Source organism: Bactrocera tryoni, chromosome 5 (assembly GCF_016617805.1).
Source record: "Bactrocera tryoni isolate S06 chromosome 5, CSIRO_BtryS06_freeze2, whole genome shotgun sequence".
Taxonomy (NCBI): domain Eukaryota; kingdom Metazoa; phylum Arthropoda; class Insecta; order Diptera; family Tephritidae; genus Bactrocera; species Bactrocera tryoni.
This window is the reverse complement of record NC_052503.1, coordinates 59,183,560-59,255,648: the sequence shown is the minus strand read 5'-3', so window position 1 is coordinate 59,255,648 and position 72,089 is coordinate 59,183,560. Positions and strand designations below refer to the sequence as shown.

At 35.5% G+C, this 72,089-nt stretch overlaps 1 protein-coding gene and 1 pseudogene across 1 annotated transcript; both read left to right on the top strand.

Moving 5' to 3' along the window:
* The first annotated feature begins 15,753 nt into the window (after positions 1–15,753).
* LOC120779229 lies at positions 15,754–15,923 on the top strand (annotated as a pseudogene).
* A 19,781-nt stretch (positions 15,924–35,704) lies between these two features.
* On the top strand, positions 35,705–60,230 carry LOC120776634 (protein I'm not dead yet). The gene is made up of 15 exons (XM_040107452.1): positions 35,705–35,980; positions 36,044–36,161; positions 54,485–54,523; positions 54,593–54,731; positions 54,873–54,989; positions 55,047–55,195; positions 55,328–55,442; positions 55,510–55,583; positions 56,695–56,820; positions 56,884–57,216; positions 57,280–57,374; positions 57,436–57,522; positions 57,672–57,865; positions 58,521–58,658; positions 59,104–60,230. Exons 3-15 carry the CDS (start codon positions 54,507–54,509, stop codon positions 59,245–59,247), a joined length of 1,728 nt encoding a protein of 575 aa, XP_039963386.1. The 5' UTR covers positions 35,705–35,980; positions 36,044–36,161; positions 54,485–54,506; the 3' UTR covers positions 59,248–60,230.
* Positions 60,231–72,089: the final 11,859 nt, after the last annotated feature.

Sequence of the window (72,089 nt, the reverse complement as noted above, 5' to 3'; positions counted from 1 at the left end):
GACGCGACACTTCCCGTCATACATACTAGCTGTTCTTTTGCATTTTCCGAAAACCAAAAGTTTCGATTGCAGCTGTACGTAAGGAGCTTGAAATGTGTTCCCACGGTTCCATTATACCGAGTTGTTAACGAGTGCTCCCAGAGAGCAGGAGTGCATGTCGAGTAGAAAATCGTTTGGCTGTCTGTTGTGATTGCAGCTTCTCGACGTCGAATCTTCCTTGTGTTCGTTGGCGGGCGTTTTTTGCTGCACAGAGGCTGGTGCGGATCTTGGCTGCAACAAGATAGTGCTCCGAGTCGATGTTAGGACCTCGGAGCGCACGCACATCTAAAACACTGGAGACGTGTCTTCGTGTCTTCCTTCTACAACAACATGATCGATCTAGTTGGTGGTTTTTCGAAACGGAGACAGCCAGGTGGCCGACCGTAGTGCCAAAGATACCTTCTTTACACACCCTGACGTTAAATTCGCCAAGCACGATTTTAATATCGCGGCGGGGGTAAGTCCCATAGATGCGCTCCAAGCGCTTATAGAAGACATCTTTTGTCACATCGCCCTTCTCTTCCGTAGGGGCGTAGGCGCAAATCAGCGATATGTTGAAGAATCTCGCTTTGATGCGGATTGTGACTAGACGTTCATCCACCGGAGTGAATGACAGTACTCGGCGACGGAGTCTCTCTCCCACCACGAATCCCACACCAAATTTGCGCTCCTTTATATGATGACTGTAGTAAATGCCACAAGGGCCTACTCGTCTCACTCCTTGTCCCGTCCATCGCATTTTTTGGACGGTGGTGATATCAGCCTTCACTCTAACGAGGACATCAACCAGCTGGACAGCGGCACCTTCCCAATTAAGGCACCCCGCACATTCCAGATGCATGCTCTGAAATCGTAATCTTCAAAAGAAGGGTCTCTCATCCGACTCTTGTTGTTCTTTTTCATTGGGTGCGTTTTTTTACGTGGAGGGTCCCAAACCCAGCGCACAGCCCTGTTTCGCCTTCTCACTTTAGCCATATGTTAAAGAATCGTTTCTGGCCACTCCCAAGTGAATGGCAATCAGAGAACTTTCCTCACTTGCGTCAACTTCTACACATGACTGCATCCTCCATCCCATCTTTAGGAAATTAGGAATGTTTTATTATCCGTATCAAAGACAATAACGAAGAAATTGTTCAATTCGGATCACGATAGCATATAGCTGTGATACAAGCTGAACGGTATTTAAAGGGAAAATAAATTTATTTGACAAGATATCATCCAGAAATTAGGGATGGATTATTTCCTGAGGCTATGGTGCAATATCTGAAAGAACAATTGATATCGGAACACTATAGCATAAAGAACAGAAGATTAACGGTAGTCAAAAGTTTTTACACATTGCGAATTATCATTTATCCTTGAATTTGGTTTGAGTCATGGCAGTGGTTCATTTCTATTGTGTTCGTAATAAACTAAACGTGCTACAAAATTTTAGAATTATAGAGATTATTACCAAGTTCAAAAGTGGCATTTCAGCTTCGGAGTTAGTACATTGCTACAAAACTTCAAGGAAAACGATTTACAATTTAGTTAAAAAGAAGGAAAATATTAATTCTTTGAACAATTTAAAGAGGAAACCAGTGATGACTCAAAGAGAATGTCAAAAATTAATAGGGACAATCAAACAAAATTCCACAATAAGTGCCGTTAGTATTGCAGCAGCATCAGATCAACTTATTGGAGAAAAGTCAGTGATGCTACACTTCGCCGGAGATTAAAAGAAATTAATATAAATACTGTCGTTGTACGGAAAGTGGGCGACATTTCCAAAATTAATAAATCAAGACGCCTGTCGTTTGCTTTAGAGTACATCCAAAAGCCTACATAGTTTCGATGCAATGTATTGTGGACAGATGAAGCTACATTTCAGTTCCAGTGCTCGTTTAGTAGACATGTTATGCATTTACTACGTGAGAAGAAGAAGCATTCAGTTCAGCCGCTAAACAGATTCGGAGGTGGCATAGTGATGTTCTGTGGATGGGTATCTTACTACGGCTTTTTTGTTCCAATTGAGGGCAGTTTAAATCAGTCCAGGTATACTAAAATTTTAAACAATGCCCTTGCATCGGGTAATCGGTTTTTTCCAACTGTCGACTAGATTTTACAGAACGTCAACGCTCCATGTCATAAAGGATAGTTACCTAGGAGACTTTTGAATGAAACAAAGCAAGTTGGACTTTCAGGGCCCCCGCAGAGCCAAGTCTGAGTAAGTCAGGCTAAACAACAAAACTTAAAAATGATTGATAGTGAATACTAGAAACTTTAAAGAATTTTAATTTTGTATAAATATTTTAGCCGCACTAAAAATGTATAGTATGTAAATACTTTACTAATACTACCGTTAAGCTTCAGCTCACTTTCTCTGTTTTTAGTCATATGTACCGTTATCATTACCAATTAGACTTCATCGCTGGCGCATAGATCAATATCTACAACAACATAATACTTTTTTGCACAGCAACAACAACGGCAACAAGAAAACACGATTTCTGTTGAATGTGCAAAACAAGTTCGTTGTGTGAATACTTTTGATTACCTCTGTATATAGGTTGTTCAATAAGTTTTGTCGTTCGATAAGAGAGGGCGTTGCTACTAGCCCAAAATTTCTTTTGTTTTGTTGGTACACTCTTCATATGAACGTACTACTGTGATGAAATTGAAAGGTTAATTTAGTCCATTTCATTTCTTTCAAAGTAATCCCCTCCCGCTACAATACCCATTTTCGCCCTATATCTTGTACCCTTTTGACACAATTTGAATTGAATTGAATCGAATTGGAGTTTTTAAATACCATTTTTGAAAATTTAGAGAAATAAAAGTATTTGTTACATTCAAAGCATAAGGTAACTGTGAGAGTGACACGTCGCTAGACAAAGCTAGAAAAGTGCATCTTTAAGTTCTATCACTATTTTTAAGAATGATATAAGCCAAAAGATATAAGACAAATTCAAAGACTGAAGAGTATTCGAGTAAAACTTTATATTTTTCATTGTTATTCAGATTATTACATTGGGAGTGTACAACTCCTTATCTTTTATAATAAATTTTGAAAAAAAAATTTGTTGAAGTATTTTTCTGAATATTAAAAAGCAGCGAATATGCTTTTCCTTCCCAAGACGTTGCGCCCGGGGCGACAACCCCCTTAAAAAAAAATTGTTATTTTTAGAGGTGTAGCACAAAAAAGAAATTCACGAACGAATGTTAAAAGTGTATAATGATTGTTCATCTACAATTAGAACAGTAGAAAGATGGGTTGCTGAATTTAAACGTGGTCGTACAAGACGATCCAAGTGAAAGACGTCCAAAAAGCGCATCAACACCAGAAATCATAGCCAAAACACAGGTTATTGTTTTGGAAGATGGGATTAGGCAGTATGAGCAATATTTTGCTGTGTGCACAATGGGTGCCGCATTCGCTAACAATAGAACAAAAACACATTCGAATGCGACTTTCTCAGTAACATTTGGAGCGTTTTAAAAAGGATTTTGTGCGTCGATTCATCACTATGGATGAGACTTGAGTCTATCACCATGATCCTGTTCGGCTTCGAAATGAGTTCGTGCCCAGAAATCGGACAAGAAGGTTATGGCAAAAGTTTTTTGGGATGCAAGAGAAATTTTGTTTGTGGATTACTTGCGAACTTGCAAAACAATTAATTCTGACAGTCACCGACTAAGCCTCGTACTGAGCAGTTGAGTTAGCGTCTTTCTCTGAGTTTATAGCTATTCATATAGCTCTCTTTTGGTGTTCTTTTTTTTTTGCACTACGGTCTGCTTACTTAAGTAACGCGATTAATACTTATTTTAAGTGAGAAATATAATCCAATACTTATATCAGTGTATTATAACTTTTCCACTATGCCCCCGGCGGGCTTCCAGTTCGGGGACAACAGGTTTGCTGCGCTGGCCCAAGGTCCCCAACCAAAACGTAAAAAATCGTATCAAAAACTGCAAGATGCTTTTCCTGACTTACCGCCAATAAAAAGTGATGATCCAAAGTATATTGTGATTAAATCCGACGAGAATTCTACACCCCTTTGGAAGGTTTCTTGTTTTCGTGTTTACAATGCCTTACTTACCGTGGGCAAAGATATAAACAAAATTAGTGAATTACGCGACGGCAGCCTATTACTGCTAGTGAGAAATAAGCAGGTAGCAGAAAAGTTTATAAAAACGAAATGTCTTTTCAACATTGGCGCTGTTAGCGCTAGCTATCATCAACATCTTAATTGTAACAAAGGCACCATTTATGCACCGTTTTTAAACGATGTGCCTGAAAGCGAAATAATAGAAGGACTGAGTTCTTACGAAGTTTCCGCGGTTTATAAGTTCACTCGCAAAGTTGAAGGTGTTATAAAGCCTACTGGTGTTATGCTAATATCATTCAACAGTTATTGCCTTCCAAACAAAATAAACATCGCATGGAGGATGACCTCTGTGCGACCATACGTGCCTCATCCAATGCGCTGCAGGTCATGCCAAAAATTGGGTCATACGCAAAAACATTGTAAGGGTTCCCCAACATGCGAAACTTGCAATTTCCCTTCTCCACACGATAATGACTGCATCCGAGTTATGTGTGCGAATTGTTCTGGCGGGCATCGTTTTTCGGACTATAAGTGTCCAAAGTATATGTAAACCAAAGAAATTTTAAAAATAAAGACACTAGAAAACTGCAGTATGCACGAAGCCCTTAAAAAGTATAGAGAAAATACTTCCCTCCCTTCCCTCACTGCTAGATTTGCACATGCCCTTCAACCTACAAAAGAGGTATCCTCTGTATCCAACACACCAACAAAAATTTCAGCCATCAACAATTTCACAAAATCTAAAAATACTCATAGAACTGCCGACAATGACTTGCCTAGTACATCAAAACAAAACGCAGAGGTCACCTCTGCTCCCAACTCATCAATAAACTCTTTAAACATCAAACGCCAACAACAAACATATTTCCATCAACAAGCCTGCATCGATCAGTTCAGACTACAACAACGTCTCACATTCAGCTAAAAATATTAGCGACAACTGTACCCAACAAGCCTCTTTCTTAAATCCCAAACTTTTCAGTCCAACAACAGCCTCTCTCATTTCTAACTTAAACAACTCCTTAAGCTCGCTTAATAAATATACTGACTTCAACAACACTACTACCAACACTACCGTGCAGTCTAATCCACCTAATCACGAAAATCTCTTTCCAAGAACAAGCAATTCCAACGATAATCAATACTCTACTCAACATACTGAACAAATAGAAATTGACTCTGAATAAATACGCTTAGCATTTACTCTCTTTTGAACTAGTACTCAATTGGTGACACTCAGCTTCAACTGGCTGCTCATACGAGTTGATATTCTAGCTCTCTTCTGTTTCCCTTTTTCTTTTTTCCTACATAGATCTTATGATTCCATTATTGCAATGGAATTTAAACGGCTACACTAATAATTACAATGAGCTTCAAATATTAATACAAGATCATACCCCAGCTATTATACTCTTAAATGAAACTCACATCTCTTTCAACTTGTCGGCTTTTACTCCGAAGCAGTACATTGGCATGTTTCACAATCTTCCACATATTAGCACAGGTAAAAAGGTATTGCGATTCTCATAAGAAGAGATATTCCACACAAAATTAATGCCATTCAATCCAACTTGCTGGCTATGTCGATCGAAATTATCTTAGTTAAAAAAATCACCATTATCTGCACCTATATTGCACCAGATGAATATACCAGTACAGACATCCTGCAATTAATCAACCAAGCTTCTACTCCTTTAATTTTCGCTGGTGATTTTAATGCATGGAGTCCACTATGGGGCTCTCCAATAGCCAAGAGGGGCAAATGCATTGAAGACGCTTTACTTTCCTCTAACTTAATATGTTTGAATAACGGATCCGCGACACACTTTTCCACTCACTCCACTTTTTCCCATGTAGATCTTACAATGTGCACCGACACACTTGCCACAGAGTGCGAATGGAGTATACTCGATCACCTGCATGGAAGCGATCACTGCCCATTGTACTACAATTGCACCTAGGTTCAACAACTAAAAACCACAAAATAAATAAGGTATTCAAAACTGATACGCTGATTGGGAGAAGTTTCAGACACATTGCGAGATAAATGGCAATAATACCCCAATATCTGACAACCCAAACCAAGAAAGTGCGAGGTTAACAAAAATTATCCGTTCAGCAGCGAATGTTAGCATTCCTCATACAAAGCCAAAAGCAAGTCCAAAGAGTTTTCCTTGGTGGAATAAAGAAATCGCTGAATTGCGGGCAAAAAAACAGACAGCTTGGTATGAATACAAACGCGCTCAATCACTAGTCAACTTAATATCTTTCAGGAAAGCCAATGCTCTTTTCCGTCGTTCCGCGAAACAGGCCAAGCGTTAATGTTTTCAGGATTTCACAAGCAAAATAAATCCTTCGTCTAGTCCTAAGTTAATATGGAACGCTTTAAAAAAACTTTCTGGAGTGCCTAGAAATCTAACCATTCAATGCGTAAAGGGGCCAACAGGTTTGGTAACCAATCCATCCGATATTTCGAGTTATTTGCAAACCACTATTCTGAAACAAGTTCAGATATTTCATTCAGCACACAGTTTCAAACCTCTAAAACCACCACACTGTCCGACACTTCCTACTCTGTCTCCCCACTTTCTTTTTCTGCTAAACAAATAGAAACCAGCATTTCACTGTCTGAATTCGAGTTCGTTGCATCTACCGTTAAGGGTAAGTCCCCGGGGCAAGATAAAATTTCTTATCCAATTATCAGACATATGCCAAAAAGCCTCAAGCTCCGATTGGTAAAGCTTTATAACAAAATTTTCAATACTGGTGTCTACCCCCAATTTTGGAAAACGTCCTGTGTTATACCAATACTTAAACCACACAAATCCTCCGATGAACTTGCTAACTATAGGCCAATCTCCCTCCTTCCATGTATGGGCAAAATTTTGGAAAAGATCGTGGCTAACCGCTTGATGTGGTATGCTCAGCGAAACAAGTTCATATCACCGAATCAAGTCGCCTACAAAAAAGGTCAAGGCATGTTAGATGCCTTAATCCAACTAGACTACTTCATTACTAATGCTTTGTCCAGCAAAAACCACGTGTCCGTACTATCTCTGGACTTTCACAGAGCTTTCGACAAAATTGGAGCCCATATTATTATTCGACAACTAAGAAAATGAAAAATAGGCCAGAATATGATACGTTTTATTACTAACTTTCTCACAAACAGAAAACTCAAAGTCAACGTAAATGGTTTTCTTTCTTCAACACTCCCGCTTTCTAATGGTACGCCGCAAGGCTCACCTCTTTCAGCCCTCCTTTTTATTATTGCTTTCGATGACATTAGTAGGATGATAAAAAATTACAAAGGAGTTGAGCACCAGATCTATGCTGACGATGTCCTAATCTACACAAAAGTCTCTGACGTTAATTTAGCTCAATCCTTATTTACTAATATACTCGCCAGAATTGAGACTTGGGCACTGGAGTCTGGTGCTTCACTTTCCTTAGACAAAACACAAATCATTCAAGTATGTAGGAAGCAAAATTGCAACGGTATTTCACTAACCCACAACCAAACTAACATCGAATGTAAAACACAGCTGAAAATACTAGGATTAATTTTTGACTCTAATTATAATTTTAATGCTCACTGTAAATATGTCAGAAACTCGTTAATGTCACGATTAAATATTGTTAAATATCTCTCATCTAAGCATTCATTTATTCATCCGAAGACACTAGTCAATGTTGTCAGAGCTTTGCTAACTTCAAAAATAGGTTATGGGCTCCCCATCTATGGCAATTGCTCCAAAAGCAGTATAAACCTTTTAAATGCACCTTACCATTGCGCAATACGGCGAAGTCTCCGGGCCTTTCCAACCTCGCCAATAAAAACGAATGGCTGGCTGAATCTGGTTTACGAACTATTCAAAATAAAATAATAGATTCTTCGCTTCAAATTCTTGCGAAAACGGCTTAGAACACCAACCCATTACTAAATACAACTATCACGCATGCCACGAAAAAAAGAAAAATTCCAAGAATACAATCGGCTATTTCGAGATGCTTAAGTTTCGCTGCAGAAAATAATATTTTACGTAACGCAACACGCAAATTCACCACTCGACATCCTCCCTGTATGATCAATGATAAAATACTACAGAATAAGCTTATGTTTCTGTCCAAGCAAAACACACCAAACGAAGTCTTTCAACAAACCTTTGCTGAACTGGAATCTAATTACACAAATAATGGCTGGAAGTTATTGTTTACGGATGGCTCCAAGTCCATCGATTCCACTTCGTTAGCAGTTGTCACTGCCACAGGAGAAATTATTTGCAATTGGCTTCTTCCCTCAACGACCTCTGTATTTACCGCTGAAGGATCTGCTATCCTTCATGCAGTTAATTACGCAAAAAAGACTAAAGGAAAGTTCCTCATCTGTACAAACAGCAAATCGTGTATGTCTGCAATAACGTCTCCTTCCAATCGCAATCCCATAATAGAAGTTATCAGAGACGCGGTCATTGGTGCCCCTCAGAAAATCCAAGTAATGTGGATCCCTGGCCATGCTGGTATTACAGGCAACCACTTTGCAGACCTCGCTGCGAAAAATGTAGCCAGGACTCCTGCCTTAACATACTACGTCTCATCCAAGCAAGACATTCTTAACCTTATTAAGCACAAAAGGCATCAAAAAACGCAAGCGAATGGAAAACATTTAAACATCACTACGCGGTCATAAACCCAGCCAGAAATCGTATAATCTACTCGTCAACAGTTCCAACTAGCGCAATGAAGACATATACTCGATTAAGGATTGGACACACTATCATAACACACGCCCACTTACTATCGAGTAAAAGCCCATCCATTTGCCCCCTTTGCGATGACACCGCTACTATCAAACACTTACTCACACTCTGTCCGATGCTTCACCCAACAGCCCACAACTCTGGCAACATTGATCTCATAAAACTACTAAGTGAACCTTCAGAAAAAAACGTGATGATTGTATATAGATTCTTAAAAACCAACCATTTGTTAAAATATATTTAAGCAACTTACATCTTTACTAACCCTTACCAATTAGAATTTTTCACCTAGTTATAATTACAAGACGGCTGAAGGCCTCGTAGCCAGTGCTGCGTTTATGTATTTATATAATAAAACTCTTTTTATACTCTCGCAACAATGTTGCTAACGAGAGTATTATAGTTTTGTTCACATAACGGTTGTTTGTAAGTCCTAAAACTAAAAGAGTCAGATATAGGGTTATGTATACCAAAGTGTTCAGGGTGACGAGTAGAGTCGAAATCCGGATGTCTGTCTGTCGGTCCGTCCGTCTGTCCGTCCGTCCGTGCAAGCTGTAACTTGAGTAAAAATTGAGATATCATGATGTAACTTGGTACACGTATTCCTTGGCTCCATAAGAAGGTTAAGTTCGAAGATGGGCAAAATCGGCCCACTGCCACGCCCACAAAATGGCGGAAACCGAAAACCTATAAAGTGTCATAACTAAGCCATAAATAAAGATATTAAAGTGAAATTTGGCACAAAGGATCGCATTAGGGAGGGGCATATGTGGACGTAATTTTTTTGGAAAAGTGGGCGTGGCCCCGCCCCCTACTAAGTTTTTTGTACATATCTCGGAAACTACTATAGCTATGTCAACCAAACTCTACAGAGTCGTTTTCTTCAGGCATTTCCATATACAGTTCAAAAATGGAAGAAATCGGATAATAACCACGCCCACCTCCCATACAAAGGTTATGTTCAAAATCACTAAAAGTGCGTTAACCGACTAACAAAACGTCAGGAACACTAAATTTTACGGAAGAAGTGGCAGAAGGAAGCTGCACCCAGGCTTTTTTAAAAATTGAAAATGGGCGTGGCGCCGCCCACTTATGGACCAAGAACCATATCTCAGGAGCTACTAGACCGATTTCAATGAAATTCGGTATATAATATTTTCTTAACACCCTGATGACATGTACGAAATATGGGTGAAATCGGTTCACAACCACGCCTTCTTCCAATATAAAGTTTTTTTGAATTCCATCTGATGCCTTCTCTGTATAATACGAGTATAAACATTAGGAACCAATGATGATAGCGGAATAAAACTTTACAAAAATACGGTATTTGAAAAATATGTAAATGACGTATTATGAAATCTCGATTATCACTTTACCATGCGAGAGTATAAAATGTTCGGTGACACCCGAACTTAGCCCTTCCTTACTTGTTGTAATATGAATTATTATAAAGAAATACAAATAAAATAAATTAATTCTGAATGTTATTACAACCTTTTGGATCAGTTGAAGGAAAAAATTCGTGAACAAAGACCCGGTTTGCAGGACAATGCACCGTGCTACAAGAGCATTTTGACAATGGCTAAAATCCATGAAATAAAGTTCGAATTGTTGGAGCATCCACCGCATTCACCAGATTAGGCCCCCAGTGACTTCTATTTGATTTCAGAACTTAACAAAATTTATGCGTGTCAAGCCTTTTTCATCAAATGAAGAGGTCATAACGGCTGTTGAAGTGTGTTTTGCAGACCTTCCGGATGCTCACTTCTGGGATAGGATCCACAGAGGATCGTTGGAGCAAATGTATTAATGTTCAGGGAAATTATGCTGAATGGTAAAGTGTATTTTGAATCATAAAATTATCATATTTTTCTTATCAAGCGGCAAAACTTATGAACAACCTGGTATATATATGAAAGATCAGAATTACGAGACAAGTTGAATTCCGCGTGACTGTTTGTTTGTTCACTGCTGCGTCCACAAAACCCCATTAAACTAAAACTTACAAAGTCCCGTAACTAAGCACTGAATTCAGATACAAAACTGTAATTTAGCAAAGGGGATTGCTGTAGCAAGGGGCACTTGTGGCCTAAAAGTTTTGACGGCGTGAACCCGCCCTCTAAGGGGCTTAAATCATTTAAAGCACTATAATTAAATTTGCTCAACACAAATCTTTTAATCATCGCTAGCGATACCGTAGCAATTATTAAAATTGGCCAAATGTCAACCCCGCTCACTCCATATATAACGGCTAAGTTAAAAACTACCAAAAGCGCGATGCATCAATAAATAAATACGTCAGATACATTAAACATCTGATATGTTACAACAGGGCTTTATAGGAGCCGGGATCAAAATAAGACGATGGGCGAGGCAGAATTCACATTTAGGTGAAAAAACTCTTATCAGGACCCGCACTACCGATAACCACAATTTTGGTATGTATGTTATTTTAACATTTCTCTGTTCCATTGCGAAATCGGATTACAACCACACCTACTTTTCATTAACACAATTCTAAATTCCATTTGATTTTTTCACTTTCCAGTATGCAAATAAAGCGCACCAATGGCTGCATTGAGTTAAAATTTTGCGCGAATAGTGCAATTAAAATAACTTTATGACCAAAAATTGTCAAGACCGAATTACAACTATTCAAGTCCCCAGATAGCGAATTCGTAAAGCGAACATTTTTTCTAGAATATTGGTCGATCTGTAATAGGACTGATTTTCTTTCGCCGCGACTGTACTTCAGAGCGTGCGCGAGTTAAGGAGTGTATTCCTTATGATAGTAGCAAACATCAAAACAACCTTTTGTTTCAGTAAACAGAATGCATCAAAACAACCTTGAGTTGGAACAATTGAAATGCACTATCACTACAAAAAACAATCCTAAACAAACAAGTATCGAAACAACATTGAGTTTGAATACGTTGTATCTTATAATAAAACAAAGAAAATGTATCTAAGCAAACAATATATACATATGTAAACAAACCTAAACAAATAATATAATCTGTATATAAACAAACTATCAACTAAGTAAACATACTAGTTAGTATAAATAGAAGTAAGAACAATGTAATAAGTTAGTCCAATATAAAAAAACAATAAAAGAAAAATTAAGGAAACAAAAATTATATAGAATCATCTAGTAATTCATAAACAGATTTCAACAAAGTCGACTTGTCTTTTTTTGGAAGTTGTCTCTGTCCTGTTATAAAGGGACCTGAGCGCAACAATAATGCATTAATGACATCTGTGTTTGTTAAATCCGTGACACTTTCCGACTGTGCTGAAGTCTACATTCTTTTTTTTTCCTTGTTATTGGACTCTGCAGCTTCCTCCGAAAGCTCTCCAATCGACACTAATGCATGCTCTATCACAGCAGAACCATGTATTAAAACCTTGTGAACGGTTGCCGGCAAATAGTACCATGGATATGCAGTTATCAGATCTTTAGCTGTATCCAGCGCGTAGAGTTTAAATTTCTCCGCATTAATTTTATACTCCGATGACATGGCTTGCAATAATGTTGCACACCTATGAATCAAACATTCATCAATTCCTGTGATTTCGGAACTCAAGATTGCATTAGAAAAGAATTTTTTTGCGATATTTCCATCGTTGGACGATCCTCTACCTCCATCTCTAGGTTTGTCCACTATTATACCCATTTTTTCGCGAAATTCCGTCTGAATTTTGTTTTTTCTCTCCAATACTTTACTTTTCTTCTCTGTGTCTCTTACTTGCCACATTTTGACCTCTAGTTTATATGAAACATGTAAAAAGTATTCAAAGAAGCGTATGTATGAATGCAGTGGAAATAAGCCAAATTCATAAAATGTTGTGCGAACTTCTTTACTCAAACATTTTTGAACATCGTTCATTTCTGTTGGCCGTGCTGAACATATATAACACTTTGCAGCGGAAGATTCGCTGATCGCGTTGCACACTTTTCGATCTACCATAGTAAGGTGCAAGCTATGTGTAATAACTATTTTTCTATTAGATGCGGTTAATTGTGTTCGCTTCAAAAGGCTAATTTTTGAAGTTATACTTCTTATACGAGTTCGAAAAAGGTTGCGATAGATTCAGGTTGCGCAACCTTGTCTGCGAAGATGTTCGAGCAGCAAGCGAAGCGGTGACAATCGGCGATCGCTTGTTCGTTTCTTTCGGCACAGCTCGGCTTTTCTACCAACAACACAATGTTGCCATGCTTATGCTGTTGTTGTTTTTGTAGAACAATGTTTCAATTTTTGGTTAGTGACATATTCAATCTACTTATGTATCTACTTATATACATCTATATAAATAAAAATAATACCAAAAATGTATGTACGCGCATAACTCAATAACGCCTGGACCAATTTGGACAATTCTTTTTCTTAAATGTTCGCTGATGTTCAAAGATAGTTTTTACGGCGAGAAAAATTCGAATAGTTTCCGGAAAACCCCTAAAAACAGCCCTTTTCTTTTCCCCATACAAACGTTACATACATACATACATATGTACATACATATATAAAAATGAATGTTTGTTTGTTAGTAACACTAAGAGAACGGTTGATGAAATTTTTAAAGGTTGTTTGTTGTGGATCGGGAAAGGTTTAGAAACAAATACCTTATAATTTTCATGAGGAGAATTCGGAAAATTGGACAATTCCAAAAAGTAACATTTTTCATACACATTTTTTTCAATTTTCGTTTGTTTTGTTTTTTCAATATTTTGATTTGTAAATTATTTGAATCGTTCAATTGCGGTCGCTTGCTTTTTTATTCCGGCTATCCAAAAGAAAAATTATTGAAAATTATTCAGTGAAAACTTTATGTGTGTTTCAGACGAAGTGATCAATTACTGATTGAAATTTGTTACGAAGCCACGAAGAGGTCGCGCTAATATTTTTCGGCGTTCTTTTTGCCATCAAGAAGTACTCCCAAAATGCGATGACATACGTGCGGAATTATGGATCGCGGTCAATCAGCTAGCGATCGTAACGATATCACAGCACGACTTTTTAAACAATAGCTGCGATGTTTGACGGTCTTTATCTTGAAGCAACCTATGGTATATATGGTGCTGTTAGATGCGGAATGTATTCTGTTGCGTACGCACACATTCTTCTTGGATGCGGATGGTGATTACACCAGATCAAATTGATGAAATCATTTCAGCGGAAATTCCTGATTCAGAGATAGATCCAGAATTATACGAAGTGGTGAAAACCAATATGGTTCATGGACTTTGGGAACCTTACAATCCCACTTTGGTTTGTATGTATGTCTGACAATAAATGCACGAAACACTACTCACGTGCTTTTCTTTCGGAAACGGAAATGGGAAATGATGGATATTCACTGTATCGGCGTCGCTCACCAGACGACAATGGCAGAACATTTAGCATTTAGAGGCGTGAATATCGACGTTAACAACACATCGAAGTTGAAAACATATGGATCGTACCATATTCGTCACTTTTGTCTAATTCACATTCAAAACTCATGTCAATGTTGAATATTATAGATTGGTGAAATCGATCAAATACGTTTGCAAGTACGTCACCAAAGAAAGCAACATAGCGGTTATTGGCCTTGAACAATATGAGATCAGCAGTATCAAATGGGTCGATATGTAAACCGCAATAAAGCACTTTGTGTATGCCAGCAGTTGCGTTTGCTGGAACATGCTAATCACTGGAAACAGACGAAGGACAATGCAATAGTTACTTCGCATTCCACTGAAGTTCGCATAGTTTTCGCGAAGATCATTTCGACATATCAGCCTTCAAATTCGCGTTAATTATGGGATACGAAAAAATGACATTGCCGATGACATTTTGCATTGTATTCGCTAAGAATTGGAAATGGGCAAATTTCGGTTGATACTTCCAGTGGTTTGATATCAATTTCACATCCCTTTTGTCAATTCACTTCAACGGAAGATGAACTCATCACGAATGTTTATCCGCACATTGGCAAAATTATCGTAACTGCAATTGCTTGAGTGCACACGCAATTTTAGTTGCCAAAAATACCGACGTTAATGACTTAAACTGGAAGATTCAAAGTCAAATTTCGGGAGGTTTGCGCTCATATAAATCGATCGATCGTCTTGACAAGAAAGACGAAACTGTAAATTATCCAGTGGAATTTTCAAATTCTTTGGAGAGCCTTGGTATGACCCAGCATCATTTGCGTCTCAAAGTTGGATCTGTCATTATTATGTTTCACAATCTTCATGCGCCGAAACTGTGTAATGGAACCCGACTAATTAAGACGCAGTTATCGAATACAAGGGACAGCCATTTCATTTCAAACGTATTCAATTTCCAAGGAAAATTGACCAGATATATGTGGCGTGTTGACGAGTTGGAAACGAATCTTCTTTGTATATTTACGCACCAGAACAGAAATCCAAAAAATCATGTTTATTAAGCTGCGCTACATTAAAAAAATGTAGAAAAATCGAAAATAAATCATTTTCGACACAATATAATATCAACTTTTTTTCATTTCAAAGCATATAATTTCACGCAAGACAACGGCTAGTTTAAAATAAATTCTGTTGGGACTCGAACCTACGTGCTCGTCGTCACTTATGAAGCGCTTACCACCAACACCACCATTGACACTAGAATTGCGTTGTCCTAATTATGGTTTGGTTATGCATGAAAGAAATATACAATGAATCGCCGATTGTGACCTCTTTCCTTGCTGCTGCTGCTGCGCATATGTATGTTTGTATGCTTGTTCATTATTGAAGTTATACTCCTTTTTCTTTCCTTTGTCTTTCATTTCTGCGAATTCTCAACTATTTTATGTGCCCTTTTATTGAAATACCCTGCATTGGCCGTTGAAAAATTATGGCTATACTTTCCAGGATTATTTCTGTAGTTAGTCTTCATTTACATTTTTTGGAAATCGACCCGCGATGACGAGGTATATCGTTTTATCTGACAGCGTGAGGTTTAAGAAGTTCATTTTTGATTTTGTCTTGTGGCATATTAGACGGATAAAACGACTTCTGAGTGGTGATTTTAATGAATGAATTCCTTTTGGTTGAAATGCTCTGCGTTGGCCGTTGAAAAGTTAAGACTATACTTCTTCAAAGAAATTAATGACCTTTAGAAATATGCATATTTGCATTATTTCGTTGTCATTTCCATATTCGTAGCAATAGAATTTCTATGGCATAAGTAAATTAATGACCGCCGATTGTCACCCCTTGCCGCTGTAGCAGCTTCGCCTACAAACATGCGTAAATATGTATGTATGTATACGTATGATCGTGAATACATATCGACGCAGATTTTTGCGAGAAGCACCAGAAAGTTGTGCAATTTATGATGTTTAGCTTTTGCCATCGTCACGAAAAGACGACTTGTTGGCAAAGGCATGCTCGGGGAGATAATAAATTATAATAAATTTATAAAATGTGAATTTAAGTTTTCTAGTTTTGTTTCATACAAAATGATATGCATTTCTTGGAATATCACTAAGAAGTATAACTTCATCCGCGCGTAGGGACTCCACACACCTTTTTTTCCTTAAAATACTTCTCTTCTTTAATCGATAGTTCGGTTGTCTTTTTCTTGAATTGAAATCTGATCGGTCTACAGTAACGAGTCGATGATGGTCGGGGGTTTTTCCAAATTATTTGATCATCTATTTGCGAAACTAGTTGGAGAGGTACGTATCATGTTACAAATAGGCTTCTATCGTTCAAGTCACTGGATGAAAACTTTTGCTTATACTCGCTATGCCCCGTACTTCCGTCAAAGCCCCATTTTCCAATTAAAGTTAGATTGCTAACTGCATTCTCAGGAATAGTTTCAATTAAGTTGGTAAGTACTTTCAATTAAGTTGGTCTGAAGCTCTATTATACTAGATGCTGTACTGTTAAGTAAGCTCTGCAATTCAATACAAAAATATTGTCTGGGTATCTACTTTTTTTGAATTTTGTATTTTTTGATAGCTTGGAAACAAATCAAAGGAAATTTTGCTGTTCACAAAATTTCTTATCAGCAAATACTGGTGGTCTGCATTAAGAGTGAAATGGGATCTGCTGGCAGAATCTTTTGATTCTGATGTTCATTGCGTAGAGCAGAAACAGCGGACTCATCTATTTCACTCAGTTGAGCTATACGACGCACAGTGGCATTTCGGCGGAAAAAATAGGATTTTTCCACTTTCCAATTTCAAAACTTTAATGATTTTGTTTTGTAAAGAAATATTTGGATAAGAAAAATTCAACAAGGTTTTTTATAAAAAGTGAAATTTTATAGTTAAAAACACTAACAGAAGTCGACGGAAAGTTATTCAATAAAATCAGATTAAAATTATTGTCGAAATAAAGATTTTTTTTTGTGTGTAAGTTTACATCTATGGCTTTTCTTTTATTTTTTAGTGAAAATATAGCACCTACTTGTTTATAAAAAAAAAATTTATTGAAATTGGCAAAGTAAACTAATTTTTATAATTTTTCAAAAATTATACTAAAAAATGAAATTTGATGGAAAAAAACTTTATGTGCTTTGCCTTGCTTAGCCCTCTTACTATCAAAAAATGAAAGTTGCGAGTCTGTACTTTCAATTAAAAAAAAAAAAAACAACCGCCAATTACCGTCCCTTTTAGTAACATCGATTTTAATTTCCACAAATACTGATGTCTTCAACAGACTTCTTATAACTTCGGATCCTTACATAAGTAGCTTAAGGCGTCATTCGAACAAAATTTCCTTAGAACAAGACAAATATTATATATATAAAATATTACAAATAAAAACTAACACAATTTTTCGCCTGTTACATATTCAATTAAAACATTGCAAGTTATATTGGATTTTTATCAAGGTAAGGGTATAAATAACGTCACTTTGCGTTTAAGTTTAATTTTTTTTCATCAGGAGAACTCAATTAAGAAGTGTCCCGAATTTCAAGTCCCTAGGTCCAAAAATAAAAATTTTGGCAATTGCAGTTATATGGGAGGCGGGTGTTGCAGTGGGCGGTTTTCCACGATTTTTTCAAAATTTCATAATTTAGTCCAGGGAAGTGTTTCTGCAAAGTTTCATTGTTGTACGACCACTCCTTCTATTTTTTTCCAAGAAATGTATGGAGCGGTGCCACTGTGCGACGTCGCTTAGTTCTCGTTGAAGAGTCAGCAAAATCCAGTTGAGGATGGCCACGATGAGTACTTTCCTCCATCAGCTGCGATTTACACTGCGTGCATTTTAACAAAATCGATTCCTCTTTATTCAGCCAACCAGATTGGTATTGAAGAACTGAAGATTTTTTGCGTTTATAATTCTTCCAAAAAGTTGAAATTGTTTTACAGATGTTCTCAACTTTTTTCGACAGATCGCTCAACTCTGTAATGTAGCCGTTGTTTTGAATATTCCCATGCACAACTGAAATCAAATTCGTCAGTTTTTCTGCTTTGGTTCCGTGTTCTGTGCACCATATATTAAAAATATGCAGGCGTGTAAACACATACTTATGGGAAGAACCTACATCAAAAATTATTCAAAGGAAACATAAACAAAATTTAGATATTTATTTATTAACAGTTTTGCAAAAATATACACAGCTACAAAAGACGAAGACAGACCAACACAGCACAATAGACAAAAGGACAACTTAAACGGCCTTAGTATTTTTTCGATTATACAGACATCTGCACATTTCTGCAGATAAGCTTAACACATTCAAACCTTAAAAGTAATACAAACCAATTTCTGGATTTTCTTGAAACACAACTAAAACTTCAACTAAACATAAAAAAGACGTTCACAAAATACAGTGGACCAATAAAGTTTACATACACCTAGTTCTATTAAATTACGACACGTTCATTTGTTATAAAATGAATAAATTTTTAGTTTTCTTTTAACAAAAGATGTATGTATATTTAATATTAAATATAGCATATCAAAATATTTTTTTGTTTATACAAATAAAAAAAATTAATGATAAAGCTTGAAATGAGCATAACTTATATAAAAAAAGTTTAGATACACTAATGATTATTTAACTAAATCAAAAGTAATAACCACAGTTTTAGCGGGTTTGGCCCATATTTTGTTGTTATTATTGTCCCTAGACGTCGACGTATGCTCCCCACTCCATTTTTAGTATTATTTCCGGATATTTTGACCCACTAAGTCGATTATCCAATTTTTTGGCCTTATTTTGAAGAAAATCGATGTTTTCGAATACGATTTTCCAAAACGTTCCAGATATTTTGAATAGGATTAATGTCTAGTGATTACGGGACCTATGGAGTAATTTTTATTTCCATAACAACCCTGCACGTACAAGATATAATGTGTATTTTGGGTTGGTATCCTGTGGTAAATAGAAATGGCTGCTTTTAACAGCCGATTTAAGCACACTTAAAATTTTTATAGCATATTAATGCTAAGTATACACATCTTGAAATGGATAGAAAAAAACCACAAAATTTATTAATTTTGAAACAAATAAACGTGTCGTAATTTAATACAACTAGGTGTATGTAAACTTTATTGGTCCACTGTAAGTCCCGTAACAGCGGACAATACTTCCAGAATGAATCAACAGCAGATCCTGAAAAAACGGACAGCGACGAATTCACCAAGATTCACAAAAGACCCTGGAACAGCAAACACCGACAATTCCTGAAAAAGTGGAAGAAGGTAAAAAAGTATACGTCCTGAAATAATGGATAATACTTTCACCAAGATTCGCAATAGACCCCGAAACAGCGGACAACGTTGAACCTGAAAAATCGTGAAACATTGGACAGTTAATTATTCATTAATAAGAAGAAAAAATGCCTCAACCCCAAGCACAAGTAACTGCATTTATGGTAATTATAAACAAGCAACAAGAGGAATTTATGCAAAGATTATACTCAATCGAAAAGTGAAAATTTCCACAAACACAGCCAATAATTCCAAAAAAAGGCATCGAAAACATGGCAAGCCAAAAAGGAAAATCTTTGTTGAATTCTAGAAAATTAACGCTAATAAAAAGTAACTAAAAGAAAACATCCTATGAAACACGAAAAAATAATTAAGTATATAATATAGAAATGTATTAATTATAAACATAAAAAAAAATAATCAAACACATACGAAAAGTGAAAATTTCCACAAACACAGCCAATAATTCCAAAAAAACGGCTCCAAAGGCATGCCAAAAAGGAAAATGGTTGTAGATTTCTAGAAAATTTACGCTAATTAAAAACTAAATTATAAGAAAAAATTTAGCTCATAAGAAACATACAAAAATAATAATTTACTAAATAATATAAAAAGGTATTAATTATAAACGTAAAAAGTTAATCAAACACATACAATAATTAATTATTATAAGCCGACTTCAAGCCTAGATGTTTTGAAATGAGGACATTTCATTTTAACACAGGAGAGAGTTAAGGGACGTATTCCTTCTGATAGTAACAAACATCAAAACAACAGTAAACAGAATGCATCAAAAGGACCTTGAGTTGGAACAATTGAAATGCACTATCACTACAACAAACAATCCTAATCAAACAAGTATCGAAACAACATTGAGTTTGAATACCACAACAACCTTATCTGAAAACAAAGCAAATATATCTAATCAAACAATATATACTATATATATGCAAACAAACCTAAACAAATAATATAATCTGTATCTATACAAACTATCAACTAGTAATATAGTTAGCATAAATAGAAGTAAGAATGATGTAATAAGTAAGTCTTAAGAGTATAAATACATAAAGAGTACACATTTCGGTGCAGCTCAAAATATATTCTTTTGACTCATTTTTACTTCTGATAAAAATTAACTCACGCACCGATTGGATTCGATTGAGCGTGTTCCTAGCCAACGAGCGAGCGGCTGGTCAGTTGTATCCGAGCACCTGGAGAGTCAAGACAAACATCTTTGCGCGACGTGTTTCTGTGAGTGGTGCTAGCCAAAAATGCATCGTTCGTTAGAACAGAGGTAAGCGATTAAATTCTGTGTGAAACTCGGAAAATCTGCAACAAAGAAGTTTGACATTATCAAGCAGGCTTACCCAAATGATGCTTTAGCAAGAAGTGGTGTGTTTCGGAGGCACCAGGCCTGCATGATGAATGACCAAATCCCAACTGAAAACGATGCTCACTGTCTTTTTTGACATCAAAGGCATCGTCCACCATGAATTTGTTCCTCCTAGACAAACCGTCAAGGCTAAGTTTTACAACTCAAACGAAGAGTCAATTGGGTCCGACAAGACATCGCAGCCGATTGGAAGTTGCACCGGCTCACACCGCCTTTCTTGTGCACAGCTACCAAACCTAGGCCGGCATGCCAACGCTTCCGCAGCCGCCCTACAGCTCAGTGGCCCCCCGGACCTGGGCTCTGCATGCACCTCGGCTCTCAAGGTTATTCTAGAGAATGGCTTCCGTGACGCCTTTAATAGAAGTCGATTGGTTCAATAAATTTTTTAAATCGACAAAGTCCTCTTACTTTCCGGACAAACTCTATATATTCCGAGAAACTTTTTTGACGTAGTATAAATTATCTTTATTAGTTCCATCGATATGTTTTCCCCTTTCTTGATGAGCTATCATTTATTCGATTTTTAATTTTACTTTCCAATAGCAATTTTACGTTTTCATCTTCCAATTTTTCTAGTTTTTACTTTGCTTACTTTTTAATTACAGCTACGCCGAGCCAGCATTTTTGAATTTTGTGTAAACAAAAAAATTAAAGCTGTTTTGCTAGATTATGTTCGAACGATGCACAAGCATTCATAACAAACCAACAGCTAAATCTAACATAAAAATAGCGGAGTAGCTGCAGTGTTGACAAAAATAAAAATTACAATTATAATTTGAGATAAGTGCAGAACAATGCAAGCCTTAAACGATAAAATGTTAGGTGGTGATGTCTTACCACTGTCGGGGATTGTCATTCATCTCTTACCCTAAGACAACCATAAATATGTGCGAACAAAAATTTCTGCATTTTGGAAATGATAGAATAAAACTGAATAGAACCGAAACTAAAAATTAATTGTTTGCATTACTGCCTCAATAATCGGGCTACATTTATTATTATATTTTATTTATTTATTTTTTTTTCGTTTTTTTTTATTATTTTTTTTTATTTTCTTGTCGATTGCTGTTTTGTTTCGGGCTCATACGCATAGATCCATGATTCTTATAAACGTCTTTTGAAGCACCGCGATCGTATTTTCTCAGCATTTCTTTACACCAATCCACACGAGCCTTTTTTTGAGCGATTGTCAAATTGTAAGGGATCCAACGAGAAAAAACCTTTTTTACGGCCAGGTGTTCATGCAATATCGAATGTATGGTGATGGGAGAAATGCATAGGCATTCCTCTATCTGAAGGTATGTTACATGACGGTCTTGCATTATCAGTTCACGTACGGCACGATTGAATTCGTTGTACCAGTTTTTCACAGTGCTATAGGATGGTGCTTTATAGCCATACAAAGATTTTAGTTCATCGATGCACTCTTGTCGAAGATGAATTTTTTAATTCCCTGTAAATAAAACAATTCACGATTAAATGTTAAAACGTTCTGAGTGATGTTATGCTAAAAAATGTCAAACTTTCCAATGGAAATGTCAGATTGCACCTGGCAACACTTAGTGTTGCCCTAGGCCAGAATATTTATAGCAGCCCTCGTATTATTGGCTAAAAATTTTTGAAATTTAATGAGTTGTCCTCAGGCAAATGGGTGTATTTTAAGTCATTCTATACTGTTGTTGATAAAAATGAAAACGAAAAATATCTAGATATATCCCGGAATGACATCATATAATCATCAGTTGAGAATTGTTCAATTACAATATTATTATTCAGTGTAATTTCAATTCAACTCAATTATGCAATGGCTCACGATTGGTAATCCAAAAGATAGCTGGAAACATTATTGTAGCAACCATTTTTCTGTCCGCCCGCGCACGCGATAACTTGAGTAAAAATTAAAATATCTTAATCGAACTTGGTACCCGCATTTCGTGGAAAAAAAGTGAGAACGTATTCGTAAATGGGCACAATCGGACCACTGCCATGCTAACAAAACGAATCGAAAAACCTACAACTTGGTCCTTCCAACGGAGTGGAGGTCTTCCTCTTTCTCTGCTTCCCCCGGCGGGTACTGCGTCGAATACTTTCAGAGCTGGAGTGTTTTCACCCATCCGGACAACATGACCTAGCCAGCGTAGCCGTTGTCTTTTAATTCGCTGAACTATGTCAATGTCGTCGTATATCTCGTACAGCTCATCGTTCCATCGAATGCGATATTCGCCGTGGCCAATGCGCAAAGGACCATAAATCTTTCGCAGAATTTTCCTCTCGAAAACTCGTAACGTCGACTCATCGGTTGCTGTCATCTCCCAAGCCTCTGCACCATATAGCAGGACAGGAATTATGAGCGACTTATAGAGTTTAGCTTTTGTTCGTCGAGAGAGGACTTTACTTTTCAATTTCCTACTCAATCCGAAGAAGCACCTGTTGCCAAGAGCAATCCTGCGTTGGATTTCCAGGCTGACATTGTTGGGTTAATGCTGATTCCTAAATAGACGAAATTATCTACAACTTCAAAGTTATGACTGTCAACAGTGACGTGAGAGCCAAGTCGCGAGTGCGACGACTGTTTGTTTGATGACAGGAGATATTTCGTTTTGCCCCCGTTCACTGCCAGACCCATTTTCTGTGCTTCGTTGTCCAGCCTGGAGAAAGCAGAACTAACGGCGCGGGTGTTGAGGCCGATGCTATCAATATCATCGGCATACGCCAGCAGCTGTACACTCTTATAGAAGATGGTACCTTCTCTATTTAGTTCTGCAGCTCGAATTATTTTCTCCAGAAGCAGGTTGAAGAAGTCGCACGATAGGGAGTCGCCTTGTTTGAAACCTCTTTGGTATCGAACGGCTCGGAGAGGTCCTTCCCGATCCTGACGGAGCTTTTGGTGTTACTCAACGTCAGTTTTCACAGCCGTATTAGTTTTGCGGGGATACCAAATTCAGACATCGCGGCATAAAGGCAGCTCCTTTTCGTGCTGTCGAAAGCAGCTTTGAAATTGACGAAGAGGTGGTTTGTGTCGATTTTTCTTTCACGGGTCTTTTCCAAGATTTGGGGCATGGTGAATATCTGGTCGGTTGTTGATTTTCCAGGTCTGAAGCTTCACTGATAAGGTCCAATCAGTTTGTTGACGGTGGGCTTTAATCTTTCACACAATACGCTCAATAGTTGGCGCATATTGTGGGGTCTCCCTTTTTATGGATTGGGCATAGCACACTTAAATTCCAATCGTTGGGCATGCTTTCGTCCGACCATATTTTACAAAGAAGCTGATGCATGCTCCTTATCAGTTCTTCGCCGCCGTGTTTGAATAGCTCGGCCGGCAATCCGTCGGCCCCTGCCGCTTTGTTGTTCTTCAGGCGGGCAATTGCTATTCGAACTTCTTCATGGTCGGGCAATGGAACGTCTGCTCCATCACAAGTATGACATACTTAACACTAAATTAAGATATAAACCTATAATTTGGTACAGAAGATTGCAATAAAAAAAGAAAACCTGTCGGCTATAAATTTTGAAAAAATGTGCATGGCCCGCCCACTAACAGATTAAATGTACATTTCTTCAAAGCCACTAAAACTACAATACCCAAATTCGCTTAGAACAATTCCTATAAGAACTCCTACCGACAGTGTGAAAATGGATGAAATGAGGTTACAATCCTGCGTTCTCCTACCGATGTCATATTTAATTTTCGAATTTAATTTCATCTTGACATCCCTCGTGGGGAAAATGAGTGAAATACGTCTACAACTACGCCTACTTCCCATATACCACAATTTTCAATTCCATATGATTCTTTCCCTTTCCAGTACACAAATCAAGCAACAATGAATATATTCGTATACAACTTAATTGTAATAATGATTTTGAGGTGTACCATCTCTATTGTAAAAATGTCAAATTCTATAACTGTTCAAGCCCTTATATACCGAATATGTGAATCACAGTGCGTATAGTAACTTATTATAGAAAATAATGGACAATCTGAGAGATACGTATGCTATTAAAATTCGGGGAAAATGTTTCTTTGGTAATAATATGTACGTATCCGTATGTCAATTGACTTAAGCTGACTTTATGCCACATATATCGGCCAAAATAACTAACAAACCATAAGCATCTGAAGGTATTTCTCCAGCATTGATCCTGTTTTTTGTTTTTATGGTTACGCTTCTTTGTTCTTGTCGTATGCTCTCGACATCTATGCCGCAAGAAAAGCATAAGCACATTGACTAAAAATTCAATATCTTTGGAATGGTATGAATGAACAAAAATTTTTTTGCAGATTATTAAAGATGAATATTTTCCACGTTGTGTCACATACTTTTCAGTTTTTTTTTAGAGCGAAGAACACATGAAAAATTTCAATTGTTTAGCAAAATATTATGTTAAATATTATTATTTAAACAAATGGATCGTGAAAAAATATCTATAATGCAGCACGAACATTTTACTTTGACTTCAAAAAATTTCATCGATTTATCTCTACATAGCAGCTTATGAGAAAATAATTTTACAATTTTATAGTGCACTAAATTTCTACTTTAAATAACTTTAACAAAAAAAGAATATTTAAAGAAATATTTATATCACGGGGTATGCGTCTCATCCCCTTCCTAATGAACTGCTATTTTTCAAAACCGGTGATTTTGCGAAATTTTCATGGACCACTTGACGTGGTTTGACCCATATACATTCCATTGAGCCCAATTACCTCCTTCTATTTAAGATAATTATATTTTTTGAAGAATTTAGGAATCAGACATCGTGACTAGTAACACCTTTAGGTAATTTAAACATCATTATGGTAATGTATGTAAGGTGCATACGGCCATACATACAGGTACATACATATATATGTATGTTCCTATTTATGTACATGCTTACTCCGAAAGAGTATTTATTTTATTTTATTTAGAAATATATGTAGGTACATATACAGAAATTATTTTTAAACTTTACAATTCGTATCTTAAATTTACGCTTTGCATCGACTATTTTTTGCTTTAGCTGTTGACTCTGTCGGAAGCTTTACGCAAAAATTAAATCAAGTTCGACGACTTTTTCCAAAACCATTTTTTTCGTGTTCATTATTTTGTAAGCTTCTGTTTATGAGAAAGTGGTTGTTTGACATATAGTATAATCAACTTTTGCATTTAGTTTTTTAGTCCGAATATGATTAATGAAATCTCTCCAGGGAATTGGTTCTCTTCACAAGGGTTGGGTTTTAAGCAGAATTTTAATGAAATCTCACCTTAATTTTAATTATTTTTGTCGCGCGAATGTTATTTATGGTGTATGAAATAATAATATTCTAAAAGTGGAAATAATTCATGAAAATTTTCGTTTGGTTGCTTTCTTTATATCTCATGTCAATTTTATCGAGTTACTATGTAACTAATTTTTCGGAAATTTTTAAATAAAACTTTTTCAAATACTGTTTAAAAATTTATCTTTTATATTCTGAATGTTAAATAAAAGTAAGTAGTTATAAAAGTACCCTTTATTTAACCTTACCCTAGAGTTCCAGTAAAATATGTATGTACAGAGTTTCCAAAGTATATAAACATTTATTTTTGTTTTGGAATTTATATTTTGACGGGCTTCCAAATTTCGTGATCTTCCATTTTGAACCAAAGCTGGCCAAAAATCAAGATCTTCAATTCTCTATATCTGGGGTGACCAAAAAGGTTAATTCGCGAGCCACACCAAAGAACATCGATAAGACCCAATGGTAACAGATCGAACCCAATTGAGCTATAGTGTGGGAACACCTACTCCAGAGCAGTAGTTGACGAACTTAAACTAACTATTTATTTTTTAACAATTTTAATTTCGATTATAGGATTAGAAAATATTTTGATATTTCCTAAACAAGTAAGGAAGAACTAAGTTTGGGTGTAAGAGAAAATTGTATACTCTCGCAATTTGCAAGGATTAAAAACGGAGAAAATCAATCAGTCTTGGCAAAACTTTACTTTATAAAAAATTTCGAAATATTTTAAGATTCACTATTCGACGAAACTTATATTGTAGATGATAAACCCACTTATTTTTACTGCTATATTTTATTTCGTTTTAACAATAAATATATTAGGTAGTATGACTATTAAATGAGATGTATGTTATATAAACTCAGCCGAGAAAGCTAACTAAATATATTGTGATGAATAACATCAACCAGAGATAGACAGATATTAGATATGGAATTTGATACCAAGGCTTAGTTCAATTTCATTTAAATTCAGGGTTAAATCATGATATTAGGTACGGTTAATACTCCATTTTAACCGGTTTAATCACAATGATACAATGTTATAATACTCTCTCAATTGCATTAAGATAACTCACATACTGACCGATATAAGCATTATAATGTGAACTGTATTGACTCAATCCAATGCATTATAATGGGTTGTCAAAAAAGTCTTGCGGTATTTTTATTGATTTTTTTTTATTGAAATTAAAATGAATTTTTGATGACTCATGCCCAGCTCTTGACCGATGCTACGGCTGCTACTATGCCGGTCTCTTTCGACCAATTCAGAGATTTTATCGCAATTTTCGACGACAGGCCTTCCGGAGCGTGGCGCATCTTCGACCACCTCTACACCAGAACGAAAACGTTGAAACCATCGTTGTGCGGTGGAAATGGAAACTGTATCGGGTCCATAAACTGCACAAATTTTATTGGCGGCTTGAGATGCATTTTTGCCTTTATCGTAGCAGTACTGTAAAATATGCCGTATTTTCTCTTTATTTTGATCCATGTTTGCGACGCTATAACTCACGAACGACTTAAAAGAAACGACAATCAATCAAACACGTGTTAGCCCGTGAAATGAGCTTTCCAAAAAGGTATAGCATTACTCATTTATTTCCAACCAATATGATATGTGGCATCATCATCAAATTTTTTCTATATAATAATTTATATGTGTTTAAGAATAATTCTTCAAATATAATGAGCTTAAAATATATCCATAATTGTAATCAATCTATTATAAAGATAAAAGGGTTTAATTTCACCAATTTTTTTCAGTATGTGTATCTCTTACTTTCCTGTTAAAGCGAGAAAAACAGGTAAACACATACTTACACACATATTTATATACATATACAAATTTATATAATGCAAAATTTTAATAACCTGTTATTAACTTTTGGCCCACACTTGCACATATAAATATAAATGTGCATACATTTCTCACGTTTATAACATTTAAAATGAGAAGAGTGCATGCAAAGTTGAATGTCTGTATACATGAACTTGATCAACTTTAACGAAACCGTGAACGGTTTGATTGTTTCATATGATATAACATATATCTATGTACTATTTGTATACATGGTACATTACATATATCGGGTTGATTTATTGGGAGACAAAAAAACGGGAAAATCGCGAAATTTTCTTCGGACTACTACTACTTAAAACCGGTTTCAAATCAGCGATTTTTAAGGCAAAGTTTTTTAGGGATCATAAAAATTTGTTCATCAATTTTTGAGATATCCGAATGAAACTTTATACGTATGTGAATTTTTATGTTCTATTGATCGGAATGGGTACAACCCATTCAACCGATAATTCATATTTTTAAACTACGCCTACTGAACCGATTTTGTTTAAATTTAGCACGCTGTATTCAATTTAAAATTAGGATAGTTCATACAAAACAAAAATAAATACATAACTATGAGCATGTGTTTTAAATTAAAAAAAGAACTATTCAGGCATGTTCCAGAAACAAAATTGATGTGATTTCGTTTTAACAAACTAAGTGAGTTTGTTTATTTCGTAGACGTTATATTTCACATCGAAAAGGCTGTTTGAAGCAAATGACATTTTTTATTCAACTGATATGTAAATATTTTATTTACCAAAAATTTAAATTATTCTGAACGAACATAAGTGCTGCCGTGAGAGTATTGTAAAGCAATGACTTCATCTTACAAAGGGTTAGAAGTAAACTTTTTAGCGATAATTCGAATTCGTTTGAAGTTGCTGATATTCTATTTAAATACCATCAACTATTCTATTTTTGTTTGAATTGATTTGATAATAATTGAAGATAAAAATTAAAAAACCCAAAAATTTGGTTGTGTGAATTTTTCACGCAATTTTCGTAAATTTTGAGATTATATGAGAAAAGTGGATATGCAGAAGTTAAAGATCTTTTCATTAATAAAGTCTTTGAAATATACTCTTTTTCTATAGGACTTGTAGTTTACCGAAAATCGATGTAAACCATTCAGTAATTTAGCCACACCCCTTCTTTTCCCGACCTCAGATCTCCCGCAAATAATTTTTCCCTTAATATGCCCTCCTTAATGCGATACATTGTGGCCGACTACGCCCATCTGCAATATCGACCTTACTTTTTTGCCAAAGTACATGTATCCCAAGTTTCATCATGATATATTATTTTTTACTCAATTTGCAGTTTGCACAGGGAAACAGACGGACAAATAGTCTCCCGGATTTCAAATCGTCTCGTTATCCGTTTCATTTATACACATATATTTAACTCTATATCTAACTCGATTAGTTTTAGGTAAGTTGTACAAGCAATCGATAGGTGAACATAACTACTTTACTCTGTGGCAACATGTTTCAAGAATATAAAAAAGGACTTGGTGCTTAAGTTTTGGCAGATACTGTACATTCATATGTAGATAAAAAGTATTATACGTATATACATATACATATATTATAATTACATATAAATATTATTTACAAATATGCAAAAAAATACATATATGCAAATTTTTACTAAAGTACCTAATTACTTGAATCTATTAAATATGTGATTAAAATTTAAAGTCATATATTTTTGAACTGATTAAAGAGGCATATGCAATAGTGTTGTATATGTGCTATATGACGCATTTACTTATGTGTGTGTAAGAATTTCTAAGTAGATTAATATAGTCTTAATGTTAACTTACAACCATTAAACCGACTTCGAACAACAACTGAACATACAAGTAGATATGAACTGGCAGATCCTGAGTTATAGTGAGAACATTTAACCAACCACATTGGTCGCCAACATTTACACAGCTGTTTATAATAGAAAATCGTTTTAACTTATACACTTATGAATGTATGAGAAAATAATAACTTGTATTTATGTAAATTGATATGTAATAAGTTCCCTTTGTTGACCCTTTTCGAGTAGAATTCGAGCTTAGCTAGATCGAATGAAAAACAAGCAAAACACATACATACATTTGAGCTTAATTTGATATATTATTTATAGTATGGATACACATATGTATTTACGGCTTATTTATAGTTTTTGAGTTGAAATATGGATCGCTTATACATATGAATTTCATTTAAAATAATCAAAAAAAGATTTTTCAGGTGTCGCTAAGGCTTCAAAAAGGCTGACACGGGCTTTCTCGATAATGCTAAAAAAGCACAAAAATGTCGTAACCTTTAATATTTATTACACTTCCCTGTTATTTTTAATACTTATGTAGATGTTAAATACCTCCTAATTTACGTAAAAAAAGGTATTACATTTCTTTCATTTTATTATTAAAACTTTGAGAGAAATGAGAGTTAATTTGTACTAAGTTTTTCGAAAAGACACAATTTGATATACAAAGAAAATATTACTTTAATACAGTTATTAAATATAAACTGCCGCAGAATTTCAATTAAAGTGAATTTGTATTTAATTATTTATTTGTATATGTTCTTTTAGTTCTTAACAATTTTGTTTCAAAGCCATCCAATATTTTAATAATAATCCATATTTAAATTTTTCAGAAAAAATTATCAATACTTTTAAATATATCTGCATGTATTGATTTGCTTATAAATTTCATTTATTTACATTTTACAAAATTTAAAATGATTTTGAAAAACAACTGAAATCGATTTTAAAACTTATTTGTTTTCTTCATATTGAATCAATAATTAGCAGATTTAAACCAAAAATCAAAAATTGATTTGTAGTCACTTTACAAAGAATCTTTCACTGTGTGGAAGCCCATATTAATTCATTGGAATTAACCGAAAACACAGAAAATATTTGATCAGTAATGCATGCAAAACATACATTTACAAATAAGATACCACTGTTAAACATCTTAAACAATAATATTCTAAGTTTATTTTGAATTTTCAATTATTGGCTTTATATAGTCTTTGGTACTAAAGATATTCTATTTTTATAAATTCTTAAGTGCATATACATACGTACTATGCTTGCTAAAGCGGGTGACGTGGAAGCCTAGTCGCGAGTGCGACGACTGTTTGTTAAATGATAGGGGATTTTTCGTCCTGCCGCCATTCACTACCAAACCCATTTGCTTCGCTTCCTTACCCAGTCTGGAGAAATCAGAACTAATCACGGGGATGATGAAGCCAATGATATTAATATCATCGGCGAACGCCAGCAGCTTTACACTCTTAAAGAACATTAAGCTCAGCAGCTCGAATTATTTTCTCCAGAAGTAGATTGAAGAAGTTGCACGATAGCGAGTCGCCTTGTCTGAAACCTCATTTGGTATCGAACGGCTCCCGATCCTGACGGAGTTTTTGGTATTGCTCAAGGACCTGGCGGCATAAAGGCAGCTCTTTTCCGGGCTGTCACAAGCAGCTTTGAAATCGACGAAGAGGTGGTGTGTGTCGATCCTCTTTTCATGGGTCTTTTCCAAGATTTTGCGCATAATCAATATCTGGTAAGTTTTTGATTTTCCAGGCTTAAAGCCACATTGGTAAAGTCCAATCAGTTTGTTGACGATGAGATTTAATGAGACTTATCCCATGGTAGTTGGCGCAGATTGTGTGGTCTTCCTTTTTGTGGATTGGGGAAAATTCCAACGTCGAGCATGCTTTCGACCGACCATATTCTACAAAGAAGCGGAAGGTGAATAGCTTTGCCGGCAATCCTTCAGCCCCGCCGCTTTATTGTTCTTCGGGCGGGTAATTGCTATTCGAACCACGTAATGGCCCCCAATGGAACATACGGTTCATAGTGATCGATTTGGGAATCGGGTTCACCATCTCCTAGTATTATGCTTTCACTGCCATTCAACGGGCTGAAGGAGTGTTCTTTTCATAATTTTAGGATGCTCTGGGCATCAGTCGCAAGATCACCTCTCGGAGTTCTACAAGAGTATGATTTGGTATTGGAACCTTTTGTTAGTCGCCGTATCTTTTCGTAGAATTTTCGGGTATTACCCCTGTTGACCAGTTGTCAAACTTTTCGTACTAACGCATTTCAGCATCTTTCTTTTTTTGTCTGCAAATGCGTCTCGCTTCCCACCTCATCTCTCAGTATCTATCTCACCCCGCCGTGTTGTGGTCGATTGTAACGTTACAATGTAGGCAGTCTGTTTTCTCTCCACTGCGACACGGCACTCCTCATTGTACCAGCTGTTTACATTGACCTGAATGGTTTCGCTTACAGCTATACGTAAGGGGCTTGAAATGTCGTAAAGAGTGCAAGTCGAATAGAAAATCGTTCGGATGTGTGTTGAGATTATAGCTTATCGACGTCGAACCTTTCTTATGTTCGTTGACCTGCGTTTTTGATGCGCAAAGATGGGTGTGTATCTTCGCTACAACAAGATAGAGTCGATGTTAAGTCCTCGGAGTGCATGCACGTCAAGAACACTGTAGACATGTCTTCCGTCTGTCACAACATTATCGATCTGGTTAGTGGCTTTCCGATCCGGAGACAGTCAGGTAGATTGATGAATTTTCTTAAGCTGGGATCTAGTTCTACAGATAACCATATTTCAGGCCCCGATGAAGTCGATCAACCTCATCCCATTTGGGGATGTTTCATAGTGGAGGCTGAATTTACGACCGTAGGCCCGAAGATACCTTCTTTGCCAATCCTGGCGTTAAAGTCGCCAAGAACGATTTTGAAATCGGGCATGGGCGCATATCAGCGATATGTTAAAGAATTTCGCTTTGATGCAGATTGTACCTAGATGTTCATCTACCGGGGTGAATTCCAGGACTCGGTGACTTAGTCTCTCTCCCACTACAAATTCCATACCGAATTTGCGCTTCTTTATATGGTCACTGTACTAAATGCCACAAGGACATTGCATTTGAAACCCGTCCATCGCATTTTTTGGACGGCGCTGATGCCCTAGGTAGAGGCACCTTCGCAATTAAGGGACCTGACATTCCATTTGCATGCCCTTAAATCTTAATTCTTAACACGTTTACAGGGGTCGCCATCAAAATAGGGGTCTCTCATCCGAGGCTGTTTTCTTTTTTTAATTTGTATTGTTTTTTACGTGGCGGGCCCAGCGCACAACCCTGGGTGGGGATTCTCACTTTAGGTCACCTTCAAACAAGTGTTTTTGGCTAACCAGAGGATACTTAGTCTAGGACCGGAAGTCGTGAGATGATTGAACCATAAGTAAAAGAATCGTGTCTGGCTACTCTTAAGTGAATGGCGCTCAGAGAACTTTCCTACACGTGAACTTCTACATATAGCTCCATCCTTTTAAAGCTACATCAACCAAAACGCAAATATTATAAGAACTCCTACCGATAGTATGAAAATATATGAAATAGGGTGATAAGCAAACCACCTTCCCATATAATGGTAATGGAAAAATTACTAAAAGCACGATAAATAAACAATTCAATAAGTCGGAGACATTAAATTTTACCTCTGAGATGGTAAGAGAGGCCCCTAATGCAGCCGCAGTAAAAATTATACTATGGGCCTAGCACCGCCCACTATGTCACAGTGTGAAAATGGACGAAATCGAATATTCTAAAATGCATTTGAAACTTTCACTTTCTATTATACAAATCAAGAATGATTAATATATGAGGATAAAACTGTGCACAATAGTGCATTTGCGGTGTGCCACCTTGTGAATAACAATTATGCAAATCGAAACAAAACTGTTCTAACCCCTAGATAACGAATACGTTGACCTAGTGCTTATAGTTGACGATTTACCGTAAATATCGGTCAATATGTGAGATATATAATTGAAATTCAAAGAGAATCCTTTCGTGATAGTAGTAAGTATGTTTGCAACAAATGGGTTAAAAATACTCTTGTACCATCAATAGCCTTAGCCCCCATATAACAATTATGAACAATTACGAACTTCTTGACTTTATATCGCATATATCGGCCAATATGTGAGTTACCTTAATGAAATTATTTCTTCTAACGGTGCATCTTTGTGCTTAGAATGAATAAAATCGAGTGAAAACCTGTCCTAGACCCCATATAACTAATAAGCTATATGTACCAGAAGGTGCTTCCCAGCTTTAATCCTTGCAAGTTGCAAGAGTATGAAATGTTCGGTTATACCTAAACTTAGCCCTCCATTACTTGTTTTCTATAAAATTGCGTATGCGGGAATTGTTATACGGATAATTGTGAACAACTTTGCCCAAAAGAATATGCGTCTAAAACCGGTTTCAGGCCAGCGAAGTGGAGTTTAATTGTTCGGGATTATACAAATTTATCAACAAGTTGACCAATTTTTTTTATTGTCATTGTTAAGTATAAGTCTTTTCTGCAAAACTACCAACTCGTACTATTTAATTAAAGGCAAGCAACCGGAAAATAAAATAACTGAATAATCGGTTGTATGTGAGATATATGATATAGTTGTTCAATCTGGCCGGTTCCGACAAATGATTTAAATAATCTCAAAATTCACCTAGTTATTAAATTTCATACAGATATCTCAAAAACTGATTGCAGATCGGATCAGATTTTCGGTAATAAACTAAATTTTATACATATGTGACCAAATTTACCAATCTATTATATGTATTCCTATAGGGTATTTAACCGCCTACTCGTAGATCAAAGCTACACTAAAATAAGTTTTCCAAAAAATATGTTGATTATGTACATATGTATAGGTATTTTTGAATAGATAGATATGTACATATACATCACTTTCAAGTACAAATATTCAAACACACACATACGTATGTATGTACATATATTCTTAAGCGAAAACAAACAGAATCATAACGTTATCAAAGTGAATCGAATATACATATTAGGGTGGTTCAAAAAAAATTTTAATTTTTTTTCAACTCTTACCCTCTCAAATGTTAGTGATTGACAAAAAAAAATTCTTCCTCAAGCCGGCCGCTGTAGCTTAACTCTAAGGGGTCTCTTTTTTATTTTAGTTTTCTATACATTTAACACAGGAATTTTCGTTTTTTCATTTAAACTAAAATTTCGGCAATGAATTTTCGTTTCTCTAAAATAACCATCACATATTCAGAAAGTTAGATTTTCAAACTTTAAAAATTCCCGCGACAAAATATTATTCTCAGAAACGTTTTTTATTTTAATTCTAAAAATTCCAAATTTCAAATCTCTATGTTTAATTGAGATAATCAAACTTTGTCGCGGGAATTTTTAATGTTTGAAAAGTCAACTTTCTGAATATGTGATGGTTATTTTTGGGAAACGAAAATTAATTGGTAAAATTTTAGTTTGTATGAAAACAAATGTTAAGCTACAGCGCCTAGCTTGAGGGAGGATCTTTTTTGTCAATCACTAACATTTGAGGGGGTAAGAGTTGAAAAAAAAAATTCAATAATTTTTTTGAGGCACCCTAATACATATACTATACTACATTTATTTTCTTTCTTTTGCAGTTCTCTTGAGAGGAATTCTCGCGCACTCTCGAAGCAACAGCTGACAGCAAATGCCGCGTTAATGCCATACCTCCACTGCTAGTTACACCAGTGCCACCAGTCAGTACTTCGCTAACTGCCGTCGCCTTCGCAGTTGTCGATATTGGTGTCGACACCGAATCATCGCCTACATTGGCAACCACATCCGCGTACGTCGTCTACCTGTACTTTTATTACGATTAGCTAGTTTGACGTTTGGTAAATATTTTCATTTTCCAAATATTTCCTGCTTTTCGTGTGTACCCGCAAAACAGAAAGAGTGTAATAATATAGGGGCATTTTGTTGTTTGCATTTTTCTATTCAAGCAGTTTAAAAAAGTCAAGCTTTCTTGTTTAATTTTGGTGCGTTTAGTGTTGCCACTGAAGTGAACACAATTTTAACATTTCTTCCCTCCAAAATTTTAGTAAAAATACATTTCCTGGCGTCCAACAAGTTGGTCGAAATATTGTGAAAAAGTGCAGTGATATTTGTGGAGAAGTGCTCGTTCGTTCGCACCAATACCTATTCGATACAAAGCGGCAAGTAAGTATAATTTTCAGTGAAAAATACTTGTCATGACTGGTAAAGTTAAAGAAAACGTGCATTTGATTTATAAAAGCTGTTCTTGGCGATGAGACGTGCGTGATGGCTGCCCAGACAGTGTTAAATTGTGAAATAATATGTATGGCAAAAAATTCTTACTTGATGAAACAGAAAAAATACATTGTTGAGCATTTTCCGCGATACATTCATGATTTTGTACTTTATATATGTACATATATACTATACATATACCAAATGCAAATGTGAGAAATTCTTGATCAGGAAAATATGTGTTACTTAATTGATATGGCTATTGTATTTTTAATTGAAATATTATTTTCCATTTGTATCCTCTATTTATCTGAATGAATCACATAATGTGGCACGTGTATGTTTGCTTTACACAAATTATGATTTGTGCATGTCTACCTACAATATGTCTAGGTATATACTTGCATATTGTACAAATTGATATACTATGTACATATGTATATACCAATATGAGTATAAACATACGTGCAATTATACAGCAGAGCCTGCTTATTTGAATCAGCAGCACTATTGAATATATTGAATTCCGTTACTGCGTTCATAGGAAATGCTTAATAAGTTATTAAAAAGAATACATATACTTAGATACCTTCAGAATTAACAAACTCAGTTCACTGGTTACTAAAGTATGTACAGATACTTGTAAGAAAATACATCTGAGGTCGTTAATGCTCATATTTGTATATGTACATATATTCTCCGGCTGTATTGAAAAGCGCTCTGCGGCAATTTGTGGCGTAAGCAATGCGCAAATATATGTACCATAAATACGACTATATATACTATATTTGTGCACTTTTATATGTATGTATTATAATAGTCAGTCTGTACAAACGTATGATAGGGCAAGGGTACATTTTGTTCTTTAAATACATGTAGCTTCTACTTTAATATTTACTTACTTTCGTCGCGGGATTGCCACTGCTGCAAAATTTATCTCTATAAAATATATGACTACGTGATATGTAAGTAAAAAATGTTAAACTTTTTAATAAATTAAAATATAAATATTGAAACTTATAACTTATGACACCTTTATGTGAATTTTCCTTATACTTCAAACATTTCGAAGTTAACTGAAGCGCGGCGTTCCCACTTCAAATATAAGGCAAGTAATCGACCTGGTGGATCGTCCTAAAACTAGAGTAACTAAATTATTTTGTAGGTTCTTCTTCTTCTTAATTGGCGTAGACACCGTTTACGCGATTAAAGTCGAGCTAACAACGGCGCGCCAATCGTTTCTTCTTTTCGCTACGTGGCGCCAATTGGATATTCCAAGCGAAGCCAGGTCCTTCTCCACTTAGTCCTTTCAACGGAGTGGAGGTCTTCCTTTTCCTCTGCTTCCCCGGCGGGTACTGCGTCGAATACTTTCAGAGCTGGAGTGTTTTCGTCCATCCGGACAACATGACCTAGCCAGCGTAGCCGCTGTCTTTTAATTCGCTGAACTATGTCAATATCGTCGAATATCTCGTACAGCTCATCGTTCCATTGAATGCGATATTCGTCGTAGCCAATGCGCAAAGGACCATAATTTTCTCGCAGAACTTTTCTCTCGAAAACTCGTAACGTCGACTCATCGGCCTCTGCACCATATAGCAGGACGGGAATTATGAGCGACTTTTAGAGTTTGGCTTTTGTTCGTCGAGAGAGGACTTTACTTTTCAATTGCCTACTCAGTCCGAAGTAGCACCTGTTGGCAAGAGCAATACTGTTTGTTTGATGGCAGGAGATATTTCGTCTTGCCCTCGTTCACTGCCAGACCCATTTTCTGTGCTCCTTGTCCAGCCAGGAGAAAGCAAAACTAACGGCGCGGGTGTTGAGGCCGATGATTTCAATATCATCGGCATACGCCAGCAGCTGTACACTCTTATAAAAGATTGTACCTGCTCGATTAAGTTCTGCAGCTCGAATAATTTTTGTAGGTTACCTACATAAAAATCTACAAAATTAAGTGAATTTAATAGGGAAACGGTTAAACAAAGCATTGCATTTTGTTGGTGTCATTTTACTAGCACTTTATTACAGTAAACACTAGAATTCTTAGAAATATACTTTTTGAGAAGCACTTGGAAGGTGTGAAGAAAACCACGCCATTATTCACTGCAATTGCTGTGTTTCGGAATTTTCTTATTTTAATTTTAACCTTTAATTTGGATCCCTTGTACGATACTGGTAAAGCATGTTGTACTAACTTATTTTGGCTCCATTCGCTCCAGTATCTTACAAGGCTTCATATCAAGATCAAAAGGAGCTGCTGCCCCGCCCATTTGATTCTGAATGGTATTTCCCTATACAGCTAAATTTTGAATTTTAACTCAAAACTTAATAAACATAATTCTTGAAATAGAAAATGAATAACATTGTGCTATGTAATTAAAAATATTTATAATTTGTGAATTCAGTGTTGGTTAAAATACTTACTTAAACAGACCTGAAAAAACTTCTGAAGAATTCTAGCCAACCTGTAACTTACAGTTCTTCTAATTACACAGCTGTTTCAATGCTTATCAGAAATAAAATGGCGTAAAAGTATTGAATGGTTCTACTCTTAAAGAACATTTCATAAGTAAGAACAGCTCAATTTAAAATTGGAAAATAAATGTGTATATTTTTTTTGACTGCATCAACTGTTTGCTTAAAGCGTCTTAAATTTAATCGTTGACCCCGATTAAAACTTTTCAACCTACCGGAATAATGTGGACTTTCAGTATGTTACTTTTAACATGCTTGAACATATTGTAAATTGACTGGATTATTAAGCAGTGATTTGTTTAAACTTTTAAATAATTATATTTGGTTTCAATTGCTGTTAATTATATATTGTTGAATTATAATATCGGTGTTTCATTTTCTCAAGTTTTAAAATCCAATGAATAGTATCAGACTATTTTTTAATTAAGTATTTTGACTTTGATATAATGTTAAATACATTTACATACTTTAAAATCAATTTTCACATACATTCATTTAGGTGTGTCATCCATAATCTAGGAATGTGGATAGCAAAAGTACAAAGTTATCACATTTATTTTATTTCTTCTATATTCTCATCAATCAATCATTGTTTACTAAAACTTGAAGAAATGCTAAAATGTATTTTACCAAATGCCAAAACCTACCCGTTCCAGGAGAGTTGGGCCTCTCTTTATCTCTGGTTGCCATCATTTTGTCAGACCCAACAACACAATGTAGCTCCGGTCGGTCTCCGAACAAACTCGCCGTTACTTCCACGGTTTGCCACTAAACGTACTATATACTCTAATTTTTTATTCTTCTTGCTTATTAGCGTAGACACCGCTTACGCAGTTATAGACGAGTTAACAACAGTGGGCCAATCGTTTCTTCCTTTCGCAATGTGGCGCCAATTGGAGTTTCCAAGAGAAGCCACGTCCTTCTCCACCTGCTCTTTTCAACGGAGTGGAGGTTTTCCTCTTTCTCTGCTTCCCCCGGCGGATACTGCGTCGAATACTTTCAGAGCTGAAGTGTTTTCGTTAATTCAGATTACATGACCTAGCCAGCGTAGCTGCTGTCTGTCAATTCGCTAAACTAGTTCAATGTCGTCGTATATTTCATACAGCTCATCTTTCCATCAAATGCGAAATTCGCCGTGGCCAACGCGCAAAAGACCATGCCTCTGCACCATATAGCAAGACAGGAATAATGAGTGACTTATAGAGTTTGGTCTTGGTTCATCGAGAGAGGAATTTACTCCTTAATTGCCTACGAAGTCCGAAGTTGCACCTGTTGGCAAAAGTTATTATGCGTCGGATTTCGAGGGTGACATAGTGGTTGGTGTTAATGCTGGTTCCAAGATAGGCGAAATTATTTACGACTTCGAAGTTATGACTGTCAACAGTGATGTGGGAGCCTAGTGGCGAGTGCGACGATTGTTTGTTTGATGACAGGAGATACATATTTCGTCTTGACCTCGTTCGCTACTAGACCTTTTTGGAGAAAGCAGAACTAACGGCGCGGTTGTTGAGGCCAATGATATCAATATCATCAATGTAACGAAATAGTAAATGAACTCTAACAAAATTTGTTTATGTGTTATGTTATATAGTATGTCATAGACTAAGTTAGTTTTATTACTATATTTTACTTACCGTCAGCGAAATATATTTCATCCATAAACAAGACATATCTGACATAAACTCAATTAAAGAGTTGAGATTGAAATGATGTGCAAAAATTCAGCTAGAGGATCGGAATTCATTAGGGATGTGAGGTTTGCACCAAGATTTAAATCGATTTCATTTACATTAAGCGCTAAGCCACATAATTTTTAAGCAAGAATTTTCGCTTAATTTCACTAAAACACCACATATTTGGACCAACCTTAACTGTTTAAGGAGAGGTGGGAGGTGATATTCCGATCACTAAAAAGGATCAATTAACAGCAGAAAAAGTCTAGGCTGATTGCACAAACTTGTGACATTACTCAGGTATACTCGAGAATATATTTTCAATTTTATATTGAATATAACTTATACACTGAGTAATATTTGCGCCTTCTCTATTCATTAAAATCCTTTGGTTTAGGTAAGGAACTACTCACCAACGGCACTTCGTACGCATATTTTAAAGAAAATACATTCGTGCATGCATTAATGTTAAAATATAGTTCAGACGCTTAACTGCATGGGGCAGTCGCGGTATAAATCCTTGTAATGCACCTTATTTATATTCACAAAGCAAATCAAATATTTACGATACGGTAACACAGCAGGCACAGCTTAAAGTATTGCTGGTTTTGATCATTGATCCCTTAACTAAATATTCACAGAGTTTTTTAATGCACATAAAATAATGCACGTAAAATAATGAACCTCATTCAATTCACTATCATACTTTTTTATACTCTTGCAACATGTTGATAAATAGTATAATAGTTTTTTTCATCTTACGGTTGTTTGTATTATCTAAAACTAATCGATATAGAAAGAATAGCATATATAGTACTACATAGTATATAAATAATGAGGATGACGAGAAAAATTGAAATCCGTATGTCTGCCTGTCCGTGTTTCCGTGGAAGCTGTAAATTGAGTAAAAATAGAGATATCGTAATGAAACGTGTTCCCTGGCTAAAAAAGGACGAGTTCTTAGATGGGTACGGACAACTGTAACGCTCACAAAACGCCATTATCCGGGGCATATAAAGTGCCATAACTAAGTTTCACAATAACGATATAAGAAGGACCTCTATGGTAGAAACTTTTTTTAAGTAGGCATGGCCCCGCTCACTAATAAGTTTAATAAACATATTTCCTAAACTATTTAAGCTATAAGAACCAAATCGATCAAGGCAAATATTTTTGGCATCCCTACCCTCCCCACATAAATGGGTGAATTCGATTTATAACGCTAGCCACTCCCTATATAACGGTTTTATATTTTGAACGTAATAATGAGCAAAACTAATTATTGAAATTTGAAAATAATTTTCTCGTTGCATGTTACGAGCGTATAAAATGTTCGGTTACACCCGAACATAGGGAAGACTTGTTTCAATATATAGTACAAGGGTTTATATTGTAATCACAGTGTACAGCATCTGTTTGACATCTGTACATAATGCTTACATATATGTATAGTGCATACATACTTCAGTTGCTTTTTTATTTATTTTGTTAGGGTTCTAGGTTTCCCGTTTACGCAACACGCGCATTTACGCTCTGCTCGGCTTTCAGCGTCCACTCTGCGGACACCCGGATACTTTTAAAGGAAAACTTTCGGCACTTTTCTTTTACATATGCACACATGCATGAATATAGACATTTCTATAACTCAAGTATAACGCAAATCATACGTACATTTGTACATATGTCGCAATAAGATTCATTCTTATTGCAGACAGACTACAGAACTTTATGTAGAAAGCTCGAAAAATACTGTGTGTTTGAGTATTTTTATTGTAATATTACTGTTATGAAACTTAGTCATTAACGCTGAGCATATCAAAGCAATGATGGTGAAATAAGGAATCATTATCTTACGTGAATATCACTCACTTCTGCTGTCATATGACGCCAGAGGTACACGCTGATAACCCATTTGCTACCTATCCATATACCCAAATCGATAAGATTTAAGATATAATAATAATAATAAAAAGGAATCTTTTTCAATTTGAGTAGACATAATTGCTAGTAGATTTCAATCTTCAACATTACTGTAAGCTACGTCATTTCTTTCTTGCTCTAAGTAAGCATAGAGTAGGCATTCTATACGTAGAACTCTATATTTGACATACAAATCAGACTATAATCAATTCTTATAGTACAAAGAAATATAAATAAACGACATCAGTAAGTAAATGTGTGGGTAATCAAATGTACATATATATGCATTTGTACCACAAGTCACCAGTTTTAAATATCAGTTTAAAAGATTGCGAATAGATCATACGTTTCGCCAATTATACATACATATATACATACATATGTATCTCTGTATGCTGTCTACTTTATGTATCAAAAGTTTTCGCAATCTTCTGTAAAGAAATTGGTTTACAATCTTATCAATGAATGCGTCGGCCCTGCAAATATAAGTGTTGAAAATGAAATTACTCTGCTGCGTTAGCAACAATTGAAAAAAAAACTAGATTTATTGATAATACACTAAATGGAAAATGTTAATAATAATGTCATGTATTTGCCAACAAGTTTATTATTAACTGCGTATGAGGTGATATTTCAATCACCGCAAATTAGCATGCTCAACTTTAGAAGACTTTTTAAAACGCGTGTGCCAACGCTATTGCATAATACTTGGTGCGCAGAACTAATGAAAATGAATTAAATTTTATTATAAATGATTTTTTTCTTATCTCTTCTTATAATTAAACAAATGCTTTCAGTGAGTTGCTTAGATGTGTATTTTTTAATGTTTTACTCAAATTTATTCTTGTAAGACTTTGGAAAAACGCGTTTAGTACTTATGACGGTGGCAATATCACTTCAAATAGTAGATCTTAATTAAGGTGTGATAATAACATTCTAACAAACTATCTTGATTTTATTCTGTAATAAATGAGCTAATATAAGAAAGTAATTATAAAATTCCGGCTCGGAATGTCTGCTTTATCACCTAGAGCCAAATTTGAAAAAAAAGAATATTCACACTTCCTAATTTTTGTTCTCAATAGTATGAACACACGCGAATTGCTTAGTATGAACCTGATTGATTTATAAAACTTAGACACGTGTAGTCAAGTTATACATTTCGCCAAGAAGCCAAGAAGTGGCTTTTATTTGAGTTTTTATGGTTTGTTAGCACAGCTTTTTTTTTTGTTAAGCAGATCGGCAGATAAAAGTTACTACCGGTGTGTTTAAATATCTAGTCTTACCTTACGTGAATTATGTGTACTCATGTGCTTTGCATTCTGCGGTATATAGATTTCAATTAACGGGATCTAATCGGGATTCTAATAACAAGTCTTTTCCCAGTACAAAATACAGATCTTTTAATGTTTACGTCCACTCAAAAGCAATCAAGAATTTCGTGCCATATAAACAATCAGTAGGTTTTAAAATGTCGATGATACGAACATTTAAGGTTATTAAAGAGGTCGTAATTGAGATTGATAACTGAACTGAATTGAGTATATGCCACATGTTTATAAATATAAATATTTCTTTGCGTTTTTGTCCGTATGTGCTGCCGTTCATCGAACACATTAATTGTACTTAGGGAGGAAGGTTATCGACATCACAAAATGTTGATAAATAGCGCCATAGTCAAGCCGTTACAGGTACAATACTTACCATACATATGGAAGTATATTTACAGTACGCTTACCTGCATCTGTAATGAAATTTATCTCTTTGATGTGCGAAAAACTATCATAATTAATTAACACAATATACTATAAAATTAATCGTAGTAGAGCAATTTCGTGAGACTGAAAATTTCTTTTACCAAAATGAGGTATACAAGTACGAGAAATTTATGTGCTACCAAGGTTAAGTGACTTTACGTTGTTTTCAGATCTGAATAGAGGAGGGGTAATCACATATACTTTTTTGCAAATTTTTTGGTGGTCTGCCAATCCTAGCGCGATCCTAGTAATAAAGTGCAAGCAGTTATAGATGTAATATAATGTTGTAAACGTTGCTATTGAAGTATTATTTTCTAGTATATGCTGCTCCAAATATGTTTCAAAAAACTTTATAAATTATCTCTCTATCACAAGCCGATGCACTCAAATACTCTTTAGAAAACGTTATAAATAGTGCAAGTACATTATAATCACAATCGAAAAATATATCGATGCATATCAGAAGGTCCAAAACTTCGGTTTTCTTCGATGCATCGATGTTTTTTTTTTGCATCCCTAGCCTAAATATAAGATCGATTTTGGATATATTTGTGCTCACAATTTATGGTACTATCAGAGATTTCGTAAAGATTTGCTCTGGTTTATTTTTATACTCTTGGAACATGTTGCCACAGAGTATAATAGTTTTGTTCACCTAATGGTTGTTAGTATCACCTAAACCTAGATACGGGGTTATATACTACTGTGATCTGCAATACCAACTAATTTTCCAGTCATCATACCACTTGGAAAAATCCTCCGTCGTGATGGCCATCAGAACCTTCTTCGATTTAGCTTTTATATCTTCAATTTATATCTTCAAATGAGTAAAAACGGTGTCCTCGAAGTGGTCATGTGAATTTGCTGAATAGCCAGAAGATACACGAAGATACACGAAGGTAAAGCAGGCGAATGCGGTGGTTGCGGCACGATATTAGTTGAAAATGTGGCGAAATGATCACGAATAACCAATGTGGTATGAGATGGTGCATTATCGCACTTCTTTGTTCAATGAATTCAGACATTACTAACAGTACTACCAACTTAATGAGAAAAATTATCGATTCGAAAAACACGCGAAGTATAAATTCAAAATTAACCTTTCAATTTGATCACAGTAGTATAAAAGTTGGCGAAAACTAGACCTAGCCCCTATATGACTAATATCAGGAGTTTCGAATATCCGGCTGACTTTACTTCATATGATTAATGTTTATATTTGAGGTAGTTTTTGACATCCAAGAAAAAATAATTTTAGCGTGTGGCATGTTAATGGTAAATAGATTAAATCATGTCGATACTACCCCGACTCCCACATATTACATATAATGGTTTTAAATTTTCTAACAAACCTTATGTCGATTATGTCGGTCAGTGTATGAGTTATTTAGTGTACTATATAGTATATACTACACTGAGGTATTTCCCTGGCTTTGATTCCTGCAAGTTGCAAGAGTATAAAATGTTCGGTTGCACACTTACTTAGCCCTTCTTTACTTGTTATGCTAGCCATAGATAACTTGATACGAGACTCTTTGGTTCGAGAGAGAGCTGTCAAAACTCGCATTTTTTATAACATTTGCCAATGATGCCACTGCTGAAAAATATTAAAATGGGTATTTAATAAATTATACAAAACACTAAATTAAACACTTTGAAAATGCATACATATATAAATGCTAATATGCAAAATTATTAAGTAATTTACATAAACGTTTATTTTGCCAAAATATGTTCGCACAGTTCAATGAAATTTCATTTCACACTAATTTCGTCAAGTAATTATAGCGCTGCTCTTCTGGCATCCAGCCTTTTTCACTAACTGCTGGTTGACGGCACCTTGATTGTGTTTTGTTGCCAGGTCAGAAAACAGATCAGGGTGCCTTGCTAGCTGACAAGCGAGAGAGCAAGAAAAGAGATTCTGATCAAGTTATCTATGATGCTAGCTCTTTGGAGAAAAGCTTACGCTACGATGAAGATCTTTCATTGCTTTATTATCGTTGCTTATTGAATGGCAAACAATGAGTACTAAATCCATCATCTTTCTCCAAAGAAGTTATCTTCACCAATTCAATAGAAAACATCTAGTGAAGGAGCAGAAAATGTTTATTCAATTCTTTTCGAAATGTTAAACTCTTTCGTTCACGTAAAGTTTGTCATGTCCAGCATATTAACGCAATCGACTATATTTTATTTTGCAACTTTTCTGATATCTCTTTTCCAACGATTTAAACGTTACATTGCTCCCTTTAACTCCGCCGGTCAAATTGATCCAGTGTTGATCTAGCTATTTTTCAACACGTTTTCTACCCTTCTTAAACTATCCAATTATTTACAGCAATCAGCAACTTATTGGTACCACTGCCAAGCAAAGTGCATTCCATTCTTAGTTTTTTTGTATTGTTTACTAAGCACACCCTCTGCACATAACAAGCCTTTTTTCTATCTATTCATGAACCAATTTCCAAAACAATATCTTAACAATTTTTACTAAGCTGACAGCAGCCCTATCTATTAGCACACATACATACTTAAATAAATAAATATATACATATATATACACATTTTGTCATGTGCGTAATCGACGTTCCAATGGGCATCAGCATTGTTCAGTTACGTAACCCTTTATCGTGCCCATTTAAAAACATTCACTAATACAAAAATGACCGTCTGATATTTGTGTTAATATTTTTATTTATACTTTTTATACCGCCAGCATAAATATAGCAACTGATTGTCCTCGCTGCTGGCGGTGAGTGTTCTTAGGTAAGTACAAGTATTTTCGAACTTAGTTTTTTACGAGTTTGCCACCGTCATCGATTGATTATATAATCAGTCAAAATAAAAATATAAGAAGTTATGAACGTGCAGTGTATTTTATACATTTATATGTATCTATTTATATATGTAGTTACTTCCATATTTTATCGTATGAGGATTCTTGTAGATATGTCGTTTTTAAAACTCACTCGGTATTAGATACGTAAGCAGGTGTCAACAGATATACACATCAAGAGATATGCTTATACAATATATTGGAATCGATGTGACGACTAAGTGGTCACGCGCTGTAAATATTTACACATGTATGTACATATGTACTTATTTCGGTGCGGCTGATATAACTAAGTGCGTTTCTACTAGTGATTTTACATTTAAAAAATGACTAGTGCATTGACGGCACTGAGGTAATCCAGAGGATCAGTAGTTCACGAGAGATAATGAGCGAACATATCGTTATGTTTCATATAAACTCTGAATAAATTCTTGCAAATATGAGAGCATCTAGTAAACAAAAAAATGGGAGTAATATTGACAGAGTACGTGACAGTTAGTACAAATTGCGAAAAGCAATTGCATAACCACTCCATTTAAATATACATATGTATGTGGGGCATTTAAAGCATTACTCACTGTTTTAAAATATGGAGAGGCTAACTTAACTAATTTTAAATTCGGCTTCAGAATGGAGAAAGGAAAATGTTAATTTCATTTAAAAGGGGTAAAAAAAAATAATAAAGTCAAAGTAGGTACATAAACAAGGAAGGAAAGGAAACCAGTGATGGTTACCAGCGGCTAATGAACTAGTATTTCTAGTATTTCACTGTTCAGCCATACTGGCGGGGTACCTGTCTAAATGTACGTACTTAGCTGGCTATCCACTATGAATTGTACACACATTTGACAACTAGCACGAAACAAATAAATTAATATTACAGAAGTTTTTATATGAATGTTTGTATGTAAATATGTCTATATTTTTATAAATATATTATATACACATGTATTTATCTATATGCAATGCATTTAAATTTAAAAAATGGAATATGCATTCGTTCATTCATTTAAATTAAATAGTGCTTTCAATTATCACTGAATGGAGCAAGTTATATGCAGTCAAGTTTATTTAGCGTTATGCACATGTACACACATACATATGTAAAATATGCGTCTATATTTGTCGCGATATTTTTGCCACTGGTCAATAAATTGGTTTGTGATTGAAAAAAATTCCGATCGAAAGCCCAATTAAGATGACCTTAATGAATAATTGTGGGAATTTAACTATATCTACACATAAAGTAACACATGCGTTTATACATTATGTAAGTATGAACTATACATATATAGTATAAATATAACTTTACAAATGCATGTATGTATGGAAATTCATATAAATTTTTCTAAATACGATCGAAAATATATATACTTATATCTCGATGAACTTAACAAAATTGATTGGATTGTTTACCTCCTAATATGTCCAACAGTTTTTATATGCTGTCATATTTTTCTTACCAGTCAGTCAAAAAAGTTTACATAATTTCTGCGATTTACGTCTAAATATCATTGAAACCATTTTTCGTAATTACGGTTTTTTATATTACATTTATTTTCATATTTTTAAAATTTATAATAAAAACGAATAATAACTTCAATATTTACCAGTCATACCTGTTATGTACATAAATATTTAAACTATAGTACTCGTATATATTCAGGCTTTGAATAAAATTCGCATTTTGAAGACTAGTTAAAAATCACCAATAACCAGAAGGAAAAAATCAAAGGACAAATCCAAAAATAGTGCTTTTGCAGGAGATTCCCCATAAAGCCAATGCACCAGCTACATGGTGATCGTGTTGAACCATTAGAATATACTTCTTCAACTGCCGTATACCGTATACCACTGACGACGGACAGACAGACACGTACTTAGAGTTCGACTCGTCATTTTATGCTGATCATTTATATATAACTCTATATCTATTTCTTTTAGTTTTAGGTGTTACAAACAACCGTTAGGTGAACAAAACTACAATATGCGAGTTCTCGAGTATGTATGTAGGTATCGAGGCCATCGTGTCGATTGGGCGGCAGGAGGATAATCGTGGAGTTATTGTTGAAGAGTTCTTCTGTTTGTGAGAATTGCATTTCAAAATTTTCAAGAACAGGTATAAGCAAGATTTTTGAGCAGCATGTCGATTTGTTAAGAGAATGACAAGATCAAGATATTAATAAAGTTTTGCATGTAAATCGTATCCATTTTCTAACGCTACAAGAAATTAAAACCTTATATTCCTGAATTTTTCTTTCAAGTGAATAATCTAAGCAAGTAAGAAAGCGCTAAGTTCGGATATTTTGCACAATCGCAAATTACAAGGATCAAAGGTGGAAAAATTCATTTTGGTGTTGGCAAAACAATCAAAATTGTATCTTACTAACTTATATGATAATTTAGGGTTAACGAAAATTATATTAAAATCATTCACATGAGATAATGTAACATAAACTCAACCTAAGAATAAATTTAATATAATGATTAGGTGAAAAACCAAATTGTAGACCGATTCCATTTATTCTATTCGCTAAACCATTTGAGCACCTATAAACATTCCAGCTTTTATTTTCGTCTCTGAAAGTCTTGAACGAAATTCCTCAAATATTTGAAAGATGATCACCTGGTTTTCTATGAATTCTCGGAACTGCAAACTTCAATGCTCTTTTTTCCACCTCGGTACGAGCCTACAATAGATCTTTACATATTTCAGTCTAATTAATGTTATCCATATAGTTAATAATTATTATAAAAAAAAAGATATACTCCCCATTCAGAATATACAGGGTTTGCCCAGAAAATAATAGGACTTATTTTCTTCCTACCCGACTGTACTTGGAAGTGTGCGCGCACCGACTGCATCCGACAGATGGCGTTCCTAGCTAACGAACGAGCGGCTGGTCAGTTGTCTCCGAGAACCTGGAGAGTCAGAACAAACATTTTCGCGCGACGTGTTTCTGTAAGTGGTGCAACCCAAAAATGCAACATTCGTTAGAGCAGAGGTACGCGATTAAATTTTGTATGGAACCCGGTAAATCTGCGACAGTGATGTTTGATATTATCAAGCAGGCTTACCTAGATGTTGCTTTAGCAAGTGTTTCAGTGGCACCAGGCCTCTTTGGAGGGCCGTAAGACCTGCGACTTCAACAAACACCGACAGTGTGACTCATGTGCGCAAAGTTTTGAACTCAGACCGTCGACTAAGTATTCATTTAATTGACCAGATGTTAAATTTATCAAAATTTGAACATGCGCAAGGTGTGCACGAAGATGGTCCCAAAGTGCTCACTGACGACCAAAAATTGCAGCGAGTGGAAGTGTGCCAAGGAAATTTGGACATGTGTAAAAGTGACTCCCAATTCTTAATAACGCAATCACATGTGTCGAGTCATGGATCTTTGAATACAAAGATGAAGAGCATCCATTTTGAGATGACAAAAGGGATCCAAGCGGCAAGCACCTTGGCTCTCAAGGCTATTCCGGAGAATGCTTTCCATGACGCCTTCAATGCTTGGAAATTGTGATGGCAGCGCTGCATCGACGCAGAAGTAGCCTATTTTGAAAGTTTTTAAAGAATTTTAACGATTGGTTCAATAAATTTTTTTAAATCGACTCAGTCCTATTACTTTCCGGACAAACCCCGTATCTGCAAGAGTTACTTAACACATGTATTCGTATTCTATAATTGTGTAAACTAAGGTGATAATTCATTGTTACAAAAGCAATAAGGCTTAAAATGCGAAAACTGTGGTACAGGATAAATAGATGGCACAACCTTGAAAAATAAGGACAATTTAGTTGAAATTGCATTTTTATCAACTTTAGTTCATACAATTTTTATACTCATTTAACAAATTGCTACAGAGACTACTAGTTATGTTCATTTAACGGTGGTTTGTATCACCTAAAAATAAACGAGATAGATATATGTAGAGTTATATAAAATATCGGGATGCTGAGACGAGTTGAAATCAAGATGTCTTTGCAAGATGTAACTTAAGTAAAATTTAGATCTTTGGCAAAAAGTGAGAACGAGTTCGTAAATGGCCGCAATCGGACCACCACCACTCCCAGAAAAGACTAAATAACCAAATGGCAAATGAAGATACACAACTATGATCGCAGCAACGAGGAGTTCTTGTGGCTTGCAATTTTATAAATAGTGGATCTAGCCCAATCGCAATTTTAATGCGGCAAATAATTTCGATACCTCTTGCGAGTGCATAAAAATAGATGAAATCGGATGATAAGCAAACCCCCTTCTTTTTTACTAGGTTGTTAAAATCTACTAAAAGTGCGATAAATCAGTAACTAAATGCAGCAGAGACATTAAATTTTCCATCTTAAATGACGCGGACCAGGAGTTAAAATGGAACTATAGGTGTGGCACCGCTTATATTTAAATGAAATCACATATCTACAGTTGATCTTCGGATCATCCCAACTACAACAACAAATGTGACCTGGTCTGCGGAAAAGGGGCTTAGGTGTTAAAAAAACAATTTTCACTTTTTAGTTGATTCGGATGGAAGATTTTTTTAACAGCTGTTTCCCAGAAAACTGGTTTTCGCACGTTAGCTCCCTTTTCGTAGACCAGGTCACATATAATGATTTTCGCTATTATAACAAACTTTTTGCCCAATCCCAACATCGGGATTAAAAAATTAAAATTTAATTTGGGTTGAAAAATTCGCAACCCTGAATTGAACATTCATTATTCGAAGAAACCGAATGAATTACAATTAAATTTGATATTTTATTAACTTATATGTACATGCAAATATATTCTTCTTGTGCTTCTTGCTCGAAATATTTGATTTAAAATCAAGCTAATAACTTCCATGAGATGTATGGAGTATATGAAAAAACGTCAACTAAATAAACGGAAGTCACTATAATAGGTATGGGGGATTTAGGCCAAGGTCTTAACAGATTCAATTCGTATTCAGCACTAAAGCACATTATTTTTAAAAAAATCGACATAATTTTTACTCTAGTTATCGCTTGCACCGACAGTCGGACAAACGGACAGACGGACGAACAGTCAGTCGCTCGGATTTCAACTCGTCTCCTCATCCTGACCATTTATATCTTCTTCTTCTTCTTAATTGGCGTAGACACCGCTTACGCGATTATAGCCGAGTTAACAACAGCGCGCCAGTTGTTTTCAGGTCCTTCTCCACTTGATCCTTCCAACGGAGTGGAGGTCTTCCTCTTCCTCTGCTCCCCCCGGCGGGTACTGCGTCGAATACTTTCAGAGCTGGAGTGTTTTCATCCATCCGGACAACATGACCTAGCCAGTGTAGCCGCTGTCTTTTAATTCGCTGAACTATGTCAATGTCGTCGTATATCTCGTACAGCTCATCGTTCCATTGAATGAGATATTCGCCGTGGCCAATGCGCAAAGGACCATAAATCTTTCGCAGAACCTTTCTCTCGAAAACTCGTAACGTCGACTTATCGGTTGCTGTCATCGTCCAAGCCTCTGCACCATATAGCAGGACGGGAATTATGAGCGACTTATAGAGTTTGGCTTTTGTTCGTCGAGAGAGGACTTTACTTTTCAATTGCCTACTCAGTCAAAGTAGCACCTATTGGCAAGAGTTATCCTGCGTTGGATTTCCAGGCTGACATTGTTGGTGGTGTTTATGCTGGTTCCTAAATATACAAAATTATCTACAACTTCAATGTTATGACTGTCAACAGTGACGTGAGAGCCAAGTCGCGAGTGCGACGACTGTTTGTTTGATGGCAGGAAATATTTTGTCTGGCCCTCGTTCACTGCCAGACCCATTTGCTTTGCTTCCTTGTCCAGTCTGGAGAAAGCAGAACTAACGGCGCGGGTGTTGAGGCCGATGATATCAATATCATCGGCATACGCCAGCAGCTGTACACTCTTATAAAAGATTGTACCTGTTCGATTAAGTTCTGCAGCTCGAATAATTTTCTCCAGCAGCAGATTGAAGAAGTCGCACGATAGTGAGTCGCCTTGTCTGAAACCTTGTTTGGTATCAAACGGCTCGGAGAGGTCCTTCGCGAACCTGATGGAGATTTTGGTGTTGCTCAACGTCAGTTTACACAGCCGTATTAGTTTTGCTATATAAGAGTGTACAGCTGCTGACCATTTATATATGTAGATATAATTCGATAGCTATATCGATTAATTATATGTCTCACAAACAACAGTTAAGTGTTGTTTAACTTTAATACTCTGTAGAAAATGTTGCGAGAGTATAATAAAGTTAACACGTTGAAGAAATTTTCTTTTAAAATAGCAGTGTTAGTATTTGGCTGTATGATTTTGCTTTTCTTATGTAACGCTTTAAGTCTCCAAAATTTTATTTAAAAATGTTCTGATAGCTAGCTAAATTAACAATACTCCTCGTATTGTCATCCTGATAATTTACTAATATAAGCAAAAAATAGTAAGACTTTGTTCATAATTTTAAAAGTCTTAATTTATTCTTAAAAATATATGTCCTTCCCCTCAAAGTAATCGCCTTGGACCCAATACATTTGTGTCAACGTCTTTTCCAATCCTCGAAAAAGCTGTTAAATTAATTTTTTGGAATAGCCTTCAATGCGTATAACGATTCACGTTTTATGTCTTCAATCGGCTCAAAACGATTTCCCCGAGCAGTCGTTTGAGTTTGCTGAATAGCCAGAAGTCACGCGGCCACATTTTACGAATAGCTTCGCGATAACGACGCAAAACACTCAAATAGTATTCCTTATTGACAGTTTGGCCGGTCAAAAGGAATTTGGAGGGCACCACACCTCGATAATCAAAGAAAACTGTCAGCATAACCTTGATTTTTGACCTGCTAGGATATTCGATCGATTGATTGTCTCTTTCCGGGTAATAAGTATTCATAGATCCAAGACTCATCGCCATTATTAATTCGTTTCATGACATCCTGGTAGTCACATAGCGTTGTTTCACATACAATAACGAGACACTGTTTTCCGAAAAAATTTAGTGATTTTAAAACCTATCGGTTATTCCCTTTTCTTGGGCCCAAATGATCTTTCAAAATGGTTTTTACTGATCCTTCCGATATTCCAACAAAGCCAGTAAGATCTCTAACTGTTAATCGTCGATTCCTCTATTGTTGATCATCAGTTGATGTTAATGGCCGTCCTGAATAATTTGTACCAATCAAAAATACTTGCTCGCGGCAAACAATTATCACCGAAGACTTTTTCCAACATTATAAACTTTTGGCACTAGAAATTTGATTTCGCACAAAAAATTTAATGGACCTTCTTTGTTGAAGAATTTCACTCATCGCAATAGTCGCCGAATGCACTTTATGTACTTCATTGTGCCCGAAAAATTCAATTTGCAAAAGCATGAGTTAACAGTTTACTGACCCAAGCGTTTTGTCACTACAGCAAGGAAAAACATTCGAAATTCAAATTTTACAAATTGATGTTTTGGGTTCCTTCTGAAGTGTAATTTTTCCTAAAAACTGTGGAAAATTCATCAGAGACATTCTTGGAGTGTTTTCATTTAATATTCAATATCTACTAGTTATACCATACAATACTTATGACAGATATTGGAATAACTTTACCAACTACACATATTATCCTTTTTTCTCTTTTTAGGATCAAAACCTTGGGATTATAAATGCTCAAAATGGAAATGTAATATTCGATTTTGTTTTACTTGTATTTCAGTTAAATATCTAAATATCATTTACAATATAATTATAGTGAAGTGGGGAATCCCTCAACGCCTCCTACCTCATATAGCGAAAATGCCAAAAATTTCTTCTCGTTTCACTGGAAGGGTTTAGTCGTATTCCTAACACCACTCCTTGCCCTCCCTGTCATGCTGATGGACAACACGCCCGTAAGTAAAATTAAAAGTTTAATAATCTGCTCTGAAAATTATGTTTCCATTGCTAAGAAAATGTGCTTAAAATAAAACAATTCGTTTCAAACTACTATAAAAACACAAGAAGGCTTGAATAACAAACCTCAACTCTTCTAGGCATATCGTTGCATGTATTTGCTGTTGGTTATGGCAGTTTATTGGGTTACTGAGGCATTGCCACTTTACGTCACCTCTATGATACCAATAGTCGCGTTTCCCATTATGGGGATAATGGTAGGTGGTATTCAAAAAGGATGTATGCGATGGCTTCATAATTCGTTTTAATTCTAGAGCTCAGACCAGACTTGCCGGTTGTATTTCAAGGATACCTTAGTGATGTTCATGGGTGGCATTATGGTGGCTCTTGCAGTCGAGTATTCAAATTTACATAAGCGTTTGGCATTACGAGTTATTCAGTTGGTTGGTTGCAGTCCAAGAAGGTATGTATGCGTGTGATATATTCAATAAACTTTGTATAAACGAAAATGTGTTAAATGATAACTCTGATAATACAAATGTTCGCCTGCAAATAAGTTATAAGTAATATAGTTATTTAAACGATTTATTTTAAGATTACATTTTGGGCTTATTGCCGTGACAATGTTTATATCGATGTGGATTTCCAATGCTGCCTGCACAGCAATGATGTGCCCAATTATACAAGCTGTTTTGGAAGAACTTCAAGCGGTAATACTTATTGAATACAAATGAATACTTAATATACATATGTATCTGTTTTGGATTTCGCAATCAGCAAGGATTATGTAAAATGACACAGGAGCCTAAATATCAAATTGTCGGAAAAAAGAATAATACTGCAGAAGAAGAGTAAGTTCAAAGCATTTTTTAAAATGGAGATTCCATTATTTTTGATATTAATTTTGCTACCGAGTACTATACTATACTAGTTTTGTCCACCTAATGGTTGTATGTATCACTTAAAACTAATCGAGGGGTATACATATATTTACATATATGATCAGGATGACGAGACGAATGGCTGTCTGTCCGTCCGTCCGTGCAAACTGCAACTTGAATAGAAATGGGGCAATGTAATGAAACTTGGTACATATGATCCTTGGCAAAGAAATGAGGACTAGTTCGTAGATAGGCGTAATTGGACCAGTGTGACGCCCACAAAACGCCATTAAAAGAAAGCATATATAAAACTGCGATTTGACACAGGGGATCGCAGTGGCAAAGGGCACCTGTGGGCTAAAAATTTTGAAAAAAAGATATTTAATTGTACAACCAAGAAAGTATTAAACAGCTTTATAAGAACCAGTATCAAAATCAGATAATGAGCGTGACATCGCTCTCTTTTAAGTGAAAGCCATATCTCGGGATCTGCTCTTTCGATTTCAACCAAATTCGATACCTGCCACTACTTTAACATTCCTACGTCAAAGTGCACTACTTCCCTTATAACACAATTTTAAATTCGATTTGAAAGTTTCACTTTCCAGTATAAAAATCAGGAATGAACGAATATATCAGAAGAAAAATTTTCGCGAATAGTGCATTTGAGGTGAGCCACCTTATAACAAAAATTGCGTAAGTCAAACTAAAATTTTTCAAGCCCCTATGTTCTGAATATGTGGAACCAGTGCTTATAGTTGCCTTTTTACCGCAAATATAAATATATCGGCCAATATGTGAGTTATCTTAACAAAAATAAGAGAGCATGTTGCTCTTACAACGGTGCATATTTGTGCTTAGAATGAAGAAATTGGTCCTAAACCCATATAAATAACAGGCCTTATGTACCTGAAGGTACTTCCCTGTTTTTGATCTTTGCAAGTTACAAGAGTTGTTCGGTTACTCCCGAACTTAGCTCTTCCTTACTTGTTAACTGCTGATTAATGTATTGTACTATACTTAGCTATATTTGTGAGCATATTGCAATCTGTTTAAATTTGCTTATATATATCTCTTCCAGACCACCATACCCATCCAAAATGACATTGTGCTACTTTCTGGGTATCGCTTATGCTTCGTCTATGGGAGGATGTGGCACTATTATTGGCACAGCAACAAATTTAACTTTTAAAGGCATTTATGATGGGTAAACATTGCATGTTTTTGAAAATTATTTTCTTTTATAATTTTTAAAATGTCCACTTCACAGTCGTTTCCCAACATCTTCGGAGCAAATGGACTTCGCCACATTCATGTTCTATTCTGTACCCTCAATGTTGGTATACACGGGTCTGACATTCGTTTGGCTACAATGGCACTTTATGGGGTTATTCCGTCCAAAAAGCAAAGAAGCTGAGGAAGTTAGAATGGGTCAGAATGGCGCTGATGTTGCAAAAAAAGTTATCGATCAACGTTATAAGGAATTGGGTCCAATGAAAGCGCATGAAATTCAAGTTATGATTCTTTTCATTTTCATGGTTGTTATGTATTTTACACGTAAGCCCGGAATTTTTCCTGGTTGGGCTGACTGGCTCAACGCAAAGTAATTGAACTTTTGCCTATAATAATTTTTGTTTTATAATAAATAGTTATTTTATCTTCTCAGAGATATTCGTAATTCAATGCCAACGATATTTGTAGTAGTCATGTGCTTCGTTTTGCCAGCAAATTATGCTTTCTTACGATATTGTCTATGCAAACGTAAGTTAATTAGTTTCTTGTACTTAAATATACATACTTTGAAATTCTCTTTAATTAACAGGTCCGTTCACTACTGCTCCCACGCCATCGTTGGTTACATGGAAATTTATTCAATCAAAGGTACCATGGGGTCTTATTTTCTTGCTTGGTAAGTTTTTTATGGGCAATTATAGTTTCCAGAATATTACTTATGTGCAATTAATTTATACACATAGCCAAAAGGTGTGAATGAATATTACAACTGATCTTTGTATTTAAAGTATTATACTCACATAAAAGCTTACGTATATCTCATAGGTGGCGGTTTCGCACTCGCTGAGGGTAGCAAAGTCAGCGGTATGGCCTCCATGATTGGCAACGCCCTGGTTGTGTTAAAGAGCCTCCCCCACCCCGTTCTGCTATTGGTAGTGATTTTAGTGGCTGTGTTTTTGACGGCGTTCAGCTCTAACGTAGCAATCGCAAATATTATTATTCCCGTATTAGCTGAAATGGTAAAAGCGTCGATCTGTTTAAAGGGCACACCTAATGTGACATCCGAAAAAAAGCAACATTTGTGAAACAAAAAAACTACTGTATCAATTGTTTCAAAGTTTCAAGGGTGTATTTAGAGGTACATAGTTTAAGAATACACACTGAAATTCGAGGTAAATGTGGTCTCTAACGGGACTAAATAGGGTCCTTACCACAGGGGTGATTCCGGTCTAGTTCGTTGATGAAACCAAATATATATATATATATATATATATGTAAATATATATCGAATAGCAGATATTGTCCGTGCTTTCAAAAAAGTTAAAATTTACCAAAAATTTGATAGTTTTTGCCCTGTCAAAATTCGATTTTTGATTGTATAAAAAAATATATACTATATATATGTATATAGTGATCGGATTATTTACCTCCCAACAAATTCGAAAAATGCTATTTTGAGAAAAACTTCTTTAAAAATAGACCGATCGCCTACATTGAAAATTGGCAGCTACACTTTTAAACACTGTAGCTAAATAATAATTTAAAATTATAGTGTGTTATTTTTTAATGTAGAGATTAGCAATGTGTATAAAAAATAAATCGAAGTTTCACACTAGGTGTGCCCCTTAAAAAAATTAGAAAATCCTTAGGTCTATAAAAATTACATGTTTTCAGTCAGTGGCAATTAAAATCCATCCTCTATACTTGATATTACCGGCTGGTCTTGCCTGCAGTATGGCTTTCCATTTGCCAGTGAGTACACCACCTAACGCACTGGTTGCCGGTTATGCAAATATTAGATCAAAAGACATGGTAAGTAATAAAAGTTATCATATTGGTATGATTATTTAATAAAGCTTGTTTTAAATTAAATATATCAAATATCTAATGAATAGTTCCAAACATTATAACTCTAATTTATCTACAATAATTATAGGGCAAGCTTTGATGTGAATTCATTTTTGAATTAGCTAATTAATCGACCAAATTTAACATGACACTCTCTCAACATTCGATTTTTAATACTTCCATTATTTCTTGTCTTAATACATGCTTAGTAATATGTTCATATGGGTTCGGAGTTCATTATTCCATTGAATAACTTTAAAGTTTATTGTCGCTTCTAAATAAATTATGAAAATGATGAATATTTATAAGTCAAGGATTAAATATTTCAGTGAAAAGGCGCTTATTATAAGAATTAAATATTGCTATACATTGTTTTAATTAAGATTAAAATGAGTTTAAATTTGTACAGGCAATCGCTGGTATTGGTCCAACAGTCATCAGTATAGTCGTGTTGTACGTTTTCAGTCTCACGTGGGGTGCGGTGGTGTACTCTAACTTGAATTCATTCCCCGAATGGGCGATCACACCGGTTTTAAATGCAACTACACATTAATCGTCTACGCTGCCTTTTGGGTATAGATTTTATGGTATGCGATGTATACATATCATCTAAATTTTCAAAAAATATTTATGTCAAATATACAAAATGTGACGTCATTAAGTAACTGAAAGAAAATAAGTGTCTACAAGAAGCATTAGCTTTTGCTACCGCATAAACAAAAGTGCCTACATATTGATGTCACCTTAATCCTCGTTAGGCAAAGCAATTAAGTACCGATTATGACAACAATTTTGAATTTGAGGTTTCTAAGTTCTTAAAATCTGTTTTATCTAGTACCCAAGTTGATGAAAATGAAATTTGATGTAAACAGATTGCACACTCGCATAGCAATTATATATGTTATACGAGTATAATAAATATTTTGTATGAATTTGGATACTTAAATGAAAGTTAAACTGATACCGATATTTACATATATGTACGTATGTTATATTATTATATAAAACTGTATATATTGAAAAAGTTGTTCTGATAATTATACATCCAGTTTTAAATCAAAAAGAACAACGCCAACAAATTGTGACTTCTGTAAACCTCATATATATGTTACTTATGCGTTTACACTGCATTTATAGTAGAAAGAATTGAAAGTACGAATAGTTTTATAATGAATAGTCAAATGTGAAAATATAAAATACACTTATAATATTTACATTTTATATTTAAAAGTAAGCGATCTTGGAATTGACAAAATGCAACAAGTGTACTAATTATTGGCAATATATAGTATATGTGCGTGTTACAAATATTTATATGTAGACTGTATATTAAAAAATAGACTGAAAAATGGTGCAAAAGAGTCTAAAATTGGAAGATATTTGTTATAGTACAGGATACAAAATTATTTTATTTTCGCACAACATTGTACTTATAAATTTTTGACAAAATTTTAAATTTGTAAGTATTGTAATCGTAATATATTCAGTCATAATATTAAACAACAAATAAAGGCACAAAAACTATTTTCTTATTAATTACTCAGAATTATTTATTTAGTTGATCGGAGTATCAAAACCAGATGGAACAGATATTTTATAAAATAAAAAACTTTTCAACTCGTAACTGTAAAATAACAAACATTATGCAGCTTTATCTGGGAAGAAAACAATGCAGTAAGTATATTCTTTGAGTACACAAGTGAAGAAGGGCCAACTAAGATCGGTTTAAATCGAAAATTTATTTTCTCCTAATTTGGAGGATCAAAAACGAAGAAATACGTTCAGGTGTAGACCAAACTTTACAAGTAAGGAAGAGCTAAGTCGAGGCGTAACCGAACATTTTATACATTCGTATTTTACTATCAAAGTCGGGAAAATATTTTCAGATTTTAGAAAAACTGTATATTAAAACAAGTAAGGACTATGTTCGGTTGTAACCGATCATATTATACTCTTGCAATTTTTGTGACTCAAAGGTGGAGAAATGTTGTCAGGTGTTGATATAAGCCCAACCAAAGAGGCTAAACTTAATATTTTGGGTATATACAAGGTGTGTTCCAAAGTAAACAGGACTTTTTGAATCTAGTGCCCCCTGGTGTCGCCATCTATTTGTCGACTGGTGCGTTAGAATCTGCTATCTTTATTGATTGTCCAGTGAGAATTTCATGTCATTTCATCGATTGGAAGTGAAGTTATTGCGTTTTAAGTGTTAGAACAAAGACCCAACATTAAATTTTGTTTAAAAATTGGTAAAACTTTTACCGAAACGTTTCAATTGATGAAAAAAGTTAAGGCGATGATTGCCTATGCCGTGGCAGAGTGCACGAGTGGTTTCAACGTTTTCAAAGTGGTCGTAAGGACATAAATGACGATCAACATGTGGACCAATCAAAATCTGTGACCACCGGAAATTCCATCGAAACTGTGCCTGAATTCATCAAAAATCAGCCGAAATCATCATTGAAATTCATGGAAATGGAATTGAACATCTCCAAAACATCGATTTATCGCATTTTGACCGAACATTTGGGCTTACGAAAGGTGTGTGCACGGTTTGTTTCGCACAAATTGACTGCCGACCAAAAATTGCTCAGAATCCAACATTCGAAGGACGATTATTTGACCAGAAGACACATTTTAACCAATAACCACTCCCCGTATTCACCATATATGGCCCCGTGCAGCTTATTCCTTTTCGGAAAAATGCATTTGGTCATCAAAGGAAAGCGTTGTGCAGACGTAGAGGCCATTCAAAAGGCTTGCACCGGCATACAGGCGGCCATACCGGCCAACGAGCTAAAAAACTCTTTCGACATGCTTTTGGACCGTTCAAAAAGCTGTATTGAAGCAGAATGAGACTGTTATGAATAAAATAAATTAATTTTGCCGTTGTTGTCCTGTTTACTATGGAACACACCTTGTACGATAAAAATCGGCCAGGGAAAGGGAAATCATTACAGAGACGTATGCCTCATAAAGTCTACAAGAATACCAAAAATAATTATTTAGTATGTAGTTATGCTGGGATAATCCTTTGACCAATTTTACAATTTTTTCTATTAAACTTTAATATAGTATATTCAATATTAGACGTTCACATAATTTTGCTAAGATATCTAAATCAACCAAAACTCTGAAATCCTTATATTGGGTATAAGGGTGCTGAGGATAAAATTTACCCGATTTTATGAATTTTTGTCGTATAGGTACATTATTATCAGAAAAACATTCTCTCCGAATATATATCTCACGGGTTGACCAAGATTTTCGGTAAAAATTCAGATAGATATTGGAGCACAAATATTCGTGAACACTTGTAGTCTAATTTTGACAATTTTAGACTTGAAATGACATATCTTAAATACACTATTTAAGTAACGTTTTTTTTTCCAATATCTTCATTGATTTGTATTCTGCAAAGAGAAAGAAACATATGGAATTTAAAATTGTATTATATGAGAAGTAGGCCTGGTTGCATTCTAGCAGGGCCCATTTTCATAATGTAACATGTCAAGATAGTGTTATGTATGTTTGATTGAAGTTGGTCAAAAAATCTAATTCGCCGGGGCCCGAAATATGGTTATCTGTAGTACTAGATTCCAGCATAGAAAAATTCATCGAGCTACCTGGCTGTCTCCGGATCGAAATACCACCAACCAGATCGATCATGTTGTGGTAGACGGAAGACACGTCTCCGTCTCTGTGCAGCAAAAATCGCACATCAACAAACACAAGGAAGGTTCGACGTCGAGAAGCTGCAATCACAACAGACAGCCGGACGATTTTCTACTCGGCTTGCACTCCTGCTCTCTGAGAGCACTCGTCAACAACTCGGTATAAGTGAACTGTGGGACGGCATTTCAAGCTCCTTACGTACAGCTGCAACTGAAACCATTGGTTTTCGGAGAATGCAAAAGAACATCTGGTACTACGAGGAATACCGTGTCGCAGCGGAGAGAAAACAGACTGCCACGTGCAGGATGGGATAAGTACCAAGAGTTGAAGATGGCAACGAGACGCATTTCCAGACAGAAAAAGAGAGAGGCCGAATTTCGTGAGTATGAAGAGCTTGATAAAATGGCCGACAGGAGAAATGCTCGAAAATTCTACGAAAAAATGTGGCGGCCAACAGAAGGTTTCAACACCGGAGCATACTCTTGTAGAACCCCCAAAGGTGATCTAGTGACCGATGCCCAGAGCAAACTTAAATTATGGAGGGAACACTTCTCCAGCCTGCTGAATGGCAGTGAACGTACAACGCCTGGCAAAGGCGAACCCGATTCCCCAATCGATGCCGATGAAGCAGACGTTCCACTGACCGACCACTAAGAAGTTCGAATAGCAATTACCCATATGAAGAACAACAAATCAGCGGGGGGCGATGGATTGCCGGGCGAGCTATTCAAACACGGCGGCGAAGAACTGATAAGAAGCATACATCAGCTTCTTTGTAAAATATGGTCAGACGAAAGCATGCCCAACGATTGGAATTTAAGTGTGCTATGTCCAATCCATAAAAAGGGAGACCCCACAATATGCGCCAACTACCGTGGGATAAGCCTCCTCAACATCGCATATAAGGTTCTATCGAGCGTATTGTGTGAAAGATTAAAGCCGACCGTCAACAAACTGATTGGACCTTATCAGTGTGGCTTTAGACCTGGCATATTCACAACCGACCAGATATTCACCATGCGCTAAATTTTGAAAAAGACCCTAAAGAGAATCGACACACACCAGCTCTTCGTCGATTTCAAAGCTGCTTTCGACAGCACGAAAAGGAGCTGCCTTTATGCCGCGATGTCTGAATTTGGTATCCCCGCAAAACTAATACGGCTGTGTAAACTGACGCTGAGCAACACGAAAAGCTCCGTCAAGATCGGGAAGGACCTCTCCGAGCCGTTCGATACCAAAAGAGGTTTCACACAAGGCGACTCACTATCGTGAGACTTGTTCAACCTGCTGCTGGAGAAAATAATTCGAGCTGCAGAGCTTAATAGAGAAAGTACAATCTTTTATAAGAGTGTACAGCTGCGCCGTTAGTTCTGCTTACTCCAGACTGGACAAGGAAGCAAAGCAAATGGGTCTGGCAGTGAACGAGGGCCAGACAAAATATCTCCTGTCATCAAACAAACACTCGTCGCTCTCGCGACTTGGCTCTCACGTCACTGTTGACAGTCATAACTTTGAAGTTGTAGATAATTTTGTATGTTTAGGAACCAGCATAAACACCACCAACAATGTCAGCCTGGAAATCCAACGCAGGATAACTCTTGCCAAAGGTGCTACTTTGACTGTCCGAATAGACGAAAACACTCCAGCTCTGAAAGTATTCGACACAGTACCCGCCGGGGGAAGAAGAGGAAGAGGAAGACCTCCACTCCGTTGGAAGGCGCCACGTAGCGAAAAGAAGAAACTACTGGCGTGCTGTTGTTAACTCGGCTATAATCGCGTAAGCGGTGTGTACGCCAATAAAGAAGAAGAAGAAAGGAGAAGAAGAAATGGTGTCATTCGGTGGGGGGCTGGAAGAATTCGTTGAGGCAGGATTTATTGATATCCCTGGAGAAAAGTTTACAACAACTTGAAAATCATATGTTGGAAGGCGCCACGTAGCGAAAAGAAGAAACTACTGGCGTGCTGTTGTTAACTCGGCTATAATCGCGTAAGCGGTGTGTACGCCAATAAAGAAGAAGAAGAAAGGAGAAGAAGAAATGGTGTCATTCGGTGGGGGGCTGGAAGAAGTCGTTGAGGCAGGATTTATTGATATTCCTGGAGAAAAGTTTACAACAACTTGAAAATCATATGTTTGATAAAGGACCTGGTTCAAATTGATTGGTTGGAGTCTTATAAATATGTTTCTGCTATTTTATCTTTAAAACAGCTTGAAATATAAATAATAAAAATAAAATGCAATCCTGAATAAAACTTGGAGAAAAAATTTGGGAAAAAATTTGGGAAAAAATTATATATACATATTCCATCTTCATAATCAATTTCATTTTCAGCATCCTTAACTTCAGCCACATTTTCTGTTGCGCTTTTTTGGCACCTACTAGAGCTGCAAAATTTTCGATAATCGCACCAATGGATAGTTTAGAAAAATAATATCAATAGTTTTCCCCTTAAAATTTATTTACGTTTTGCTGGTTTAAAATAAAAGACCATTGAACACACCTCATTTGTATGAAAGTATCTTTAGATTTATTTATAAAACAAACGTGAACAATAATGCAAACACACAAAAACATATAGAGCTTTGAGAGTTGACGAGTTAGGTACATTTTTATAATTCACATTTTTTATAAATTCACTAATGTAATTTGAGATCAAGAAGTCTATACTAAATTGTTTTTTTTTTTTGTTGGTGAGTCCCTTTGAAATGCCGACTGATTTCAAGAATTTGCCGATTTAATGTATATGTTTATAAATATATATAAAATAAGGATATCTTCATTTCTGATAAGGTATTACGGAGAAGTTTGACAACATAATAGCATAATTCATTATTTTATTCTCAAATAAGTATTGTACATATTAGTATAATCATCATTTAATATGTTTCTCTTAATATAAAATACATATATTGTTCAGCGACGTGTTACGCGGGAAAAACAAGATTTTCTTAAGAAATTGAATTGCAAAAAATATAAATTTCTGAGTTATATTTTCACTCTGCGATGTTTCAACATTGACCATTTTCCAACAACATCGCGCAGATCGATTTCGTCTACTTTATCCTTTGAAGAAGAAAGCAGCATCAAGGAATTCAAGCGTTCATCCCCCATTGTTGTACGCAAATCGTTGAAAACAAATTTCAATTTACTAAAAGAACGTTCACATGAAGCTGACGTGACAGGAGCAGTCATTATGTAATGAACAATTTTGTACGCAGAAGGAATGACCTTTCTCAATTTGTACACTACTATAGAAATGTCATCGAAAGATTTACACTCTTTACATGAATCAAAAAGAATTTGTGTTTCAGCAAAAATACAATCTAGATCTTCACTGAAGAACTTAGGTTCCAATTGCACAACAAATTGTATAGATTCTATTGTAATATTACTTTTGTTAGCTGGAGTGGAGTGTAGTGTTTTAATAATCCTCGTGGAAATTACGAAAAGGTGTCTTTTTAAGCTTGCTTCCGCAATTATTGAGCAATTTATTGCGTTTTACTGAAGTTAGAATTTTCATAAATGCCGGCTAGTGAATTCGCAATGGATATGACGTAAAAATTAATGGGTAATAATATATTTTGATGAAAATCTTAAAAATATTCAATAAGTTTTGACAACAAATTTCCGGGTACTTGGCAACTCTTACTGGAATTGAAGAAATGAACTTTCAAATTTTTAGTTATGATATTAAAACGGCCGAAAATGCCGACTCCTTCATAGATGGGGGGGTGTCACACCCCCCACACCTCCCACGCCCCCTCGCGACGCCCATGTTGTCATGTGTTGACTTCTTGACGAATGCTCAGCAATCGCTGGTATTAATACCCTCCCACTTGAATTAAAGGCGTTCTCAGCTTCTTTCCGATCTTGTTCAATACCACGGTTTTGGCCTTTCTTCGTTTTGGTATGGTTGCTTCCGATTATAGCAACAACAAATGGGAGTAGGAGAAGTGTGGCTTCTTATTGTAACAAACGCATGTTGATAAGATTATGCAGTCTTCCAATATTATTTTACTTTCTGCAAACACGGGAGTGACAATAAATCAATATGTTCAGTAAAAAAATATCCTTTGTGAGGGTGCTGCCTCAAGGTGTGATCGTGCTAATCTGTCCCAGTTAATTAGTGACATTGATGATTATCTCGACATTACTATAAAAAATCCTTTCGTTAATTCGGTCTCGTTTGTTGTTCGTATAAATGCTGGTTGGTCATTGATTACGATAATACCATCCTCGATTTCTTCAATTGCGACGATAATATCGGCTGATTTCGTTTTACATTTTGCTGAATGTTTATTAAGCAAATGTAACATTGGCACAAATTCGCTGTTAGGCTTCCTTGTAGTTGTAAAGTAGGATGTAACTTCTATTACATTCGGCTACAACGTCTGCTTCCGGAGAGCTTATTTTCCCATCGTGAATGACGGGTAGCAACTATACATTATTGCAAAACCTAACTATTTTGGGGTTTTTAATCACAAAATAAATGCATTGCTTATCTTGAAATATCGTAATTGTAGAATTTGACCATAAATCACTTATGCTTATATCTGAAGAGTGTTGCTCAGCCAGTAAGCTACCGATCTCAACACCATCCAATAGCAGAGTTATTGATGTTATAATAACATCTCTTAAGTTTCTCGCAGCGCTCTATTTTCGTAAGATAGTCGTATGATAGTTCTATGAGCGGGAGGTGTCGTGTAAATTCCTATTCAAAATAATTTTTCAGTATTGCCTTAATTGTTTCGGAATTTAGGGATCAACATAAATTGTCGCAAGCTAAACCTTAAAGATTCGACGTTTTTCTCAAATTTTGTTCAGCGATGACGCTCATTTCTGGCTCTGGAACTAAAGTTTAAAGATTCGACCTTTTCCTTCCATTTCTGGGCGCCAATTGGTATGTATCCCGCGTTTTGGGACGAAGAGCAACCTGAAGAGCTGCCATTTGAAAAAACAACGATTTGGTGTGGGGCAGATTGAATCATTGGTCCATATTTCTTCAAAAATGATGACGGTTACATTCTAACCGTCAATGGCGGCCGTTAACGCGCCATGATAACCGACTATTCTATGCGTGAAATTGAAGCTTGTGATCTCGAATTGGCTCATGGTTTCAACAAGACGGTGCCACTTCCCACACATCACATCAATCAATGGATTCATTGAGAGAACACTTCGGTGAGTAGATAATTTCACGTTTTGGGCCGGTCAATTGGCCACCAAGATCGTGTGTTATCACACCGTTAAACTTTTTCCTGTGGAGATGTAAAGTCTAAAGTCTACGCGTATAATCCTATTTCGATTCAAGCCTTGAAGCAAAAATTCACGCATGCCATTCGCCAGTTACCAGTCGAAATGCTCGAACGAGGCATCGAAAATTGGACTCAATGGAAGGACCATCTGAGACGTAGCCGCGGCCAATATTTGAGAGAGATAATCCTCAAAAAATAAATACCAAAGAATGTTCTTTTGAATGATAATAAACAATCCCCATTAAATTTGAAGTTTCTGTGTTTTTTCTTTAAAAAAGTAGGGAACCTCGAAATGGATCACCCTTTATATCTCTTGGTTTTATTACAAATACAAAGCAAACTTACAAAATTTATCTTACGAAGTCAGAAAATGTTTTATCGGGGGAGTACATATCTACATAGAGATTTTCTCCAGAATATGTTGGAATAGGACTTAAAGCAATTCCTGGATTTGATGGATGCCTTGGCCTGACTACAAATTCTGCATCTTGATATTGGCGTGCGCATAGTAATTTTCTAAAATTTGTTGCATGTTCTAACGTTGAGTAACGATGAGCTCTGTTATGCTCTGTTTTTAAAATATCCTTTTCGTCGTCCTCGTTGAAGATATCTATGAGTTGTTTTTTTGTATGCCGCATTTTAATTGCCGGGAACTCAGTGAGAATTCTATTCTGAATTTTTGCAAGAATTGGAAAGTTACATAGTAAACAATTAACTACATTCGGATTAATACGATTTTTCAAAGCTTGTATTAGTCCCCTTTATTATTGAAAATGATATGATGCCTCAATTCAGGCTTATTTCTATTTTTGAGCATTTTTGTTTAAGTTTTCGTTTCTTCAATTAGTTATTATTTGGTTTCGAAAACAATTAAAGGAACTTTTCACTATTAAGATGGTTTGTGTGAAGGAAGCCAAACTCAAAAGCGAACGTTATTATCATAATATTAGCGTTTGGGATTTTGTCTGATATTGAGAACCTTAGTTGTTGATAACTACGAAGTTTTTAAGGGCCCAAACTATTGCTAATAGTTTTCTTTCTTTGTGGCGTAGTTTTCTTCCGTAGATAAAAGGGTTCTAGAAATCATTGTAATAGGTCGTCCGATTTGAGAGACAACAGCACCTATAGTTTAGTTATTTAGTTAGTTATAGTTAGTTATTAGTTCGAATGATTTGTCAATGTTAAGGCAGAGGAGAAACATATTCGGAGGCAATAATTCGTTTAATTCTATTAAAAGCATCAAGCCAATGCACATCTAGTTTTATTTAAACTTTTTTTGACTAATTAGCCTTAAGTTTTTATTAAAACTTTTGCATAGACTGTGGCATGTTAGCGTTAAACATGGATCCAATCCAAATAGGATTGCTGTATGGCTATTGTGTCTTACAATTCTGTCACGTAATAAGTTAGAGATTTCTGTATTTACAAATTCTGCTGCTACCATAGGGTATGGATAACTCCTAAAGTAGACCGGAAGGTTATCCATGGTTCTAATTGTTGTTTGTCTTATACAGCTAAGCTTTATCAGGATCAGCAAATACTCTAGCATGAAGTTGAAAAATTTGTGTGATTTTATCTTTTATTGATTCTGAATAAATTGTGTCTTCTTTTGTAAGTTTATTAATATCGGGGCAACGAGTCAGAGTAGTTTTATTTTTCAGAATAGGTAATTAGTATCCGCTCTCAGCATAATACTAGACAACCAATGGCGATTAAACATTGAAAGCTCCTGTTCGATCAAATAAAACGCTTTTTTGTCCGAATATGTGGAGTTCAGCCACGCAATTATCGCGTAAAAATTTAAAACCGTATTAAATGAAGATAGTACCATATCTGCTGAACCTATAATCTTGTTCCTAATTATGTCCACGGCTTGGTAGTGCCGTGACCTTCCCTTGTATCCTTCCAAGACTTTATATGCAGAGTGAGCTGCTTGTCTCCAGGATACGTAATGCGCCTATATATTAGTTAATTCGTCTATTTTTAATATAAAATTTCGCCGTGTATGGTATATAGTATTCACGGCAGGAATTAGCAATGCTTGAATAGTTTGTGCTTCCATTGTTAAGTTGGAGAACATATAACGAGGCAAAAATCAAATGTTTGGTCCTATCTGCCTTAGAACTGGCTATTTCTTACTATATCGTTTTTTTTTTTTTTTATTAAATTATTACTTCCGATTTCACTGTATGTCTATTATAATAGTCTTCGACTGTTGCTACTTGATTTTCCCCTATATGTAGAATTAAAGACAGCATTCATGCAGTTGATTTTTTCTTTTGGTTGGAGAAATATTTTAGAACAAAATTTTTTTCTCTGGGTTCTTTTTTGTTAAATTGTCTAACTCTCCTACTATTTGATCTTTTGTATCGTAGTCTAAGTTACTAGATAGATCATCCCAGTCTGTCAATTTATTTGGTTTACCATATATGACTTAAAATTTTGTAGAAATCTCTTGAGGGTCCCCCCGAAGATGGTGAATCGCAGAGAATTTATTTATTATAGGGTGAGGATCCCCCGAAGGTGGCGAATCGCGGCTTTTTTACTTTTTAATTATCGGTTGTACAAACCATTCTTTTGAATTAATTTTTTCGTATCAAAACAATTAACCCACAATCTACCGAAATACGCAGAAACAAGTAAAATATAAAATATTGAACACTCTACGTACAATTTGGGTACATCTTTTATTTATGGTAAATTAAATCTCCCTCGGAGGCCGCTACTAATACCTCTGGTTTCCTTTGGTACTGTCAATACGCTGATATTAACTTATATTAAGTTATACAATTAAAAACAACCTTATTTTGCAAGGCAATATACAATGTTTTGTAACATGCGTACACCAAATACTAATGCACACTATCAGCAACTGATAAAATGCGTTAGCTGCACTTAAGTCATACAGTGAAAGTAAGCAATTACAAAAGTCCCACGCATTGGTATTTGAAGTATTCAATAAAAATAAAATATATATTTACAATACACACAAATTTGCACATACATATATGTATACGTTGTTAAAAAATTAGATTTAGAAAATGTATAAAAGGAAGAGCATACTTAAAACAAGTTCAGAGTCAAAAGTAAACTCTCACAAAACACAAAAAAATACAAAATAAATTTTAATTAAAATTTTAATTTTTAATATATATAAGGGTCAATGTCAATATATAGTACATATCAGATAAGCGTTAGGAAAAATTAAATGTCATATATTTATACCACTTTGTTGAATGCACTTTTGGCAAAATTAAGTCTTCATATATCTTACAATGACAGTTTTGTTTTATTGATCAAAAGAATTAATACGAGTATGATATGTAATACCAAATTCTGTTACAATATGTATTATTATTATTGAAATTCATGGAAATGGAAATGAGATCGAACGTTTGGGCTTACGAAAGGTGTGTGCACGGTTTGTTCCGCACAAATTGACTGACAACCAAAAATTGCTCTCATCGATCGACACTTGTGACTGATTATTTGACCAAAAATCATTTTAACCATTACCACTCTCCGTATTCACCTGATATGGCACAGTGCGACTTCTTCCTTTTCGGATAAATGCATTTGCCCATGAAAGGAAAGCGTTATGCAGACGTGACGTAGAGGCCATTCAAAAGGCTTGCACCGGCATAGTGGCGGCCATACCGGCCAATGAGCTAAAACGCTCGTTCGATTATGCTTTTGGACCCTGCAAAACGCTGTATTGAAGCAGAAGGAGACTATTTTGAATAAAATAAATTGATTTTGCCGAAAAAACCATATATTCTTTTTTTTTGTTTAAATCCTGTTCACTTTGGAACGCACCTTGTATCTAGATAATTTTTTGTTAACAGTACTAAACATCTTTGTATAGCCAAAATTGAAAAGAGTTTTAAATAATTATTATAGTGAACGTACCCTTCGGAGGTTGGAAAATAATATGAATGGTTATTTTCGCTTCCCTAATATTAAGCTCTAAAAAACCACACATCAAAATTAAACGGATGTCCGACTTATTCCAGCGTGAGAACGTCTCAAAATGAGCTTTTTTATAATATTTTCCCTTATAGCCAGATTGGACAAAATAATAATTTTTGGGCATTTAAATTGAAGCACCCAATATTTATTACAATTAAAATTTAATACATTTAATATATGGGGAACTATTTAAATCTTTTTATTGTATATTAAAACAACTGACTTTTAAACTTTCAATACTTAATAAAGGTATTTTGTTGTTAGCTCTCAATTAATAAATATTTTTAATCATTTTCCATGGAAAATTAATACTATGGTGCGTCACTTTACAAAACGATTCATCATATATATTTAAATTGCGCATTTTCCTTAAATTTCATTACTTTCCGTTTTTATACTCTTGCAACCAGTTGCTACAGAGTTTTGTTCACCTAACTGTTGTATGTATCTCCTAAAACTTAACGAGATATAGGGTTATATAAGTATATATAATAACA

Coding starts and splice junctions, on each gene's coding strand:
- LOC120776634 (XM_040107452.1), top strand. Junction 55,443..55,509: donor TTTTGGAAGAACTTCAAGCG/GTAATACTTATT, acceptor TTTCGCAATCAG/CAAGGATTATGTAAAATGAC. Junction 56,821..56,883: donor TTTAAAGGCATTTATGATGG/GTAAACATTGCA, acceptor TCCACTTCACAG/TCGTTTCCCAACATCTTCGG.